The sequence below is a fragment of the Amphiura filiformis genome, chromosome 8 (genome assembly GCF_039555335.1).
Source record: "Amphiura filiformis chromosome 8, Afil_fr2py, whole genome shotgun sequence".
In the NCBI taxonomy this organism is placed as follows: domain Eukaryota; kingdom Metazoa; phylum Echinodermata; class Ophiuroidea; order Amphilepidida; family Amphiuridae; genus Amphiura; species Amphiura filiformis.
In genome coordinates, this window is record NC_092635.1 from 29043610 (window position 1) to 29094296 (window position 50687).

A 50687-nucleotide genomic window follows, 5' to 3' on the forward strand; every position below is an offset into this window, starting at 1 on the left:
ATATGGCTAGTTTTGGGCAGGAATAAACACTAGGTCCTCAGTTTGCATGTGGTAAAATATGAGACTTGCCATTAAACTTTGGTGGAAATGGGACGTCTGGAAACTTCAACAACTTTAGGGCTTGAATGGAAGTGAAAATATTCTGCAAAAATGGCGAAAATGAAAAAGCAGTTATTACAAATGACATCAATTATCTCCAAAATTAAACATACTAAAATATAATGACTGGTCACGTGTGAGAGCTGGTACTCAGTGCGTTGATAACTGGTGCAAATCAAACAACAATCTGCGCATGTGTAGGTGGGATGACCGATACAACATGGTGGAAATGCACGAAAATTGCAAAATTCCATGTAAATAGGGCCTAAAATATTACAAAATGCTATGAAAATTGTAATTTAAATATTCATATGAATTTTTATGGATGATCTCAACCTGAAACGAACAGAAAAATTTTACAAATTAATTTCTCATTTAAACGATGGTCTCTCTCTTTGTACAACTACTTTTTGTATAAATGTAACAATGGTAGAATAACAGTTATATTTTAATCACGGATTCAAATATTTTCTAGGGAGACTCCCGTTTAAATGTTTAGAGATTAGTCAACAGAACTGGCAAAAAAATTTAAATTTCCACGTTTGCTATTTTTGGCAATATCAAGATTTTTAAAGAAAGAAAAGCCTTGTTTTTGTCCAAAATAAGACATATTTGACCACACATTTTAAATAAACTAAAACCTTTCCAGCCCAAAAAACATGGTTTAATGAACTAGTAGTTTGTGTTCTATTACTGTTCCAAACGGCAGTATTCTCCATTCTTTAATTCCCGAGAAAATATAGAAAATACAACAGTACCTCATTTCGGCCTCTTATTTCCCTTAACAAAAACGACTCAATTTCACCAGGTGACTCTAGACCATTGATTTTATGCTAATGCTGTTACGTAATCTTGTGTGTGATATAATTTTTACATGTGTTGTTTGAAAGACAAAGGTACAGTGTTTATGTAATCATTGAGAAATGCCATGAAAACGATCCACAAATGACGTCACGAGTCAACTCTTAAAACATACTGACTGCCCCTCGTATATAAAGGTAGCGATTTAAGGGTAGACTAAGTATTGTTGGTCGAAGCAGCAAACAAAATTTCATTATCTAAATTAATATATTATTGAAAAATAACACTTTGATGTTTTGCAAAAGTTCATTCGCCAAGTCATATACTTATAAAAGTATGCTTGATTTATTGTTGTTAATGATTTATATATGTTTTACAAAAATGTTGTTGTTTTAGCCCTCTTTACAACATAAAACAAGAACCACAGGACCAACAAAAGTATATCTGTGATATTTGAATTCTTCTACACGCTCGCTATGAAATGATCAATGCCCTTTTTAGCCAAAGCTCACTAACTACTTGCAAGATGTTGTGAACTACCAAATTGCAACAGTTTAAAATACTAGTAGTTGCTAACTTTAAAACATCAAGTTACAAAGAAGTTGACCGTGCAAGAAGCAAGATTGACAGCAGAGTAGACTTTCCTGTTATGGATGCCCTCACATAACAATCGTTTTCAACAGAATGCATCACAACTGCAGCACGTATCAAAATACGCACCCCCTCCCCACCAGTCTTCGAATTATTTTTTTACCGTGGCACCCATTTTGAAAGTTGTGGTGCTATTTCATCTGACGCAGATCAATTTAAAGTGCAGTCTCAGAAAATCAACACATTAACTCACCACAATGTGATATCGCAATTTTACACCACACTTTTAAAGTTGTATTGCAACAGGCGAATGGGGTGCAAATTTCTTGAAAAGAAAAGTCCTCTGTACGCAAGGAAGCAACAGTGACAGCAGAGTAGACTTTCCTGTTTGTGGATGCCCTCACATAACAATCCTATTTGAACCGTATGCATCACAACTGCAACATTATATATATATCAAAACACACGTATACAAACACCCACACCCCAACACACCCCTTTTCATTCACTTTTGTAATTGAAACAATCAGAAATAATATAAACTTAGCGATTTTTAAAAAACATTAAAAAGAAAGTCCTCTGTATACACAAAGAAGCAAAAGTGCTAGCAAAGTACACTTTCCTGTTTATGAATGCTCATGCTCTCACACAGAACAATCGTGTCAACCGTTTGCATTACAACTGCTGTACCTATATAAACACACCCCACAACCACCCCTAGACACATACCCACATATTCTTATTCAATTTTGTAATTCAACAAAAAGATATATGCAAAAGTACCGATTTAAACATTAATAAGTCCTGTATACTATAACAGTGATAGTAATGTAGACTTTCCTGTCTACGGATGCCCTCAGAGAACAACCATTAATAGGAATCACAACGGTAGCATGTACTAAAACACCCCTCAACCACCAACTACACACCCAACCCCACACACCCCCCACCCCACATCCACCCCATCCCCCACACACATTTTCATTCACTTTTGTAATTCAACAAAAAATATAAAAGTAGTGATTTAAACATTAATAAGTCTTATATACACAAGCAACAGTGATAGTAAAGTAGACTTTCCTGTCTACGAATACCCTCACAGAACAATAGCATGCATCACCACAATACACACCCATACAAATACACACCACACACCAACATCATTCTTTTTTATTCTCTTTTTTTTTTATAACTTGACCAACTGCAGGAAACATTATTATACATGGCTTCATAGCGGAATGTCACATTTATTAAAGTCTTCTATTAAAGATATTCTTGCAATATTAATAGACAGGTGTTTTAATGGTTTAGACATTAATATAAACATATTAAATTCAGCTTTTCATTTTCATTGCCCGGTGTATTTGGTTGAAAAATGCAATTTTGTATAATTGATAGCCAATTTTTACTGTAATTGTAGACATTGGTAAGCCAGCTATCTACCAAAGACAGCTGCATACTGACATTGTTAAGCCAGCTATCTACTGAAGACAGTAGAAATTCTTGCGTGATTTCTTCTACCAAATACCACATCAAGGACGACCCCTCTAACAAGAACTCAATATCAAACACTAACGCTTCAACTAACTCGGCGGAAAACGACCTTTTCTCCCTTTTTCTTCTTCGGTATTTTTTTCATAGTCGGCATCGCCCTCCACAAATGTAATATTAAGTCCCGTTTCCATAACAACCGGCCCATAAGTAAGGTGTCTACATACAAGTGAAGTATATTATGTGCACGTCTTGCTATACGGTGCTAATTTTCTGATGAATATAAGCATTTCCCTTTTCAAGTTATTTGACATTATTGCCTGTTTCGTGGGGAAAAAAGGTTCCAAGAATGATGAAAAACAATAGAAAAACAAATAAGCGATATCTGCTAATGATAACTTATAAATGATTTAATTCCTTTGGCGCATGATCCCGGTGTATTGGGAAGACTTACTTTTCCTATATAATTCCTTCCGAGCGATAGCGCTTATTTTCCAGTTCAGCACAGTATATGAATTAATTTGTGATTATTTAAATTGGAAATCTCTCGAGCTAGCTGGCATGTCTAGCTAGCGGTGGTGATAACTAGTAAATTGCTGCTAGCAATTAGCATCTACAGAAAGTAATTGTATACCCACAATTAAAATACCAGTGGATGTATAATGCTCAGTATATCATCGTCACTGTAAAGCTGCTGTATTCAAAACGTCAGCTGATATGTAGTTTCTTTTATGCAGCTTCCTTGCACCACTTTTGTTTACGTATTTCATTAGAGTGGTTTAACACATTGAGTTTTTTAAAAATGATTTACTAAAATCGTTTTCGCTTCTTTTCTATGGCATATGACGATTGACGATTTGCCGCACGGCGACGCCACTGATCTGAAGTTAGCGCCGTACATTTCGTGAAGAGAGAGAGAGTATAATACATTACTTATGCAATATACAGAACTGCTGATAATAATAACTACAGCCAGTACCGTCGTTTGTATGGATCATATTAATCGAGAAACCATGTGATGATGCGACCGGCCGGGAGTCACTGTGCTAATGTGTGAATTCTTCATTTAACAAGCTATTGTTTTTTAGATTATGACATTAATATTCAATGTCATTCGATAATATATTTCAGGAAATTTTCACGGGACTATGCTAGAATATTGCCATTGGATTTTACTATAGCGTCGCATCACAATGTATGTGCTTTAACATGTTCAACGTCATATATCGCTATGCTACTTGAATATCCTGCATGATTTGACTGCTGTTGTTTTGAATGTGATTTTTACATCGTGTTGGAAAATCAGGGTCAATTATATTTTTGACCAAGTGTGTGCAAATTACGACAAGGCACATGCGAGTGCCAATTTTTTCTGCTCAGAGGCGTACTGACAGGCAAAGAAGAGTGAATGAACAGAAAATCATCCGGGCGATGTCGGCCCAAAAGCGGACAATCTGTCAAACAACAGCAGCATCAACAGCAGCTGCAACAGCAACAGCAAACACAAGACCCTGGGTCCAACTACGACTTACCATCTACAGATGACGACGAAGCTGTCATACAAGGCTTGGTAGATGATTGTGAGAGGGTAGGTAATAAAAATGGGGAAATTAAACAAAAAAATATAGATAATGTGATATAAGGAAAATACAGTTTCCTAACCTAAAATGTGTATCTTTTTAAAATAAATCACGCCCTCGATACCATTTCAATATAGGCTAACATGATGAATCGATGAGCAATTCAGCCCTATACAAACATGACCCTTAAATGCGTATTTCAGCTGTAGCCTTTTACAATTGCGCTGTTACATCTGTGAAGCGCCATTTTACTTCCGATTCATACATCATGCCAAACACATGCACGCCAATAGCTAGTTGTATTCTAATTCAATTTTTGTGTGTATATAATAAATCACTGTTATAGAGTATTCACATCTCTTGCTGATTATCAGCGTTTACTAAAGGCTGATCAATTCCCAGTATCATATGTTGTTGTGTGCTATCTTCAGTAGACGGGTATACTAAAACATGAGTGGGCGTTCCACGGTGTTTGGTCTCATCATCATTGATATGAACTGATAAAAATCAGCTGTAGAGCTTAACGCTCTGTAAAACAAAACGATTCATAAAGGGTTAATGATTGCATTTTTTTCGATCAAACTGACATAGAGCTAACATAAATATGACTAGATGTGCATGGTTTGGCCTGTGTGTGTTTATTAATTGGCCATTTGCGAGATACAGATTTACTTGCATGTATTTATATATTGGTACAGTGCATATGAATTAATTATAATTCTCCTATATGTTGAAATACAAACTGACCTTTCCAAATGCACCTTAAGCGAGGCTCGTGTGTAAATGAACTACATTTGATGTGCATATACTATAACGGTTAAGTAAAAACCATCAGACTTAATAATGTAATATGTATGGTAGCGATATTAACCTTACATAGATATGGAAAATAAGTCGAGTTAAAGATACACACGGAATCAAAATCGGTTGCATGCGGGTTAATTGAGCCAATTTATATTAACCAAACATAGACTGTACTTGACTGTCCTTTGCTTCATGTTTCAAATTGAGATGGCATAATTTAATAGCGATTTGTTAATTAACTGTCAGCAATTTGACACTCAATCGCCGACATTAATATCTGCGATAACTTGACGTGATGGGCTTCCTCGATAAATTCAAATATATGACCGGTGTTCATAATCAGTTAGTTACAATGCCCATAGTCATGCACCCCCCCCCCCACACCCCCCACATATATAAAACAACATCAAACGTAATGTGCAGGAATGTGCATTAAGGGTCAAGGTACATGGTCAGTTTTACCATGTTTACATTTTGCAATAATTCTCAAGCGCATATCCTACTTATAATATAAATTTAGTACATAAGCCTATTTTTGTATAGTTTCACAGAAGCATCAGGGCAGAATATTGCATTTATGATTTCATGTATGCTGTTTCACCAACACTTAAAATTAAATAAAAATGGCCACTAGAAATCACTATAGGAGGGTTTTTTTTCTTTAACTTACTTTACTTTCCCCACAGTCTATTGATCGGCTTGCTGTATGTAAAAAGTTGACCATCTAAATGTGCGTGTGGTGTGTTTTGTGCGGAGATGCTGGACCTGGAAAACGCACATTAGAACCGTATTTGTTGTTACAGCAATGGTATATACGTGCGCACATTAAGAAGTAGCCCAGCGACAGCAGAAATATTTTGAACAGTGTGGTCTTGTAAAAGTACCTTTTTTTGGAGGGGGGTGAGGTCCAAGTATTTTACATGTTCAGTGGCGTATCAGAGTCAGTTGGCCAAGGGCAAAGATAACAAATTCCTGGTGGGCATCATTTTGGCCCTGTGCTACCACGACATTTTTTTTTTCGTTTTTTATTTTTCAATGTTACACTATTTTAGCTCAAAATAAAGGTACAATGTGGTGTTACCTGGCCAATTTTCAATATTATTGTAAGCCTCAGTACACTCCACTCAATGTGGTAGCTATAGGGGTGGGGAGGTGGACGAATCGCCCATACCCTGGAAAAATCTGGGGAGAAACTGTGCAGGGACAAGAGAGAGAAAAAGAGAAGGAAAGGGGGAAAGAAAAAGAAAAGAAGGGGAAAAGGAAAAGAAGGAGAAAGGAAAGGAGATAAAGGACGGGAGAAAAGTGGGAAATAAAGCGTCAAGAGGGAAGGAAAGGCAAGAAAGAAGGAAACGACAAAAAAAAAGAAAAACAGAGGATGAACTGAATAAACAAAAGGGAAGCCTAGAGGGATGGGGGAAGGAATAGGGGAAGGGGAACAAAAGAAGGAAGAAAGGAAAGAGAATAACTTTCATGTTTATTGTGGGGAAGCAATTTCGCAACTAGTGGAATGGGAAGGATGGAAAGACAAGGGAAGAAAATGAAGAAGGAAGGGAAACTTTAAGGAAGAGAAGAGGAAGTAATTTTAGTAAATGTACTAATGGAAGGGAGAAGGAATGAGAACGAAGGGAACTTAGGGAAGCTTAAAAGGGGAAATAGTTTTAAGGGGAGTAATTAAAGTGAATTTAATGCAAGGGGAGGGAATGAGAAAAAAGGGGACGAAATAGTTTGTAATGAAATAAAATTCTTCTTATTGTAAAATAGAGGACTCTCGAATAAATGGCATGTATGCCGTTGATCCTGTGGTGCGTTTTACAGGGTTGCCATCGTACACAGGAAATGCTTGTTTTGGATATTGTTTACTTTTCTCTTTGAATTGAACAAAATCCTTCAAGGCCTTTGACTTGAACTGTGAAACCTTTGGTGTATAAAGCTTTAGGTTTAGTTTTTATTTTATATAGGATGGCAACATTGAAATATAGTTGGCAAAATGAGTATAGTCCTAGCACTCACTATATTATAGTGTCATTAAATATTTTTACTTCGTGATTTTTAAAAGCATAGCCTAATAAATGTGATTTATTAAAAATTAAACTACCATAGAAAATGATGCTGAATTTCACTAAATCTATTGTCCTTTTGTTACATGATGAATTATGTAATTTCTTGATATGAGCATCGCTACCGTGTTCATAATTATAATTACGCTGGTGGTGTTTTTATAAATTATAAAATCCAGTCAGTCTTATAACTGCGAAGCGAAAAGGTTTTTATATTTGGTAAATTCTCAAGATAGCAATTAATCAACTACCTATTCAAAAAGAAATGTATTATATCATTACACAAATGAAAGTATTAATAAAATTAGACAACTCAACAGCTTACGTAAGATAAAATTCAAGACGCACCTACATGTGTGAACACGCGCACATCAAATTCCCCATAACTTCCCACCCACTCCACCCTCCCTCACACACACCCCCTTACACAACGCATACATTGTACAAAATTTTAAAAATCGCCTATTTCTGTCAGCTGCGGCTGGTGGTCACAATGTAAGCTTTCCTTATCACGGACTGCCTTGCAAAAATACTCGTTTTAAAATCTGCATTGTTTTTATATGAAAACGGCCATAAGCACATGCACGCTGGCAACCCCTCCCCCTGCCACACCCCCACCCCACCCCGTGACACAAAACACCACACCCACCCCACACACATAGGCCTACACATTACAAGCTACCACAGACCACACAAACAAAATATTGGCGCGATTTACTTGAATTATATGCATGCTCTATAAGCGTGTGTTTTTTTTAAGGAAAATAATAAAAATTAGCTTTGGTGTGATTTGTGCTGTGTCATCAGTAATACCTATACCATGCACGCAATGATACGATACAGAGAGTGAAACATTTACATATTCAAGGTCGCAGCTATTATTATAAGAACACAATGAATTCACAGACAAAGTATAATAAAATTGCTTGTTCGGGTGTTATTATAATAATATGTTACCAAGAGCAAAATAAATTATGTGTAATAATTTGAGTGTTCTCTAAAGTCTCTCCCTCTCCCCTCTGTCCCTCCCTCCATCTCTCTATCCTCCTCTCTCTCTCTCCAGCTCTCTCCCTCAATCACCTAATCCCTCCCCCCATCTCCCCTCTCTCCACCTCTCTCTATCTCAGATATGTCATGTTCACTTGTAATGCACATACCAGTAGTGTAGCTAAAGTCGAACCGCACGGGATTCCAAAAAGCATGTACAACGACGAACGAAATAATTGATGAAAACAATAATCATTTGAATTTGTGATTTCCTAACGCTGTCCTTTCAGCTGTCTCTTTTAATAAGTCGAAGATAATATCCTTTTGTTTCGTTTCTTGTATTCAGATAATTCGTAAACGTTAATTGTTTAAGAATGTCATTGTTTTGGAATACTGATGAAGCATCCCCTAATAACATGAAAAAGATTTTTTTTAAAGCACGTGTACGTACACGTACATAACTATAGTACAGCATTAATATATGTGTTTTTGTCTTTTTTGATGAAGCACGACATAAATACAAATAATAGAATAGCAAGAAATAAAGAGTAAATTAAATTGAAACTAAAACAACAACACTGAACAACAACAACAAAACAACAACAACGAACGATACATAAGTAGTCAATCCAATCGAAAAGAAAGAAAGAACGAAAGAAAGAACGAAAGAAAGAAAGAAAGAAAGAAAGAAAGAAAGAAAGAAAGAAAGAAAGAAAGAAAGAAAGAAAGAAAGAAAGAAAGAAAGAAAGAAAGAAAGAAAGAAAAAGAAAGAAAGAAAGAAAGAAAAAGAAAAGAAAAGAAAAGAAAAGAAAAGAAAAGAAAAGAAAAGAAAAGAAAAGAAAAGAAAAGAAAAGAAAAGAAAAGAAAAGAAAAGAAAAGAAAAGAAAAGAAAAGAAAAGAAAAGAAAGAAAGAAAGAAAGAAAGAAAGAAATCCCAACCAAAAATAAATGCATAAATTAATTAATAAAAATAAATAAATAGCCAATCCAATAGAAAAGAAAGAAAGAAAGAAAGAAAGAAAGGAAGAAAGAAAGCCCAACAAACAAACACCCACATATTAATAAATATATATATATATATATATGTAATTAATTAATTAATAAAGATAAATAAATAAATAAATAAATAAATAAATAAATAAATAAATAAATAAATAAATAAATAAATAAATAAATGAAATAATACCAATTCTGCCAAAGAAACTAAAACAAGAATGACAAAATCAAGATGAAAGAAAGATGGGCACAATAGAGATAAAGAAAGAAGGATGGTCTCATCAGCAGCACAAGGTCAATTCTTGTATACAATAATTTTTGTACTGTTTAATCATGGACAGCTAGTGGCCTACTTATTTATTGATGAGCACAATAAAGATACTAATTAGAAAGTGCAGAATATAATATGCAAAGGTACAGAACAAGAAATTAAGTAACAGATGCTCAAACAGGCGATCTTTTTCAAATGAATTTATTTGTTTGTTTGTTGTTTTTTCAAACCTGATATTTTGGCTTATTTGCAATGTTTAAATAATCCAGTCTATACCTATAATGTTGGTACAACCCAAATTTGTTTGCAAGGACAACGGAACAATTTTGATTTAATGTCTTACTATGAAATCCCCATAAAGCATTTTTTTTTTCATTTAACCTCTTGCATTAGTTCCGCTTAAAATGACCAGAAAACCTTCCTGATAGTTTGTTACTATTTTGGCAACAAATAAAAAAATTATAATTTGACCAAAATCGTACATCATGGCTTTAACAAAAGTAAAAGCAGACACGCAACAACAACAGCAGCAGTAAGTAGCAAGAATAAGAACAAACTCATAACTTAAATTTTGACTCAGTTATTAATTGTCATCAGCTTAATTTAAGTACTTATTGTATTTTGATTGTCAGCTTTGCCCTACAGATTTAACGTACCTGTCATACACTAATCCTTCCTTTTGGTTGATAAAAGTTATGTGATCGAACTAAATGATTCTTTTGTTTTGGAACGTTTTATTTTTTCTCTCCATGATTCTTTCGTATTTAATTATTTTTATCAGCATGATCAGAAGCTTATGAATAACCCAGCAAACACAAAGCGTTTTAAAACGTTTTAAACGGGTTATATTTGGGTTTTGGTCAAAACGTTTTAATAACATTAAATGTCGGGTTTCATAAAAACGTTTTGTAGGAAAATACACTGTAACAACATTTTTAAAATGTTGTCAAATGTTTGTATTGTAAAATATTTTTGCATACGTTTTTTTTTTCCAATTTCATCAACACTTGAACATTATCAGTGTTCGAATTAAGCAATTTTTTGAGGTTGTCCGCCGGACAACCTCAACAAATTTTTTGGTTGTCCGAAAATATTTTTGGTTGTCCGAAATTTTAATGAACTTTTTAAGCTTAAAGTTGCAAGTTTAAAAACATACAAAGCCGCCAAATTCACAAAGTCACACACTTTCCCCAAACTCACCTTGTTGCTAATAAAATATCAAATATATCCAAGAAAATACAGGTTGTATGTTCATCAATTATTTATCATCAATAAATCCATATTTGTGCCGTATTTTATGCTTAAAAGCCATCAGAATTCATGATTATTTTCAAGAAGTCAAGATTTTAATATGTACGCAAAAATCTCCACTGAAATATACCTCATTAATTATTCATGAGTTCATCGGGAAATCCCCCGAAAAACCAATGGGTGTTTTGAAACTGATCTGATCTGAATATTTTTTATGCACATTATAATTGCCACGGTGTGTTTTGAAACTTATAATAATATCATCATCAGTAATCACTTAGCAACGGTCAGAGGTCAGATTTTTTGCCTGGGTTTTTGCTGACAGCCAGTTTTTCTTTAGACATGATTTTAATATTGCAAGAGCTTGACAGATTCGGGAACCATGCTAGCCCTCGACCGACCGTGTGTCAAAATGCCCAAACCAGCTGTTTACATTTACCGATGATGCATATGGCCAGGGTTGGGTATTTATAAAATACTGGCTACAAATTATGGGTGTTTTTTACTACATTGGTCATGATTTCTTCTGAAAATTTCAAGATAATAATGCAATGCATTTTATGTTCAGCTTTTTTAGTAACAGTGGTGCACATTTTTATGGTTGTAACTTGTAATCCAGACTTGTAATCGAACGCAAAGGACTGAACTTCCCCCGATGCATAAACTTTTTTTTCCGGTATCGAGGGGCTCGATAAAGTAAACAGATAATGGCTGCGGTTGAGTTTCGCAGCTCATGGGTTGTGGAACCACGTTTAAATTCATGTTTATTTTATTCAAAAATAGTTTCACATTTTAAATATTACCATCGGCTAAAAGATACTCGTACAAAAGGTGAGTTTTGGGTACAGATTTATGGTTGTCCGGCGGACAACCGAATCAGTATTTTTGGTTGTCCGGAGACTTTTTAGTTGTCCCGGGCGAACGGACAACCAAAATTTCGAACGCTGAACATTATGTTGGAATATTTTGCAGTAAGTTTTCAAGAAATGTTTTAGAATGTTATGAAAACGTTGTGTGCTCTTTATACAGACTTGACATTTAATATGGAATATTTTTTCGCAAAATTCCAAGACTGGTTTGGAAGGGGTCTGCAAAAACCGCACGGGCTAAATATTAATTGAGGTGTGTCGGGAGATGGTGTAAAATAATTAATTGATAGAAAACGTGTTTTCCATAAGTTTAGATTATGGTGCTCATAATGTAGTGAATTTGCCTAAAATGGTGGATTCAGGGAGGCTGAATTTGAGCTTTGTTGGGAACACAATTTCGGACTTTTTGCAACATTGTTCTGTTATTATCAAGTTTATAGGGGTTTGAGGTGGTATTTCCTAAACTTCGTGAGCAATTGGCATTAATCACTGCTGAAATGCACTTGCAATGTACCAATTTTTTGAACATGGGAGGAGCTTAAAATATGGCTCTAAAAATTGTACGTACTCAGAAAATTTGAATGGCCCCCTGGGGTCAAATGGTATAAACCTATGGTACAAAAACCACTGCCCGGATTCCTGGTTGTCCAATGAACTCACGATGTTTCTTTGTGTACAGTAAGTTTATTACATTTGGCCCCAGGGGGCATTCAAAATTTTGAGTGCGTACCACTTTTAAAGCAATATTTTTAAAGCTCCTCCCACTTTCAAAAGTTGTAGATCACAAGTACATGTCTGTCCTGATGAACGCTTATTGGTATTTATGTTTAGTACATATCACCTCAATCCTCAATAAATTTGATGATATCAGAATAAAGTTGCTCAAATTCAGAAATTTTACCCCCACAAAAATCAAATTCAGCCTCCAAAAATCTGCCATTTTAGGCTAATCCACTACATTATGAGCGCCATAATGTAAACGAATGGAAAGCACATTTCTGTCAAAAATATTTTACACCATCTCCCGACACAACCCAATTAGTATTTAGCCCGTGCGGTTTATGCAGACACCTTCCAGACCAGTCTTGGAATTTTGCGAAAAAATATTCCATATTAAATGTCAAGTCTGTATAACCCGACATGTAGGCCCTAAACGTTTTCTGACAACCTTTAACCTTTTGCGAATAATGTCGAAAATGTTTGGTGTTTGAGCTTATTGCAAAAATAAAAGTTATTAATTTTAAGCTGAATTATGTGGGGTAAGTGGTCAATTGTTGACAAATTCGAAAGATGTTAAGTTTGATTAACTCATTTTGTTTGAGTTGCAGCAACTTGATTTGGTTGAGTTGCAACAACATTATAAGCGATGTGTTATAGCAGAGTTGCACAGAGATGTAAATCTTCAGGAAATTTCATGATTTGGATCTTCCCTGTACAAAGTATAGAGAAATAAACATTATCAGGAAATGTTAAAGCAGATTCAGGAAATTATGCCAGTGCTTGTTTTCATTCCTGGTTGCATCAGCTAAGTTGTTCAAGTTCCCTGAACTGTTGAATTGAAGCAACTTAAATACTTTAAGTTGACAAAATCAGAAAAGTTGAGGCAACGTGTCTCCTTCAAAATTAAGTTCAAATTGTTGGCATTACTAAAATATCCCGACTTTCGCGCTTTTTGGACTTGTTAATTACAAAATCAGATAAGTAACGACACCTTAACGGGTGCTCTTACTTCATTTTGTTGTTTTAACAAGCCAACCCAAATTTTATGTGAATGCACCTTTGTTTTGCTGTTTCAAATTCGCCTCATTTGTATTAATATCAAAGTTCTATGAAGGGTGCTTTTTATGTTGTGTGTTTGTAAATTCAACCACCCGGTCAATTAACAGCTGTTGTCCATGGGATTAATCAACATAATGAAATTTATATAAAAATAATTAATGGACTTATTCATAAGCTTATGCTCATATACTGATGAAAACAAGTAAATACGAAAGATACGAATTTTACCGTATCTTAAAATCATTCAGAAAAAAAAGCCCAAAAACAAAAGAATCATTTAGCTTGATCACATAACATTCATCAACCAAAAGGAAAAGACGTTAATTAGTGCATGACAGGTACGTTAAATCTACAGGGCAAAGCTGACAATCAAAATACAATAAGTACTTAAATTAAGCTTATGACAATTAATAACTGTGTCAAAATTTGAGTTATCAGTTTGTCTTGTTCATGCTACTGCTGCTGTTGTCGTTGCGCGTCTCTGTGCTTAACTTTGTTAAAGCCATAATATACGACTTCGGTCATTTTTTTATTTGTTGCCAAAAGTATGAAATAATATTAGAAACAAACTATCAGGAAGGTTTTCTGGTCATTTTAAGCTGAAATAATGCAGGAGGTAAAATGAATGATTTCTGCCAAATTTTAATTTAAATTCGAGAAAACTGAGGAGCAAATCACACATTATGGCTTTATGGGGATTAAGACATTAATTCAAAATTCAAAATTGTTCCGTTGTCCTACAAACACAACGAATTTTATTGGTTCCACTTAGGGGTAGGTCTAAGCTTGGACATGTTTAAACATTACAAATATGCCAGGTTTGGGAAAAAAGTACCTATGAATTCATTTTACCAGATCGTACATTATGGCATAACCTTGGCGCCTGTTTGTGTACTTCTTACTTGTTCTGTATTTTTTGCATCATGATTATATTCTGCACTTTCTAATTAGTATCTTAATTTTGTTCATCAATAAATAAGTAGGCCACTGTAGTGTACTTCAATCCATGATTAAACAGTAAAATTGTATACAAGAATTGACCTTGGACTGCTGACGGGACAGTCCTTCTTTCTTTATTTTTATCAAGTTGTGCCCATCTTTCTTTCATCTTACTTTTGCCATTTTGTTTGGCAGAAATTTGTTTATTTTGTTTGTTTATTTATTTAGGCCCTATTATTTATTATCTATTGGATTGGATACTTATATTGTTAGTTTTTTTTTCAACCTTTACAAATTATCTGCATGCAAGAAACGAAACAAAGGGAAGTTCTATTCGACTTCCTTTTTCATCAATTCGTCGTTGTACATGTACATGTTCTCCCGTGCGGTTCGACCTTAGCCACATATGCAAATTGAACATGACATAGCTGAAAAAAAAAGAGTTGGAGAATGAGGAGGAGGAGAGATTGGGATGGAGGGGAGAGAGACTGAGAGAGAGACGGGAGAGAGAGGAGAGAGAGAGGGGGGATGAGAGAGAGAAGGGAGAGAGAGAGAGAGAGAGAGAGAATAAAGAGCACTCACATTATTACACATTAATGTATTTTGCTCTTGGTAACATAATTATTATTACAATAATACGCGAACAAGCAATTTTATTATACTTTGTCTGTGAATTCATTGTGTTCTTATAATAATAGCTGCAACCTTGAATATGTAATGTTTCACTCTCTGTATCGTATCCTTACGCGGTAGGTATAGTCATAGTATTACTGACATGACACAGCACAAATCACACCAAAGCCAAATTTTATTATTTTACTTTAAAAAATGAAATTGGTTTCTTTACAAGTATCTATTAATTTAAAATCACAAACGCATATAGAGCATGCAAAATGTAAATCGCGCCAAATCAACAATTTTTTTAATATAAATATTTGTGTGTGGTCTGTAGTAGCTTGTAGAGTGTGTATGTATGTGGGGTGGGGTGTTTGGTGTCCCCCCAGGTGTGTGAGGAGATGCCAGCGTGCATGTGTTTATGTTCGTATTTGGTTTCATATCCATATGATAATGCTGATTTTAAAAATAGTACTTTTGCAAGGCATTCCATGACAAGGAAAGCTTACATTGTGACCATCAGCCGCAGCTGATAGCAATAGGCGATTTTTTTCATCCGTATGCGTTGTGTAAGAGCGTGTATATTGCATAGGGGTGTGTGAGGGAGGGTGGAGGGGGTGGGCTGTTATGGGTTGTTGATGTGCGGGTGTTCACATATGATTTTTTCTTGCGCAAGCTGCATTTGAGGAAACTAATTCTACTTAAATTAATACTTTTATTTGTATAATAATATACATTTCCTTTTGAATAGGTAGTTGATTAATTGCTATTCTGATAATCTACCAAATGTAAAAACCTTTTCGCTTCGCAGTGATAAGACTGACTGGGTTATCGATTTTATAATTTATAAAAAAACACACCAGTGTAATTATAATTATGAACACGGTAGCGACGTAGTAATTAGTATCCAGCGATGCTCATATCAAGAAATTATAAAATTCATTTGGTCAGAAAGCAGTATAGAAGCACCTAGGACAACAGATTTAGTGAAACTCCGCCTCATTTTCCAAAAAACATCACATTAGGCCCCCGGGGGGGCACTTCCATGACAGATATGCATCATGTGCCTCGGGATAGAACCCCTTTTTCAAACTGGCTTGTACCCAATGACCCCCTTTTTTGTGTTATGGTCCTACCTATTACCCAATGGCCCCCTTTAAAAAAATTCATGTACTCAATGACCCCCTTTTTCTATTTCCTGCTATACCCAGTGGCCCCCCTTTTAATTCCCAAATTTAGGTGGTATTTGTGTTCTCCTCCAGAAATAATGAGATTTTTCACATTTCCAAGGTGGCCAAGTTGTTTTTACGCAGTTTGGCACTTATTTATGTGTACTTAATGATACTCTTTTGGCAATCCTGTACTTTTTGTTACCCCAATGACCATCCTTTTTTCAAAGTTTTATACCGAATGACCCCATTTTTATTCAGGTTGTGTACTGAATGACCCCATATTTTTGTAATTGTACATTTGACCTGAATGCCCCCCTACTTTTAACATGGCCGAGGCACGTCCCTGCCATTTCAGATAGGGAGTGCCTCCCCCGGGATTAGGCCATGCTTTTAAAAGTCATTCTAGCGTCCTCTATAGTTTACTTAAACATGGCCAGATGTTACAAGAATAAGAAGAATCAAAGTTCTTCAGTATAGGCCTATTACAGTAGCTGGGTCGGGTTGAATTCAGTAGCAGGTTGTTTGTTTTTGAATCACAACTTAAGGGAAGGGGTATGAACGTTTGGACAGTATTTATTGTGGGACATCAGAGCACATCAGACATATCGAATTGCATTCTGAATACGAAGAATGTCCTTCTGATATTAAATAATTTTGATTTTTTGAAATTCGCAATGTAATACATTTTATGTCAAATCATTAAAATTGATATTTTTGATATTTAACAGTACTCGAAGTAAACTTTATAAATCTGACGATTTATACTTAAAGTGTATGCAGGTGGGATGGAAAGCCGACGATCAATTGAAGATTTTGACCTTTCGTATTGAAGATATGGATTTTTTTCCCAAAACAGCAAAAAAAATTAGGTCTTTTAGGGGAAAAAATCCATATCTTCAATATGAAAGGTCAAAATTTTCAATTGATCGTCGGCTTTTCATTCCAGCTACATACACTTTAAGTACATATCATTAGATTTATAAAGTTTACTTCGAGGACTGTTAAATATCAAAAAAAATTAAAATATCAAATTTGAATAATTTGTCATAAAATTTGTATTATATCGCGAATCTTAAAAATTCAAAATTATTTGAAATCAGAGGGACATTCTTCGTATTCAGAATGCAATTCGATATGTTTGATGTGCTCTCATGTTCCACAAAAAATGCTGTCGAAACGCTCAAAACGCTCATTCCAGTTCCCTTAACGCATTCCATCAAAATATTGATAAGTTGGCCTTAACGTTTGTGTGTCGACCATTCCTTTAGTATATGCTGTGTCCATACACCACCAATAGGCAAAGTCCATGCACACAACATACTGAAGAAAACAAAGAGCTTTATAATTTTATATTATCAGATACTTTCAAAAATATATAAATTGAAACAGAACTGTGGACAATCTGTTTTGATTTATTTATTGAAAATGAGCGAAACCGAATTAGGCAGATATACTTTCGAATTGCTCGCACGTTTGAGGGACCTGGATTCGTCTCTGGACCTGGGAACCATTTCTTATTATTCCACCAATAGTAGATTTTAATTCATGTCTAGAACATACATGAATAAGCGGATATTTTATGCCCTAATTCATCTCTTTGTTGAATTCGTTTTTATCGACTGGATAATGTCCGTCAGTCGTTTAATTAAAAATTCGAACTTAATACTTTTTAGGTTTTTTTAAACAGTCAGCACATAAAAGATATCGCATTGAATTTTATTATCACATGTATCTCGAATGATTTTTTTTTTCGTTTTAATTTTTGTTTTTGTTTTGTTTTTGTTTTGTTTTGTTTTGTTTTGTTTTGTTTTATTTTCTTTTTGTTTTCTTTTGGGGGAGGGAGTTTTGTTGTTGTTTTGTTACTAATATATTGATTTTTATTGTCATCTTATTGTTATGTGTGATGTTCTGGTAACCATAACAACATTAATATCCAGTCCCAAAAAAGGGGTGTTTCGTAGCACTTTGGATTGGTAACAAAACCACTTATCATTAGCCTATACATAATACTGAACATATCAAATTGAAATGATGAAGGCCTAAATAAATTCTTCATTTTACCGACCAAAAGTAGATAGTATCACGCAAAAAGATATGAATTAATGACCCGATGAATATCACCTGTATAAGTGTGGGATAAAAAAGCGGGATTTTACCAAACATGCCGACCCAAGAAACATCACCGCTTCCCCATCCCTTGTATAATCCGTCTCGAATCAGTAAAGTAAAATCAAATTTTGAGATTTGCTCAAAAACTGCTCATTTTTGCAGGAATCTATTATGCTGTTGGATTCCTTTTCATCATTTCCTTTCTGAAAACGTATACTTTTATATACTTCTCGTCATTATACATTTTGAGATACAATAAAAAAACAATCGGCCTATATATCTAAATTAGTGACTCGAGGAAGGTAAGCAATTCCAAGAAACATCAGAGAAGACCCGGGAGAAGATTTCCTATATACGGATTCCTTCTCCCACCCCTTATAGCAATTTTAAAACTTAATGTATTGTTTTTCTTTCTATCTGTTGCAGTTGGTACGGGATTTTAATACGCGAGTAGCGCAATACAGAGAAAAACTTATAGGCATCGCCGATGTTGGGGATAGTCTTCATTTTCGGGAGGTAATACGTAAATATAGGCGGAAAAGCTTCGAAGCCGCCAAAAATGCAAAAATAAAGCTCTTCCCGCATATGAAAGGGTGAGTACGAAATCGATTTATTTATTTATTTATTTATTTATTTATATATTTATATATTTATATATTTATTTATTTATTTATTTATTTATTTATTTATTTAGTTAGTTAGTTAGTTAGTTAGTTAGTTAGTTAGTTAGTTAGTTAGTTAGTTAGTTAGTTAGTTAGTTAGTTAGTTAGTTAGTTAGTTAGTTAGTTAGTTAGTTGGTTAGTTTAGTTAGTTGGTTAGTTAGTTAGTTAGTTAGTTAGTTAGTTAGTTGGTTAGTTAGTTAGTTAGTTAGTTAGTTAGTTAGTTAGTTAGTTAGTTAGTTAGTTAGTTAGTTAGTTAGTTAGTTAGCCATAAAATGTGTATTACATTGCGAATTTCAAAAAATCTAAATTATTTGATATCAGAAGGACATTCTTCGTATTCAGAATGCAATTCGATAGGTCTGATGTGCTCTAATGTCCCAAAATAAATACTGTCCAAACGTTCATACCCCAGCCCTTAAAATGTCAAAAATACCCTGTTGATCATTTCAGCAGTTTGTCTTATAGTTGTAGGGGTAGAGGGTGTAGTCAATAATGAATATTTAAGGATTCCCTCAACATGTTTTTGGTGATCACAAAGAGTTGCAAATTTCTTTCCATTTTAATAAAACAAACTTAAATCTTTTCTAAATCTGTTGCAAAATGTTGTGTAAAGATGATGTAAGCACTAAGACATATTTTGACATGGTTTTACATCAGTAATAATAAAATACAGTTCAATAATGAATAATGAATAATGAAAGAGTCACCTCATCACTGACGGGAAACTTAATATCAACTTTCATTAGCCTAATGTGAAATTGCTCACAGGCAAATATACATGTATATACGTTAGACAAAAATATAGTAAATTGCTTTTACTTACCTACACAAATAATAACCTTTAATTATGACACTTTCACATAAAAGTAAAATACGATTCTTTGCAAAAGGTTAAGAAAATGTAGGGGCTAGCTACATCGGGTCGATTCTATCAATTGCATTTGCATTCCACATAAAAACAATTGCAATTATCATACTCTAATTATATTAAGCAAGGACGAAATATTCACTTGATCGTTTCATTTTCCAAGTGTGCCAGCTATAAGGCACACGATGCAACATTTGAAATCAGTCAGGAGAATTTCTCGCAGAAAATGCCATGCACAACGATCCCTAATTTATGGAATCACTTTAATTGTGGCCTAGATATGGTTTTTGTGAAAAGCAGTATACATTCTGTTTGCTCGACTGTTGGCGGCCATCATGGCCGTCTGGCGCATTTTGCTGAAGTAAAAAAAAAAAAAAAAAATGGGCGACTTCTCACAAACATGTGAATCAATTTTGTAAAATCTTTGAAAAAAAGAAGAAAAAATGTACAATATGTTGCAATCAAGAGCAAAGTATGACCCTGGCATGTAACGGTACACAAATAACCTATAAAATGGAGTGATGATATTGATTTATTCAAATAGGAACACGTCATTTTTGCTGTTTCCTTAAGTTATCATGCTTATAGCTTTTACAAAATGCCAATAACGTACATACCCAGCAAACACAAAAACGTTTTAAAAACGTTTTAAATAAGTTATATTTTGGCTTTTGGATTAGGTAAAAACGTTTTAATAACATTAAAATGTCGGGTTATATAAAGGTCATGATAACGTTTTAAAACGTTTTGTATGAAAACACACTATAACAATATTTTTAAATGTTTTCAAAAAATGTTATTGTTAAAACAATGTTTGTAAACATTTTTGCAAAATATTGCGTCAATACTTAAATAATATTATGTTAAAATATTTGAACCCAGCAAACACAGAAATGTTTTTAAAATGTGTTTTTCAAAACCTTTTAATAACATTTAAATGTCGGGTTATATAAAGGCCATGAAAACGTTTTTAAAACGTTACTGAAAATATTTGGGGCAAACATTTTTCGCAAAATATTTTTTCAACTCCTAAATAACATTCTGTTTAGAATGTTTTGTATCAAGTTTTCAAGAATGTTTTTGGAATGTTATTAAAACGTTTTTATACCCTTTATATAACCCGACATTTAAACGTTTTCCGTAAAACATTTTTGTTTGCTGAGCAGTAGATTACCAAAAAATGTTTTTAAAGGTTATGAAAACGTTTTATACTCTTAATATACCCTTTATATAACCCGACATTTAAACGTTTTCTGACAACCTGTTATAACCTTTTGCGAATGATGTCGAAAACGTTTTGTGTTTGCTGGGTATACATACATGCATATATATATACACCCCACATACAACAAATTGTGATACAGGTTTTCGTTTTCCATGTTTTTTCAGGTCCCTAGTCTCCTTTTTCAAAGTTATATTTTTTACATTGTTTATCAAAATGTTTAATTCAAAGAACACATCCCCTATACCCCTCGGTAAAATACGCATCAAGCTACATTACATACGTATGCAAACCGATGCAAATTTACACATTCACCATTAGGGCCTATGTTCCGATGATATGATATTGCCGGTATCTTTAAACAACACAACAAACACGTTAGACGCGTACGTTTACCAGATCCAGCGTGTACTCTCAAAACGAGTTTTGAAATACTTTTCTCAAAACGTAAAAGAAAAACATGCATGAATAAACACAAACACAAACACCCCGTTCCTTTATCACACACATGCACTAACACATTAACCTTGAATTTCAAATCTACATTATGAACATTGATTAATTGCCATTACTTTAAAGGCTCAGATAGCGACGTTTTCACGTATTTTTTGTGGGACCTGAGAACACAGCAGACATATCGAATTGCATTTTGAATTTTTTGATATTTGCGATATAATACACATTTTATGGCAAATGATTAAAAATTGAGGGGCTCAATATAAAAACGACCTATCCCACATTTTGGTAAAAATAGAGGGCGCTGCTGAAAAATGTATAGGTCACCAAAGGTCATTATTACAAACATGAATCATCATGAATGTAACTTGGTAAAGTTGTTAAATCAATGTTTTAAGATGTGAAAGTGTTATGTATTGTATTGAAAATTCGCACAACAAAAGTCCCGTTTTCTCAAAATAACCCAAATGTGGGATAGGTCGTTTTTATATTGAGCCCCTCAATTGATATATTTGGAATAAAACAGTCCTCGAAGTAAATTGTATAAATCTAATGTTATGTACTTGTATATATGTGTATGTAACTGGGATGAAAAGCCGTCCATCATACATGTCATATGGAAATTTTGGCCTTTCTTATTGAAGATATAGATTTCTTTTTTCAAAAAAATATTGGTCTTTTGGGGAAAAAATTTATATCTTTCATAAGATTTATAAAGTTTACTTCGAGGACTGTTAAATATCAAATTTTAATAATTTGCCATAAAAATTATATCGCGAATGTCAAAAAATCAAAATGATTTCATATCAGAAGAACATTCAGAATGCAATTCGATATGTCTGGTATGCTCTCATCTCAGATCCCACAACAAATTAAACGTTGTTATCCGATTCCTTAACAACACAACAAACACAATACAAGTATGCTAAGGGAAAAGTGCATGGACCAAGTAATGAATTTCTTTAATAGGCCTATATAGAGATTTATTATGTTGATGCTTTTAAGCATAGAATGGGATAAACCCCACTGTGCTGAGTAATTCTGGTTTAAAAAAATAGAGCGTTTACATTTAAAATATTTTTCTTTTGATCGTAAGGCCGTATAAAATTAATGTTTTGGTTCTCGTCCAGAGGATTTTCATGAATTGATGAGGGAGGGAGGTGTTTTTTTTGTTTGTTTTTTTTCAATGTAAAATTAGCATTGTCAGTAGTTTTCGGTCTTCTCCAACAGTGCTCGAGGAAACGATGAGGCCCTTTTTTTTTTTTCAAATGTGAGATTCTGAGGATAAACCCCTAGAGTACCACAAAAAGACTTGGAAGTGATGCTTGTTCTCTAATAAACTTATTTATATGTATGAAGATTTCATAAATCATTCCAAAGTCTAAAAAATTGAAATATCTATAAAAAAAAAATCTGACAAATCCCAGAAATTGAGGAGGAGGGACGAGAACCAAAATATTAATTTTACACGGCCTAACATGTTTTACATACACGCTGACGATCAATGACATTACCAGTGCTATATCAACCAATATACACGTACACATGTGCGTTTTCCAGGTCCAGCGGCGTCTGCATGCAAAAAAACTTCCCATTTCAAAATGAAAGAAGAAAAAATAGAAAGACATGAAGATGAAGATTTTACTTGTAATTAACCTTATTATTTATTATTTATTTATTTATTATTATTAGTGTTATTATTATTATTAGTGTTATTATTAGTGTTATTATTATTATTATTATTAGTGTTGTTATTATTATTACTATTATTATTATTATTATTATTATTATTATTATTATTATTATTATTATTATTATTATTATTATTATTATTAATATTAATGTTATTAGTATTATTATTAGTATTATTATTAGTATTATTATTACAACTAAATATCAAATGCCTTAAACACAAGATCTTGATGTTTTTGTCGCCTAAACGCACTCTTTTTAAACGTGGCTAATAAAGAGATAGAATCTCGGTTATGTAGACAGTTTAATTAGTTCTTCTATGTCACTCTAGCTTCACATTGTCTCTGGAGTCTGGAAACATTAATTATCATACAAGGCTGACTGTATTGTTTTATTACCTGACACTTTGAAATATCTCAGCAGAGTATTCTAGCCATAATCATGCAGTCAGTCATTTTTAAAATTAATTTTCATATTATTAGCCGTTTAATTGTTACAAGTATGAATTAAATGTAGACCTATTTAGCACACATTTTTCAATTCAGCTTTCAACATGAAAATTTTGAGTATTTCCTAGTATGTCATTGGTGGTATTTACCAATAAATACCAATGTTTTGCACCCGGTAAGTTGTGCCAAACATTCAAATTTACTAGCATTCCAAGTACTTGCAATGCAAAATTATGAAACATGATCTTCATCCATGGCGTTGTCTTTTTAAAGACATTTCTTGTTAAAATTAATTTTCACATATTTGTATGCGCATCTTGTAAAAATATCTCAATCTTTGTCATCAAATTGCGTTAGCACTACGCGAATTAGGGCTATGAGGTGTCTTTCATCATGTTCATGTTCACAAAAACTCATTCGTTTTATATAATTGTAGGAGAATTTCTTCTCCAAACATTGCGTTATCATATTACCATTTTTCTTCTCGAAATTCTTTGTCGTCAATTAATATGATTACCACACCCACATATATCCTATAATAACGAAGCATGTCCATTATAACTATATATGATTGTATGAATAAACTTTTTTGATACATGCTGTTTGAGTTTTTAACTAGTCAATTTAGTACACCTGGACAAATTTGGAATACCAATGTTTCTGCTTGCGTGTCTCTTATCATCCTCCTGAACAACATATGAAGAAAGGACTGAGTAGGGGAAACATGCTAATTTGTACCATTATATTCATTTTTGCCCTACATAGTATGTATTTTGTTTACTGTTGATAGTATTGCCATATCAAGAACAGCGATTGACTACGGTTACAAAGCACCTTAGTGTCGCAACAAGGCCAAAAGGGAAGAAATAGGGGGCGCGAAATTGCAGGAACAAATAGTGGGACTCTTATTTTTCCTGTTGAAGCAATTGAAAGAAATTAAGGAATAATCGCATTTATATTTCCATAGGTCTTGCAGTTCTTGAGTTAAGGCCAATAATATGTCAAAACAAAAGTTAAGGGTATTTTCACCCTCCCATGAAAAATCATACACATGGGGCACAAGATACACCTTATATCAAGCCTTGGAATATCCTAGAACCCATGTCATTCCTCTTGTGTGTCAGCTTTATTTGTCTCAATATTTCAGTGTCGCTTGATTTGTCCCAATATCACTTTTGTTTGTTTCAGATCGCGTACAAGACCCGAATTTCAGAAGTTATTTATTCAATTAACAGGATGTATGGAGATGTTAGTACAGGAGATGGGCAAATCTCTTGCATTATTAGCTGCCTTCCCTATTACATATTCAGGTGAGTGTACGTGTATATGTCCTGGAGTCAGTGGAATAGCCAGGGTCAAGGGGCAGTTGCTGCCCTCAGTGAGAACATTGCCTCCCTCTTGCCCACTGTGGGATGCTGGTCGCCTTAAAGAGGAAGCCCCGCCTGAGCAGAACCAAACCTGCCTGGTTATCAAATTAATCAGTGACAAGGTTATCTCTGAATTTTTCAGTTGCTAATTAGTGTTTTAATGTTATTGCATCAATGAGCACCTGTCAAATTCATTACAATAACCTTGTCACTGATTAATTTGATAATCAGGCAGGTTTGGTGAACCCCAGAAGAACTGCTGTGGCTGGGCTTCCGCTTTTTTAGGCATTTTTTGTACTTTTTAGCCCATTTACGTCAAAGTTTGCCCAAATTTGCCTCCCCCTGAAAAAGTCTTGACTACGTCACTGGTCAGGGATTTTGAATGTGTAGATGGAGGGAATTTATGCAAAATGATAGTACAAGAGATGACATAATCTCTTGCATTACAATAGCTGCCTTCCCAAGTTGCTATAACATTATTTAGGCGGTGAGTGTAGCCTACACGTTTTATACAATAACACAGGCAAGCAGTGGCATAGCCAAGGGTGGGGTGTGGAAAGGTGGAAGCTGACCACTGTGAGAAGACTTAACTGGCCACCCTGATATTTAAGATTGTCAGGCCATTTTTGAACTTTTAACCAATTTTTGGCAAAATTTGCCCCCCGAAAAAGTCCTGGCTATGCCACTGGAGGCTTGGAGGTGAAGGGATATAAGGCAGAGAGAGAGAGGAGACAAGGGCAGATCCAGCTAGGGAGCCTGGAGAATGGTAAATACATTCACATTTGTTGGCACATTGGCGTGGAAACCTGGGATCCACTCTTGGGCGGGTGTGAGCAAAAAGGGAAGGGTGGGTTCAGCAATGCAGTGTCGATGCAATGGCCAATCCAAAGCCTCTATTGACAGTGACTGATAGGGGTACAAAATTTTGATCAAGGTTTTCTATATTGCTGCATGCCCCATCTACGGAGGGAGCAGGGGTGCCTGAGAAGGGTGTTTTAAATAAAGAGAGGGAGGGGCCTTTCCTATTTTTTATGGAAATGTTAGTACAGGAGATGGCCTATTACACATTCAAGTGAGCATGTGTATACATCTACGGGAGGGGATTATAAAGGCAAAGTGGGAAGGGGGTTTTAGGGAAATGTTATTACAGGAGATGACCTATTACACATTCAGGCGAGTGTATACATATCTTTGGGAAGAGGAAGGGATATAAAGGCAAAGTGGGAAGGGGGTTTAGGGAAATGTTAGTACATGAGATGGCCTATTACACATTCAAGTGAGTGTAGACATATCTTTGGGAAGAGGAAGGGATATAAAGGCAAAGTGGGAAGGGGGTTTAGGGAAATGTTAGTACAGGAGATGGCCTATTACACATTCAAGTGAGTGTAGACATATCTTTGGGAAGAGGAAGGGATATAAAGGCAAAGTGGGAAGGGGGTTTAGGGAAATGTTAGTACATGAGATGACCTATTACACATTCAAGTGAGTGTAGACATATCTAGGGGAGGAGAATGGATATAAAGGCAAAGTGGGAAGGGGGTTTAGGGAAATGTTATTACAGGAGATGACCTATTACACATTCAAGTGAGTGTAGACATATCTTTGGGAAGAGGAAGGGATATAAAGGCAAAGTGGGAAGGGGGTTTAGGGAAATGTTAGTACAGGAGATGGCCTATTACACATTCAAGTGAGTGTAGACATATCTTTGGGAAGAGGAAGGGATATAAAGGCAAAGTGGGAAGGGGGTTTAGGGAAATGTTAGTACATGAGATGACCTATTACACATTCAAGTGAGTGTAGACATATCTAGGGGAGAGGAAGGGATATAAAGGCAAAGTGGGAAGGGGTTTAGGGAAATGTTAGTACATGAGATGACCTATTACACATTCAAGTGAGTGTAGACATATCTAGGGGAGAGGAAGGGATATAAAGGCAAAGTGGGAAGGGTGTTTATGGAAATGTTAGTACAGGAGATGACCTATTACACATTCAAGTGAGTGTAGACATATCTAAGGGAGAGGAAGGGATATAAAGGCAAAGTGGGAAGGGGGTTTAGGGAAATGTTAATACAGGAGATGGCCTATTACAAATTCAGGTGAGTGTAGACATATCTAGGGGAGAGGAAGGGATATAAAGGTGAAGTAGGAAGGGGGTTTAGGGAAATGTAGGAAGGGGTTTAGGGAAATGTTAGTACAGGAGATGACCTATTACACATTCAAGTGAGTGTAGACATATCTAGGGAGAGGAAGGGATATAAAGGCAAAGTGGGAAGGGGGTTTAGGGAAATGTTAGTACAGGAGATGACCTATTACACATTCAGGTGAGTGTAGACATATCTAGGGGAGAGGAAGGGATATAAAGGCAAAGTGGGAAGGAGGTTTAGGGAAATGTTAGTACAGGAGATGACCTATTACACATTCAAGTGAGTGTAGACATATCTAGTTTAGTTTATTCTTTCTTTATTGAGGGTAACAACTTCAGTGACCAGCACTGCTTTCCAAGCAGGCCCTCAGTCAATACAAAACATAATATAATAATAGTACACAAAAGTGATATAATATAAGATATACAAAAATGCAATCATAATTATGAATTCATAGACTATACACATTTTAACATGAAATGAGAACATTTGTTTTGAATTGTCTCAAAGACATATTTTCCATATCAGTTCGAATCATTGGTGATAGACTGTTCCAAATATGAGCAGCTCTGACGTGAAATGTACGTAATCCAGAATTAGTGTTGTATTTTGGAACAATCAATGTATTAGACGAATGATTTCTGGTTACATGAGAATGAGTATTATGAACAAATTCAAACTGAGATGATACATATGAAGGACTAAGATTTCTTAAACATTTAAATGTAAGAATAAGCATATGATTATTCCATCTGTCACTTAGTTTGATCCACCCTAGTGAGTTTAACATGTCTATTACTGGCGTCCTAATATCAGCAAATAGAATCGTTCTAGCTAAACTATTTTGTAAAACCTGAAGCCTTCTTTGATATTCAAGAGAAAAGTTACACCACACTGAACTAGCATAATCAAAATTAGGGGTTACGAGAGCATTTGATAACATAACAAGAGTGTGATGTGGAAGAAAATGTCTACAACGCCTAATGATACCAATTCTTTTTGAAACATTTTTAGATAAATAATCAATGTGAGAGGACCATGACATATTATAATCAAACTTAACACCTAAATATTTGAAATCATCAACCTTTTCAATAATACAATTGTTGTATATAAGATTTACATTACTAAATTTATCTATGATATGATTGTTACCAAGGATCATTAATTTAGTTTTATCTACATTTAAAATGAGTTTGTTAGCTGTTAACCACTTTGCTACGTTACACATGTTTGATTGCAAATGTGCTTGAAGATCTACCTCATTCTTAGCTCTACAAATCAAGGTTGTGTCATCAGCGTACATGACTATTTTGCAATCCACAGTGGATGCTAAGCAATTTACAAATATTAAAAAGAGCAATGGCCCTAAAATTGATCCCTGCGGAATACCTATATTGATATCTTCAAATTTTGAAAGAGTAGCATTTACATTAACAGCCTGAGATCTGTTGCTTAAGTAAGATTTAAACCAAAATAGTTCATTACCATTTATGCCATATCTGCTCAGTTTATCAATAAGTATATCATGGTTTACCACATCAAACGCTTTTTTTTAATTTAGAAAGATCATACCTGTAGCATATCCATTATCCATATTATTTAAAACAAAATCTTGGACATCAAGAAGAGTTGTAGTCGTTGAATGATTGGCACGGAAACCAGATTGTGCACTTGAGAGAATATTTGCATCATTTAAGTACTCATATAATTGATTATATACAGCCCTTTCAATAATCTTGGACACAATGGGTAGGACTGAAATTGGCCTATAACATTATTTTTATCACCTGACTTGTGAATAGGTGTTACCTTTGCCTTTTTCCAGTTATCAGGAAATACCGAATTGCTTAAAGACAAGTTACAAATGTAGGCCAGGCAATCAGAAATAAACGGTGCAGCCAATTTGAGTAATTTTACATTAAATTGATCAAATCCAGGTGATTTGTTGTTATCCATATTACGTATTTGTTCTAATACAAAATCAGAGGTTATTTCTAGAAACTTAAACTTATTTAAAGTACAGTATTGCTTACAATATAAATGGTTACATGGACAATTAGTTACATTTGTTTTACTATCAAATTGCTTACCAAGTGTATTACCAATTGATGTAAAATAGTTGTTCATTTGCAATACCACTACTTGAATTTGTTTGACCACTATCAGAATTTACTACGCTAGGAGCGCTAACAGTCTTACTTGGAATTATTTTCTTAATTGATTTCCATAATTTTTTACTGTCATGCATGTTGTTAGTAACAGCTTCATTACAATAATTTTTTTTGAGATAGTACCTCATGTTGTTTACTTTATTTCTTAACATCCTTGCCATGTCCCAATCAGCTTGATCATTTGTAGAGGAGAGGAAGGGATATAAAGGCAAAGTGGGAAGGGGGTTTAGGGAAATGTTAGTACAGGAGATGACCTATTACACATTCAAGTGAGTGTAGACATATCTAGGGGAGGAGAATGGATATAAAGGCAAAGTGGGAAGGGGGTTTAGGGAAATGTTAATACAGGAGATGGCCTATTACACATTCAAGTGAGAGTAGACATATCTAGGGGGGGGGGAGAGAATGGATATAAAGGCAAAGTGGGAAGGGGGTTTTAGGGAAATGTTATTACAGGAGATGGCCTATTACACATTCAAGTGAGTGTAGACATATCTTTGGGAAGAGGAAGGGATATAAAGGCAAAGTGGGAAGGGGGTTTAGGGAAATGTTAGTACATGAGATGACCTATTACACATTCAAGTGAGTGTAGACATATCTAGGGGAGGAGAATGGATATAAAGGCAAAGTGGGAAGGGGGTTTAGGGAAATGTTATTACATGAGATGACCTATTACACATTCAAGTGAGTGTAGACATATCTAGGGGAGAGGAAGGGATACAAAGGCAAAGTGGGAAGGGGGTTTATGGAAATGTTATTACAGGAGATGGCCTATTACACATTCAAGTGAGTGTAGACATATCTAGGGGAGGAGAATGGATATAAAGGCAAAGTGGGAAGGGGGTTTAGGGAAATGTTATTACATGAGATGACCTATTACACATTCAAGTGAGTGTAGACATATCTAGGGGAGAGGAAGGGATACAAAGGCAAAGTGGGAAGGGGGTTTAGGGAAATGTTAGTACATGAGATGGCCTATTACACATTCAAGTGAGTGTAGACATATCTAGGGGAGAGGAAGGGATACAAAGGCAAAGTGGGAAGGGGGTTTAGGGAAATGTTATTACAGGAGATGGCCTATTACACATTCAAGTGAGTGTAGACATATCTAGGGGAGGAGAATGGATATAAAGGCAAAGTGGGAAGGGGGTTTAGGGAAATGTTATTACATGAGATGACCTATTACACATTCAAGTGAGTGTAGACATATCTAGGGGAGAGGAAGGGATACAAAGGCAAAGTGGGAAGGGGGTTTATGGAAATGTTATTACAGGAGATGGCCTATTACACATTCAAGTGAGTGTAGACATATCTGGGGGTGGAGAATGGATATAAAGGCAAAGTGGGAAGGGGGTTTAGGGAAATGTTATTACATGAGATGACCTATTACACATTCAAGTGAGTGTAGACATATCTAGGGGAGAGGAAGGGATACAAAGGCAAAGTGGGAAGGGGGTTTAGGGAAATGTTAGTACATGAGATGGCCTATTACACATTCAAGTGAGTGTAGACATATCTTTGGGAAGAGGAAGGGATATAAAGGCAAAGTGGGAAGGGGGTTTAGGGAAATGTTAGTACATGAGATGGCCTATTACACATTCAAGTGAGTGTAGACATATCTAGGGGAGGAGAATGGATATAAAGGCAAAGTGGGAAGGGGGTTTAGGGAAATATTAGTACAGGAGATGACATATTACACATTCAAGTGAGTGTAGACATATCTAGGGGGGGAGAATGGATATAAAGGCAAAGTGGGAAGGGGGTTTAGGGAAATGTTATTACAGGAGATGGCCTATTACACATTCAAGTGAGTGTAGACATATCTAGGGGAGGAGAATGGATATAAAGGCAAAGTGGGAAGGGGTTTAGGGAAATATTAGTACAGGAGATGACATATTACACATTCAAGTGAGTGTAGACATATCTAGGGGGGGGAGAATGGATATAAAGGCAAAGTGGGAAGGGGGTTTAGGGAAATGTTAGTACAGGAGATGACCTATTACACATTCAAGTGAGCGTAGACATATCTAGGGGAGGAGAAGGGATATAAAGGCAAAGTGGGAAGGGGGTTTATGGAAATGTTAGTACAGGAGATGACCTATTACACATTCAAGTGAGTGTATACATATCTAGGGGAGAGGAAGGGATATAAAGGCAAAGTGGGAAGGGGGTTTAGGGAAATGTTAGTACATGAGATGGCCTATTACACATTCAAGTGAGTGTAGACATATCTAGGGGGGGAGAATGGATATAAAGGCAAAGTGGGAAGGGGTTTAGGGAAATGTTAGTACAGGAGATGACCTATTACACATTCAAGGGAGTGGAGACATATCTAGGGGAGGAGAAGGGATATAAAGGCAAAGTGGGAAGGGGGTTTATGGAAATGTTAGTACAGGAGATGACCTATTACACATTCAAGTGAGTGTATACATATCTAGGGGAGAGGAAGGGATATAAAGGCAAAGTGGGAAGGGGGTTTAGGGAAATGTTAGTACATGAGATGGCCTATTACACATTCAAGTGAGTGTAGACATATCTAGGGGAGGGGAGGGATATAAAGGCAAAGTGGGAAGGGGGTTTAGGGAAATGTTAGTACAGGAGATGGCCTATTACACATTCAAGTGAGTGTAGACATATCTAGGGGAGAGGAATGGATATAAAGGCCATGGTTATATCATCCTGAAATGGACTATTCCAGTGATTATCCATACACCCCCTATGGAAGACATCACCTTAATTTCCCACACAGGAAGCATGGATTTTAAATGGGGTTAACTAAATGGGTAACTCCGCCTGAAATTTACACCAACTGTGTGAGAAATTAAAAATGTCTTCCCATAGGGGTATATGGATTTCAACTGGAAATGTCCAATGCATGCAATGTGTCAAAAACTACACCTTTTTAACAATGTGCATAATGCTTGTCATAACCAGTGCCACTAATTTTAATTTCAATATACACAATGAAATCTTTCAGAGATGATTTTGAGCAATTTCTGAATATAGTTTTACAGATAATTTTCATTCTCTAGACTCTTACTCATTCCTGAAATTTATGTAAAAACTATACATAAACAAATGATTTCATTAACCCTTTTCATCTCGTTTTGATCACCCTGTTCAGGTCGTGGGCACCATGATGTTGGCAATATTCCTGGCATGGTAGAACCTTCAACACGACAGAGCATTTCACATCGACATCATCATCATCATCATCATCACCATCCTCATCCCCATCATCATCACATTAAGGCTGATGGACATTCCTCAGAATTGTCAGACCAATTTGAAGAGTCTGTAGTGCTGGATTCGCCAGTAACAGCATCCGAAGATCTCAAACAAATAATGAGGTATAGTAATTTTTCTCATCAAGCACTCAGCCCGGCTCCAACTCAACACAAAAGTTGGCAACCATGAGAGTTACCAAATAGCATGGAGAAAAGGGCAATTTTACCAGTAGCGAGGACCGCGAAACTCATTGGCAAAATAGGAGGTATTTAATTTGCACTGTCCACAAAATGTGACCGTGAAATCAGCAAAATAGGGGGTATTTAATTTGCACTGTCCACGAAATTTAGATAAAAGGAAACTTAGTAAAATCCGGTAATTTTATGTCAATATCTAGTGTCATTAAAAAGGGGTGTTCGAAAATTCTAGTCATTGAAAAGAGTGTTTGAAATTCTAGTCATTGAAAACCACAAAACGGTCGTTTTTGGCCAAATTTTGTCCTAGATTTTGCATGATAAAGGGGGGTAAATTGGATGAAAATTCATTGCAAAGGGGGCTTTGAAAGATTTGGCAACTCTCATGGTTACCAACTTTTGTGTTCGATGGGGGGGCACTCAGACACTCCTTTTCACATGCCTCAAATAATTCACCATAGAGGCTGAATGGATTTATAACACCCTGAGTTTTAATACTTTGATTTTAATTTATTTCAAAATGTTACGCTATACATTGACAATTTTACCAACAAAAATATACATGTATAACTTTGATAGAATGGGTGGGAGAATGGGTCAAGTAGCAACAGGAATTGGGTTAATAGAAGAGTCCAACTTCAACACTACACTATTTTTCGCTCACCTGGAACGTTTTCACTACCTCGACTAGCGTCTTTAGCAGATGGTGATGCTGTGATGATATCTTGTCTACAATCAGGATATCCCTCACTGATGACATCATATGATTGACAGAATGATGTCATAGGATGTTACAATGTAGTGTCGCCCTGCCTGAGCATCAGCAGTTATCCCAGATAGGGTCTATTTGTAGTCCTTAATTGTCATGATTCAGTCTCGGTTTCTGAGTTCTAATGTGTATTGCTTTGTAGAGAACTCTACCGAAATAGACCCCATCCTGTAGAGTTCTCAAAGCAATACACATAAGAACTTAGAAACTGAGACTGAATCATGACCCTCAATTAAGGGGGGGGGGGCGGTACTACATCGTAACATCCTATGATCATTCTGTCAATCATATGACATCATCAGTGATCATCAGGGATATCCTGATTGTAGACAAGATATCATCACAGCATCACCATCTGCTGAAGATGCTAGTCGAACTAGTGAAAACGTTCCAGGTGAGTGAAAAATAGTGTACTGTTGAAGTTCAACTCTTCTATGAACCCAATTCCTGTTGCTACTTGACCCATTTTCCATTCATTCTGTCCAAGTTATACATGTATATTTTTGTGCTTTCAAGGAACTTCGCCACCAGCTGAGCTGACGTTGTTAGCACTGATGTTTCTTGGAAACGGCAGGAGAAAAGAAGTGCCTTGTAAACAATAATTTAAAATTAGACTTCAACACCACTTGTTTATTTCATTTACATGTGCTTTCAAGGAACTTCGCCACCAGCTGAGCTGACGTTGTTAGCACTGATGTTTTTTGGAAACAGCAAGAGAAAAGAAGTGCTTTGTAAAAAATAATTTAAAATTAGACTTCAACACTACTTGTTAATTTCATTTACATGTGCTTTCAAAGAACTTGGCCACCACCTGACGTTGTTAGTGCTGACGTTTCTTGGAAACCACAGGCATGAGAAAAGAAGTTTCTAGTAAGCACGCATATAGGCCGGGACAGCTATGTCATGCCAGTGAAAACAACCAAGTGCCGTTGAAAACAACTTGTGCAGATCAATCAAACTAGGTCACTGGACCGTGCGCCCACTAGGGGCGGATCCAGGAATTTTCAATAGAGGGGGCGCCGCTCTGCAAAAATTAGAGGGGCTGTGCGCCGGGTGCACCCCCTCTAAATCCGCCAGTGCCCACTGCACATCGCAAGCGTTACACCTAGCGCTGAGTGCGTGCTTGGAATGTTTTGTTTTTGAGCAGCAAGTTGCCAAATTTGCTAAAAATAAGTCCGCTCTCTCCTATTAATTAAATGAAATAAACAAGTACGAGTGTTGAAATCCCATTCTATTACAACTACATATGAATCTACAATTCTATATCATGCTAAAAATTCATCAAAAATAGAATTAGTTTCCGAGATATCAATATTTTGATAAAGCCAAATAAACAAAATACCCAAGAATTTAACAATTTATTTTGAAAAATAACTCTAAAATAATTTCAACAACAACTTATTCATTCTGCTTGCAGGAATCTCATATCATAATTTATGCAAGGCTCAATTACTCTTTGATATTTGTTTTCATATGTGACACGATCTGGTCCATGGGGGCCAAAGGCGGCAAATTTGAAACTGAGATAAAGGTAAAACTATGGAGTAAAAAAACAATAAAATACATAAGAAAATACACATCAAAAAACTTTAGAACTTTAGACCAAGTATGCTAGAACTTTGGTGTTTTCAGTAAATGATAGCCTATTGTATGTATAATGTAATAATTACAGTAACTCATTTTCCAAAAAATGCCTCCTTTGGCCCCCATGGACTAGATCGTGTCACATATTACCTTACATTTTACAACAAAGACATTATTGTACCTAGCAAAAACAAAAACATTCAGTTTTCATAAAAAAAAAAAAAAAAAAAGAATAGAAACATTACCAGAAAAAGTGTTGGGTGATTGCAAGAGTTTTTATTTTAAAAACATTTTTAAAAGTTGTTGGAAAACATTGTAAAATACAATTTTCAATTTTCTTTGACAGAGATATGAGGGAGATTAATTTAATGCTGCATGAAGTGGACCAAAATGAATTATTACCTAGGCAAAAGGCAACTGCAGGTACGTATTCACAGCTGTAACTTACTAATGTTGATTCATTTATATAGGCATGCACAAAGATAGCAGATTGATATGCATCGCACAATGACCTCAATGTTTTGATGTCACTGCCTGTAAGGAAGCAATTAAAAGATACAGGTTCATTCTGGCTTGTGCATATCAAATGTTGTGCTGTATATATAGGCATACATACAGGGTCTTTTATTTATAATTATTTATTCAATGAACGGAAATTAAATGATATACAGGGTGTCCCAAAAAAGCGAGCCCTAATAAATATAATGATAGCTTTGTGTCCTAAACAGTCATTCAGTTTATGTAAACGCATCCCAAAAAGAAAGTATCCAGTTTGACTTTGGTTCATAAATCAAATATGGGGTCTTAAAGCAAACCCTATCAAAAGTATGTTACAGATCAATTTATTCCGCACAGTTTGATACCTCATTTGTCTAAATGATGCAGAATTGATGGCACAATGGCCTTTTCAATGCAATCACCTCAATTTTAAAAGTTGCAGTAATCCCTATTGATGTGATTTTCCTGCTTCTCAAGATTCTTCATAAAGGTACACAATAACAGAGACGGTCTAAGACTGTTTGACTTCACTTCATGTGTTTTACTCTTTTACTCCTTCCTCAATGTTTTACCCTTCACTCTTCACAGTCAATATCTGGTATGTCCTCCTGCTGCATCAATGACTGCCAGACATCTGCGTCGCATGCTCTCAGCGATACGTCTGATGCGCCCTGGCATTGATCTCTCGCTGTCCATATTGAGTAGCAGGACCAAATCAATAAGAATTTACTGCAACTTTTAAAATTGAGGTGATTTTATTCAAAAGGTCATTGTGTCATCAATTCTACATTGATTTGGACAAATGAGGCATCAAACTGTGCGGAATATATTTATCTCTAACATACTTTTAGTAGGTCTTAATTTAAGACCCAATCTTTGAATTATGGACCAAAATCAAACTGGATACTTTCTTTTTGGGATGCGTTTATATGCCACATCATTTAGCTATTGTGTGCAAAAAATGGAGTTTGTTTGATAAAACAGTTATAAAGATGTGATCCTGAATGTTCTGGTTGCAGGACCAGTGGTGTCTGGGCACAGGTTCAGTGATTCCATTTATTTGTTAATTAATTTTATAATTTTCATCCAAATCAGAACAGTTTTGTTGAGTGATATATGTATTGTACAGGAAATTTGTTAGTTTGTTAGTTCTTGGCCAAAACAGAGAGAACTTACACTTTTTGACGTTTTCCTCTATATAACTCTAGAACTGTAAAAATCTACAAAATTGTTAAAGGGTCTAGAATGAGCGTTTATGGCGTTTCGACAGTATTTTTTGTGGGACATGAGAGCACCTCAGACGTATCGAATTGCATTCTGAATACGAGGCATGTCTTTCTGATATCAAATAATTTTCATTTTTTGAAATTCACGATATAATACAAATTTTATGACAAATTATAAAAATTTGATATTTTTCAAATTTTGATATATAATAGTCCTCGAAATAAATTTTATAAATCTAGTGATATATTCTTAAAGTGTATGTAGCTGGGAGGAAAAGCCGATGATCAATTGAAAATTTTGACCTTTTATATTGAAGATATGGATTTTTTCCCCAAAAGACCTATTTTTTTTTTTGTGTTTTGGGGAAAAATCCATATCTTCAATAATGAAAGGTCAAAATTTTCAATTGATCGTCGGCTTTTCATCCCACCTACATACACTTTAAGTATAAATCATCAGATTGATAAAGTTTACTTCAAGTACTGTTAAATATCAAAAATAAAAATATCAATTTTTAATAATTTGCCATAAAATATGTATTACATTGCGAATTTCAAAAAATCAAAATTATTTGATATCAAAAGGACATTCTTCGTATTCAGAATGCAATTCGATATGTCTGATGTGCTCTAATGTCCCACAATAAATACTGTCCAAACGTTCATACCCCAGCCCTTAATGTAATTGTTGAAATTCTCAGAAAATTCCCTTCAAGATACACATGATATCTCACTTTTAACCAAACGGGTTTGACAGATTTAGCCACCAATGTATACATACAAGGCTCCACAAACTATCAATCGAGTGATGCCAGAAACTGTCTTTTGGAATTGCAGGAGAGCATTTAATAGGTCTTCTGAAGCCTTCAAGGAGAGCTGTTTAGAGTAATTACAATAGAATGTAAGGAGAGAATGATCAACTAAGGAGACTCTGAGCTAAAAATCACTCTCTTATATCAGATTTAAAGAGAGCAGTAGAGATTGCTCTCGCTCTCTTCAAAAGGCAGTCCCTGTGACGCATAGCAGAAAATTGCACAATTGATCCCGCAACCATTGTTATATCAGAGATCATGTATATCTTCAAAACTATTTTATCAAATGAGCTTCTTTCCTGAAAATGTGGCTTTCACATTAATGTAAACAATGACTGTTCAAAACACATTAATACAATATCACCTTATATTTTTGGGCCTGCCTTTTCCTAGGACAACTTGTATATTCAAAATTTCCTTCAAAGAAAAATATATTAAAGGGGTATACAGGGGTATTACTGAAACTTTGACTGGAACAAAATCAAAACACCTAGACATCTATTACTTATTTTGAACATGTCTGTCATAAATGTTTTTGAAATTCATATTTATTTGCTCTTTTTTTCTCTTTCTCAGATGATAGTTCAGTAATAATGACAAGCCATAATAAGCTTTTTTGTGTGAAATTCATATTTGTTTGCCTTTTTTTCTCTTTCACAGATGATAGTTCAGTAATCATGACAGAAATCAAACGTCAGAACAGCCTTGTAAAATTGCGGAAACGGCTCATATGTTGCTGTCGGCCGAAACATGTAACTTAGCTATATTCTTAAATATATACAGTAAAAGTGGAAATTTTTGTGCTGCATTTATTTTCATGCTTTTTGTGTTCCAAGTAACTACCGCAAAAATAACAAACAAGCGAATATATTCATTCCTGTTGTGTATGTAATAGGTTAAGGCCGTATAAAATTAATGTTTTGGTTCTCGTCCAGAGGATTTTCATGAATTGATGAGGGAGGGAGGTGTTTTTTTGTTTTTTCAATGTAAAATTAGCATTGTCAGTAGTTTTCGGTCTTCTCCAACAGTGCTCGAGGAAACGATGAGGCCCTTTTTTTTTTTTTTTTTCAAATGTGAGATTCTGAGGGATAAACCCCCTAGAGTACCACAAAAAGACTTGGAAGTGATGCTTGTTCTCTAATAAACTTATTTATATGTATGAAGATTTCATAAATCATTCCAAAGTCTAAAAAATCTAAAAATCTAAAAAAAAAAAAAAAAATCTGACAAATCCCAGAAATTGAGGAGGGAGGGGACGAGAACCAAAATATTAATTTTACACGGCCTAATGTAGGCAAGTTTGGAATCACAAAAGCAACTGAAACTGTTCAACTTTGGCAAAGCACAAAAAATAACTTGCACAAAAAAAATCCACTTTTACTATAAACAATGCTTGATGTAGAATCATTTCCTCCAATATACTTTTGTCTCATACACAGTCAAATTAAATTATTTTGAGTATTTAAATATCACAAGCAGCATCTAGTGGCACTTCCTGCACAGATTCACTAATTCCCACATTTTTTTTCATTTTTGTTACTTTAATTTTGATAAATTTCTGGTCTGAATTTGCAAAATTAAGTCATCATGAAAATGCTTGACATTGGTAATTTGTGAAATAAAGTACCTGCAAAATTAAGTAATTTGCCAATTTTTGAGGGGTTAATGCAAGAAAACCAATAGAGGCCGTCAGCCTTTCGCCATCTTGTGGGTACAAATGATACGCGTGTGCATGCGTCGGACACTACGCGCAGGTCGCAGCTTGCCACGCAGTTGTTACCACGCATCAACGCGATGATTTTGCTGTTCACGCATGGAGATCGAACGACCATCGCAGCGTGTACCCACAAGATGTCGGCATATGACGTCCTCTATCTGCAAAATAGCTGCCAAGTGTAAAAAACTTTACATGTGTGTAATATAGAATACAGACAGACATTGTCAAATGTCAATCAGGCAGCTATTGTAGACAGTGGCTTCTTGCACTTTAATCCCTCCAATATTTTGGTCTCTTTTTTGGACACTATTGTCCTGTCTTTCAAAGTTAATAGTTAATAGTTTGGACCACAACAGTTCTGTCTTATTTCATGTTGTTGGGTGTGTCCACCAGTTTGGTGGATTATTCATAAAGAATAGATCAGATATGGTGTAAAAAAAGTTTTAAAAAACCCAAAAAATTACAACGAACAAAGTTATGGTTTTTTTTGGACTTAAGACACATGGACAAAATGGACAAAAACATTTGAATGTATATTGTGGAATAATAATTCAATTCCATGTAAAGTAACATTCACAGAACAAAACAATGTTTCAGACTAAACTTTTTTACTGGTAAATTGAACAAAATACTACATGTATAATAACAATATTGAGGAAAAACACCAACATAAGTTGGGGGCAAAATAGAAATAGTAAAAATATGCCATTTTTGGACAAAAGATATTGGATGAAATGTACTAGGTTAAGGTGTTTTTTAGACAAATTATACTTCAATCTACAGTAAATTTATCAATTCTTTAGAGTTATGTGCTGCGCGTCGATCATTATACAGGCCGTCATTGAACGCATAAATGATAAACAATCATGCTGATTGGCTGATCAACAGTCCGGACAATAACACAGTTAACCCATTGGTAACCAGCAGGGAGATGGCGCTTTTCTACACAATCAATGATCACCTGCATGTACACAGAACTCTAAAGAATTAAAAAAGTTACTGTACCATAATGTATGTATGTACATAAACACCATTTGATATTCCGCCCACAGAACCTATGTAAGTGTATATATACCCATATCAAAACCTTTTTATGTAACGCATAAACAAGACAAGGGGCTAACCAATCAGTTGGATGTACAGTGTACACTCTATTCATGAGTTGGTATTAGAATTCATTGATGTTAATATCTTAAAGTCATGAGCTTTGAGAATTAATTGATGTTAATAATTAACATCCTTCCTTCATTTCCGATTCCAGAACATTGCATAACTATTAGGCTATTCCAGCTGAAATCCATACACCCCCTATTGAAGCAGGGTCTTAGCTAGAAATTCAGGTTTGCCCGTCATTTGAATAAATGTGCCTGTCCCAATTTGACCTTTAAAACATTTACCAGACTGCTACAGCCCATTGGGGGTTCAAAGAGTTCAAATATGTGCTGCTATAGACTTGTTTTATAAACCTGGATTACTAAAAAGGTCAAAAGACTTTCTAAACACCTACAATAATAAGGTAGCATCTGTCAAAGGCATTAATTTTGCCCGTCCCAGGAGCAAACTCCCCGTCTAAAATGACGGCCAGACGGGTGGCTAGCTAAGACACTTTTTTCCAACACAGAGTCTGAATTTCACCTGTATGGGGAACTCCACTTGAAATCTGCACCCCAGGGATACTCAGTTCAAATGACCATAATGAGGATGGGTGGCAAACATGGGTCTCATTTTCAGCCATTTGGTATATCAATTACCCCCCCCCCCCCTTTTTTTAGGCCGATTTTGGTATGTGGATAGGATTTTTTTATTTTCCCAATTTTTCCCCCAAAGAAGGTCAATTTTGCCTACATGTATGTAGCCAAACTTTTGTAAATTTACCCACTAATTTTTGGGAAAAGTTGTACCGCTTTGGCAATTTGCATTAAATGTGGCAATTTGCATTAAATGTGGCAATTTGGCCTAAAATTTTGACTTTGGGGTCCAAAGTTCATGGAAAATTGATATATATGGTCCACTTTCAAAATCTATGCGGCACACCCAGCAAACCAAACTTGAGTACCCTCCTGTAGCCTGTAGGGGCTGTATGGATTAACATGTATTAAAAATTAGTACTCGGCTTATTTAAAACTAGACATGGCACTATTAAATTTTGATACATCCTTTATTAGTTGGGTTCAGGTATCAAACAACATACCAGTCTTTGCATTTTCTGGAATGGGGAATATGCTGTATACATGGCTATATGAACATTAAGAAATGTACAGTTCATGTAGTTGTGACAGCAGTGGAAACATGGGACAGTCAAAATCTTTGTAATCATCGAATTGTAACTGATTTTTGCCACATTGTTGTCCATAGGATTATATGCCATTTAAAACCAAAATGCTTTTATTAAATTGTTAGGATCAGGCCCGTAGCCAGGATTTATTTTGGGGTGATTTTGAAAAAAGTGGACCTTTTTTCCAAATTTGGACCTTGTTGGACTGGTGGGGGCGGATTTGGACATTTTTGGACCAAAAAGGCATAAAAAACCTCTACTTTTTCACTCGCTACGCTCGCAAACGGGACTTTGTGCCTCCAAAAAGTGGGACTTTTTGGGTCATTGGCATTTTTTGGGGGGTGCGTCGCACCCCCGCATCCCCTGGCTACGGGCCTGGTTAGGATCCAAATGTACAATTATGCATCAACATGCTTTTTATACTACATGGATGTTACAGTATATCCATAGCTTGCATCATATGCCGCCTCTGTATCTATGGCTGTATAGATTAAATAACAGCATCATCAGTGGCATATTAGGCAGGGGCAGTGGCAGGGACCAGAGTGCTCCCTTGGCCTGACCAGCAGTGGCATAGCATGGTTTGGGGAAGGTACAAAACCAGGGCACAAAAAGGGAAATGTACCAACAGACTGAGAGCCTGATGATTTTGACAGCTTTTGAAAGGGTGTCCTCCCAAATTTCATAGCCATCCCACTGCCCCGCTCCCTGACATTACCTGCAAAGGTGAGTGCCCAAAGCATACCAAAATTTGCTATTCTAATTTTAATTGTCACACATCAGATGTAAACAAATCATTTTGAAATCCCTTTCAAATGTTTAATTTGGATAATAAATAAGCCTTAATAAAAATAAGCCTAGCTTTTCCTTATTGCAGCCAAAATTGTCTAACTTTGCCAGAAATAGTGGATAAGTTGTAAAAACCTGCCAATTTGTATTAAATTTGGCTGAAAATATGGACTTCTTGTATAAGCGATGTGTCCAAATTTCATGGAAAATTGGTACAGCAATGGGTCCACTTATATATTCTCAGTGGCACTTCCCTACCCAAACCAAACTACAAATCAACAATCTAGAATATAGATGGACATTCTGTTTATTAAAAATGTGTTGCAAATACCACATCAATCTTGATCAACGTCAAGTGAACAAAGCTAGCACTTAGGCTAAATTGTTTGATTGGCGTAACATTAAAGAAAATAGGGTAGGTAAGTAGGGATTTTTTTTTTACTTTTAAAGCTGTAAATTGTATTTGATGAAGGCCTTGGAACATTTTTTCTTCTTTTTTTTTCAAATTTGTTTTTTTATTTATTTTTTGCAAAAATCTAATAAGTCTAGTGTCAGGCCTAATTTTAGGGTTGGCCTGGTTATGCTAATCAACAATAGCAAAATTGCATTTTTTGTTGGCATTTTAGCTTCAAGATTGTCAATTAGGCCTATTGAGTAAAAAATAATTTGATTTGATTAAAATTCAGTTAATTTTCTGAAGTTACTCAAATGGTTGATAAATCTCGGTGAAATATCCTTAAAGTAAAAAAAGGTTTGTTTCTCAAACATTTTACAAACAAACTGTGTGCTATGTTTTTTGGGTTTTTTTTTATGAAAACAAGCTATATTTGTGTGGGTGTGTTTATCTTGGGCTTTTCTTGCAGCTACACGACCACCACTTTTGTTTTTTAATATAAAAAATAGGCTTGTACAAAAGGCCCAGCACATAGAGCAATTCGCTAGGATAGCTTTCACATACGTGTGTTTGAAAGAAGAAACTTTTTTAACTGAACTATTTTCTTTTCTAAAAATATGAAGATAACTGACAGGCTTTGTACATCTTATACCTGGGCATTAATATTCTAAAACTGCAAATATAATGACATGTGTGGGGAATAGTGTAGTTTGGATTGACATATGTAATATGAGATTCATAATGAGAAACTATTGCAAAGGCTAAATTTAAATGTTGTGTAATTATTATTGTGAATTTACACAGGAAGTATGCTTGCCACCTTCAAACTGAAATGTCAATGCAATGAGCAGACATTTACTCTAAAATTAATTGGAAAATTGTCTTCGAAATATCTTGCCTAATTCAATATTTCTCCTTAAATGCGACCAGTCATCAGAGGGGTAGGCTTTAGAAAAATTCAAATTTGAATTCACGTTTGAGTAGAATTTAGGAAGTTTTATCATTTTGAGACATTACTTGCCAAAATTGATCAAGGCAGTCCGATATTATATGAGTGAAAATAAGTCGGATTTTTTTTTTATCTTCCATGTCTTACATGATTCCATCCATATCTTAAAAAGCCCCTTTTTGATGGGTCAACTCCTGGGGGGTCTCAACTTTCGTTTGGGTTAGGATGTGTGGCTGGGTCTCAGAAAAAACAAACCAGAACCTAAATGTTACCAATTTTTGGTAAATTTGAGCAAATTTTGTCTATAAAACAATAAAAATTTGGTACTTTTCAATAATATTTTTAAAAAAACACCCTTTTTTTGAAAACCTTATTTTATGCATACCCTTTAAAATCACACCAAGGATGGCTTCAAAAATCCATTATTTCATCCACAATTTTTGTTGTTTTTGTTTAATTTTGTCATGTTTAATGGACTGTATCTTCTATAGTGGTGACTTTATGACCATCTTGTAGCATCAGGTTATTATGAGTTGAGGCTTTCTGGCTCTTGACCCTCGATATACAGGATATTTCCAAATCATGGTGGACTTAAAAGCTGTTTTATGAAACTCTTTTGGTTTATGTAAAATCCACAGCTGTGTAAAATCTGCATACTTATTTACATTAGCTATTGTTTCAAAAACCACTTTCATAGAAATTATAAGATATGGGCTCTCTGAAAGACTCTGTCAGAGTAGATATGGGCCAGAGTAGATATAGGAACTAACCAAAGAGATTCATCTAGAAGAGTTCCCCCATGATGGCAGGTAAATGGTGTATGTGGCCGTGGAATATTTCACCCTGCACACAGCAAACTTCCATTTTGTATTTTTTTTTTCAATAATTATAGGTAACGCACTGTGACAATTACACTCACTTAGTATTGCATGGACAAACCTCAATAAAGTTTAAATTTGAAGGTGCCACTCACTAATTTGATTTCAGAGCACAATGTACACTATTTTAGTTCCAATGCAGCAGATTTGCCATTATGCACAGGGCACTACTGATTCCACACTCTCCTAGTGAATCTAAGATTCAAATGTCCATGAAGTGTCCTAATACAAGGATGTGATTCTCAGTAAAATCATTATGGACAGAAACCTTGCAAGCTAAATAGGCCAAGATATATACATTTTTAAATGATTTATCTTCTTTCCAAATTGACAAAGGAAGTTGTTCATGTATTTATCTCAGTGTGTGTCATTCCATGTATTTCACTAAAGCATTTTCCACCCTGATGTGGCGGTGACCTCAAAGTGTTGAGGCAGCTGTTTCGCATGCACATCTATACGGCGTCTTTAAGCGCATGCGTGTGTACACCAGTCCTTTGAGGGAACACTAACGATTTGTAGCTGTGCCCTATGAAATGCGCAATGACGTCACTGCAACATCAGGGTAGAACATGTACACAGGGATCACCTAGCTCCTTACGCTAACATGATATGTGTGTTGATTGGCCGACTTGAGCATCAACACAAGTGAAGAAATGTAACAAACCTACCTAAATTTATAAATCCTACATTATTTCTCTAAAATAATGTCCAGTCATGTGTGGTTTATTATTGAAATGGCCTGTTTGCAAGTGCAGTAAATTTGCTAACATGTGATATGATTTTATGGTTTATGGAATAATATGGGGCCGAAGTGATCAGCGACAACCTGTAAAGTGTGCTGAGGCTTGTGGATCAAATGGCTAGGCATTGTGCTTGTGTGCAGCACGCTATAAACTCACACTTTTTTATGTGCACATCCAGTGTTATCTCAATGGACTTTGTGTTGGGCCAATTAGACAATGAAATGGTCAAACTGGACTGAAAACATAATATTTTTCTTTTCATTTGGTGTGAAGCCAATTCTGGCAAGTTCTGTTCCAATTGCGTGCCATACAGCTTTTGCAGGAACACTGCGCACATCTCTAATGGATGACTACATGTACATGGTTGTAAATTCTTAAAATAAATAATTATGATATAAAATGCATTTCAATGTGGATTTAGAAATGTGTGCTACATTGTATACTTTAAAACATCCTGTATTTCCCAATGTGTTACCTTGGGAAAACAAACATTTCTTATGCTAATATTTCTTTTTCAGTCAGTTATAGTGATTTATTACGAATTAAAATACTGTAACTGATAAATATGAACACTTTTTTGTACATCTATGTTGATACTTTATGTAAATGAGAATAATTTTCTCAAAGTTAATTGTATTTTCTTTGTTTTCAGCTTCTTTATGTTTGTTTACTGTTTAGTAATAAACATAAATTAATTTTGTATGTTGGCTGTAACTTATAAGGGCAGGTACCCCTATAGTGCACTTCTGGCTGAATAAAAGTATATTGACTCATATGTGATGCGATCAAGCAAAATCGGTTGGAACTTGGAAATATTGATTTTGAGATATAGCCAAACAAAGGAAATATTTCTTTTTGTTTCCTATTGTTTTGGACACTCTTTAATTGCTCATATCTTTGGAACTGGTTGTTCAATTTAAATGGGGTTCTCTGCAAAATGCAGCTTTGTAATTGCTTTTTACTATCCTATAAGAAACTGAAAATTTAATATTTCCGAGTTCCGACTGATTTTGCTTGATCACATCACATATTATCACTCACTGCACCGTCAGAGAGATTCTACTCAAAGAGAACCCATTTAGAATTGCCTGTATGATATGCTATATGGTATATTGGCCATATTGGTATGTCACACATGGATACCAAACTAGTGTACCACCAGCATTTATCGCCTTACATCAAATGATAATTTGTGTCATTAAGTTTGAGCACTACAAATGTTTGTGCACATAATGCATGTTATTTCCACAACACATTCGACACAAATAAGGGCACACTTAAAATCGGGTGCGTGGCAAAATAATCAGGAGATACACTATTTTGCCCTCTATGAGCGATATGCAAAACATGGCAGCCCATTCTCTACATGGGTTTAGTCTCTTTGGTTGCTATAAAGGTAAAATATTGAATTCTCAGATAAGATTGGACTTATTTAAAGACATTATCCAGAGATGTCACAGGCTGAAAAAAAAATCCTGAACTTGCAAAGCGCAACACAGCCGGGGGCCCGCTTAAGGGCCCCGCCCCGGTCGCCCCCCGAAGCCATTTAGCACCACAGTAAAGGCCATTTCAGAGAGTAAAAAGAACAGTTCAAAGCTCCTGGCTTGTTCTACACTTTTAATAAAAAGTGCTTCCTTCTTCCAGAAAACATAAGGAATTTTCATTTTAAAATTGGAGATTTTCTCAGATCCGGAAACTTTCTGAGATTTGAGAAAAATCTGGAATCCGGATAAATCCGGAAATGTGACATCTCTGATTATCAGTGATCCCAGTGAAGCAAAAAAATTTTTCAAATCGCAGGAATAGCTTTAAAAGATAATAATACAATAAATTTTGAGAACGCATCATGCAATTAAGCCTCTATATGCGCTAAAAGTGAAGGATAAGTCAATAAAAGTGTCATCAGGTACTTTTTTACATGAAAAAAAAATGACCAGAAGGAAGACAATGGTTGTGTTGATAAATATGAATCTTCATTCAATAGCATGTAGCAACAAGTGTCCGTATGCATGGTAAGGACAAACACCCCAAACATTGACAAAAATGTGACATTTTACACTTTTTATGTTGATTTTAATCTGATTACTTGCGCTGCAGAGATATGCTTGTGGCCCTTGAACATGTTTAAAACAAAACTGCCCAGATGTAACATATGTTTTGCTTTAAGAATGTTCAGAGGCCAATGGCACAGGAGGTTTTTCCTGCCAAACAATGGTATGCTACATGTAGCAACCCCATTTGCTTTACAAAAATGCAGAAAATCTGAATTTTTATATTTAGATTTTCTGATATCACAAGTCACTGATAGCAGCTTTAACAGCATGCAATGAACAATACAATACTGCACAACACTCTGTATTGAAGTACATAGTTGGACAAGCAGCACAAGTGAATTAATTATTTTTCCAAGTGACAATGACCTAGTGTAATTAAGCTCTTAGCAATAAATAAATTCATACCTCAGCTACTATCCTTTTATGAGCCTGCTCTAGTACTACAAGATTGCTTCTTAACGAGAAAGAAGGAAGGACTACAGGTTTTAAGGTCACTTGTCAGTACCAAGCCCAACACATTAATAGCATGTACAGTAGAATTAGGAGATGAGCAGATGACAAGGATTCAGTCTTGTTCCCATGCTTAAGCAGGCCTTAGGCAGCACTACCAGCAAAACAAGCAATCCCACATAGGATAGCAAAATCGTTTCACTTAAGCCTCCAAAACTATGTAATTTTTACTGCAAATCTTGAAGAAACCCAGCTTAGTGTTGCAAAATTACAGTGAAAATTCCATAAATTTGGGTTTTTATCATTTTATTAGTAGGTAATTTTCACAATGTTAGAGTCACATCCGGTTATTCCAGTTGAAATCAACACACCCCTTGTGAAAGACATTATATGACCTTAGTCTTCCACACAGGGAGGGTGGGTGTAGATTTTAGATGGAGTCACACACTCAAGTATTAAACCCCATTTGAAATACACACTCCCTAGGGAGATTAAGGTCATATCTTCCATACAGGGTGTGTGGTTTTCAACCAGAATAGCCAATTCAAGGTAACTTTCAGCACACCTGGCACAAGTTCTGTATTGGTAACACAACAAAGACCCAAGAACCTCCCTTGTCCCTGACCCACCCGTTGAGTGTTCAGATGCAGGTGGCATCTAGCCAGCCACCAGTCCATCTGTTATTTTGGACGGGCAGTTGCTCCTGGCCTGGGACAGGCAAAATTAATGCCTGAGACATGCTAAATTTTAAAAAATGCTTCAATAGTTCTGTGAACCAAAACAAGACCAGAAATAAAGCCTATAGCAATAGTTATTTGAACTGACTGAATCCCCAGAAGGGACAGAGGTCTTTCGCTAACGATAGAGAGATGTAAAATACAGGTTCGATTCTTTTACCTTACCTTACCAGAACGAACATAAAAGCATACAAATTAAATTCTGTTTAATGTCATTCAACGTGGTGATATCCCCGGGTGATATATGGAGTGTTTCTTCCTAAAAAAGGATTATAGACTTGATTACTGCAGAAAATGCTGTTACCTTAATGCAATTTAGTGTAAATTTATGACTCGGTACATTTTGAAAGACAACTTGTGTGACAAAATAGCAACATTTTCTAGAATTGCACAGGAGGAATAACATAATTGAGATATATGATAACATAAAAACCCAGGAAACTATCAGAGAACAGATGGTGATTTGGAAAGGTCTATTATGCAAATAAATAGCAAATTAATTTCCTAGAACTGCACAGGAAATAGAAATACCATATTGAGATATATGAGTACATAAAAAAGGAAATTCGGAAATTACAAGAGAATAGCGAAATAAGGTTTGCACTATAGCATAGCGGAATAGTTTAGCTGTGTTAATTTTTAACAATTATGAAGAAAGAAGGCATCCTTTATGCGTCACCCTGGTAGGGCGTAAGACAATGCAAGATGCAATATGCGAGGATCGGAAATAAATGATACAACAGTTTGGGCTTTCTTTAATTCACAGTTTCAAGTATGTTTAACAATATTTTTACAGGCTTTTATATTCACACTTCTGAAATTAATGCAAAAAGAACGAAATAAAAACATCGTAAAATTTTACCGCTTTGCAGTATAGTGATAGTAACTAATCGAGGCTGATATTCATATTGTACTACATGAGCAAAAGGGGCAGAAAACAAGTAGGGGATGAAATCAAAACTTAACTGGTTCAGGGCGGTTCCATCCGGTTGGAGCTGGTTTCTATTGATCAAAACAATAAGCCTTTTTGAAGTATGGCAGGCACAAACGGAGAGGGTGTACTTTAGTTTGAGTCAACTTTTGTCCGCTGAGAAAGCATACAAAGGTTTACTCAAACCAAAGTATGCCCTCTCCTTTTGTGCCCGCCATACTTCAAAAAGGCTTATGGAACACGGTTCAACCAGCAAACAAGTTTTGATTTCATCCCTAGGTAAACAGCATTTTCACAAAAGTCAGCACAAACAAAATGCATGGAGATAAATTAAAATTGCAGAGCTTGACAATTTGCAGTGTGATTATGTGACACAAGATTAAGTCACAAAAACTGATCAGTTTTGCTAATAAGTTTGACCTTCATACACACATCCTTCTCTCCCAAGAACTGTGTTTCTTCTGCAAGGCTTACAGGAATGACTCAAACCTGCAAAGTCATCTGATTAGCTGCATACCGAGTATGTAATTTCTACCACCCCACCCCTAATAGTGTTTCTAGTATGAAGTTTTAGTTACAACATTCAAGTATGCAGGTGGGTGACAAAGTTGATTTCAATTCTTGTTTAGCTGAATTTTCGCTTTAAATTCTTTATATATGTACAATCCCCCATATTCCATGATATCAATGTTTTGTGGTAAATGATAAAAAAAAATATTCTGCAACTTGCTGTTTTTTACAAACTCTGTAGATAACTGAGTACAAAGTGAGTACTTGATTGTGGTAGTTATAAGTATATGCAATGAAACTTATTATGTACATATTTGTGAAATAACAAACAAAATACTTTAAGATTTCAAAATTTCAAGATGATAATTATGTCATGTAGATAAGTGATGGACTACATTCTGTTGTTGAATAAATTATTGCTGGTATGTTATTTATAATAATACAGTGGTACTTTGGTGTGTTGTTTTCTTCAGTCTTGTCTATTCAAATATTTCCCAACTATAGGA

The 50687-nt window shown here is 35.3% G+C and overlaps 1 protein-coding gene across 1 annotated transcript; it reads left to right on the forward strand.

Annotated features, from left to right (window-relative positions):
* Positions 1-3723: 3723 nt before the first annotated feature.
* On the forward strand, positions 3724-38648 carry LOC140158914 (regulator of G-protein signaling 7-binding protein-like). Its single transcript, XM_072182181.1, has 6 exons — positions 3724-4570; positions 18837-19003; positions 24948-25069; positions 32568-32793; positions 35565-35641; positions 38415-38648. Exons 1-6 carry the CDS (start codon positions 4391-4393, stop codon positions 38513-38515), a joined length of 873 nt encoding a protein of 290 aa, XP_072038282.1. The 5' UTR covers positions 3724-4390; the 3' UTR covers positions 38516-38648.
* The last annotated feature ends 12039 nt before the right edge of the window (positions 38649-50687 follow it).

Bases quoted from the DNA above. Each gene is read 5' to 3' on its own strand.
- LOC140158914 (XM_072182181.1), top strand. From the start codon at position 4,391: ATGAACAGAAAATCATCCGGGCGATGTCGGCCCAAAAGCGGACAATCT. The intron at 4,571-18,836 runs GTAGGTAATAAA...TATCTGTTGCAG, and splicing joins TGGTAGATGATTGTGAGAGG to TTGGTACGGGATTTTAATAC. The intron at 32,794-35,564 runs GTATAGTAATTT...TTTCTTTGACAG, and splicing joins GATCTCAAACAAATAATGAG to AGATATGAGGGAGATTAATT.